Source organism: Struthio camelus, chromosome W (genome assembly GCF_040807025.1).
Source record: "Struthio camelus isolate bStrCam1 chromosome W, bStrCam1.hap1, whole genome shotgun sequence".
Classification (NCBI taxonomy): Eukaryota; Metazoa; Chordata; class Aves; order Struthioniformes; family Struthionidae; genus Struthio; species Struthio camelus.
Window position 1 is genome coordinate 5,701,640 of NC_090981.1, and position 72,089 is coordinate 5,773,728.

At 37.2% G+C, this 72,089-nt stretch overlaps 1 pseudogene; it reads left to right on the plus strand.

Annotated features, from left to right (window-relative positions):
* The first annotated feature begins 1,543 nt into the window (after positions 1 to 1,543).
* LOC104148674 (intermembrane lipid transfer protein VPS13A-like) lies at positions 1,544 to 36,524 on the plus strand (annotated as a pseudogene).
* The last annotated feature ends 35,565 nt before the right edge of the window (positions 36,525 to 72,089 follow it).

Sequence of the window (72,089 nt, forward strand, 5' to 3'; positions counted from 1 at the left end):
AGTATATTGATATCATAGTTCATTCCTGAAATTAGCTTGAAAAAAACAGCTGCTTAAATGCAATATGTTTGGTTTTCTGCTCATTAATAGTGAACACAGGTTCTGATCACAAGTCTTTTGTGGAAAAATGAAGCCAGTAAAAATCCAGAAATTTATTCCACTCAAGAATTAAAAGCAAAGCCTGATCGTAATCTCTAAAATATGCTGTGCATTGCTTATGAAATTTAGTCTGAGTTTCAGAAAGTTATCAGAGAATGAAGACTGATCTCAAGTGAAATAATGAGTTCTCCACCTGTGGAATATTCTGTTGCAAAGGACTACCCTAATTTCAGAGAAAAACAGAAAAAAAGACCTGTTATCAATACAGTTGATGTGTTCAAACTTGCAGCTCTTCTCAAGAACGAAGTCTAACACTTGTCTTTTGAGCAGTAGGAGAATGCTGGGAAAATATTGGGGCCCTGTGAGCTGCAGAAGTCAAGGAACCCCATACCCAAAAATAGCAATGATTTTCAGCAACATGGAAAGATGTTACAAAAAGTATGGTTTCCCAGAGTTCAATTTATGGACTCCGCTGGGTTCTATTGCCAGTTGAAGGGGAAAGAAAAAAAAGCTTTTCTAGAAATGTCCTATGTCACTTAAATACAGTTAGGCATGGAAAACTAAAGAAGTCTTAAAATAAGTTGAATTAATAAAAAGCCTATCTTGGAAATTTTGGAATATGGTTGCCATCCTGTTCTTCATTGACTAAGCTAGCTCTCCTGTGGCAGGACAACCACTGATAATGTTGGAAGAGTTTTAACAGCATTGATCCTGATTATCTGAATTGATCAACAAAGTTGCTTATATATCTTGCATGATAATATTATATTCTGAAATCTAAGCTGTTTACACTCTGCTTTTGTTCCTTATGCATGTGGGTGTTCTGCAGTCTTATGTTGTCATCTTCATCATTTAGTATCTCCAGTTTTTGTGAGATCATCACATTGCACATGGTAAATACTTAATGGGTTATGGCTGCAGCATAAGGCTGTTTTCAGTGCTAACTTGAAGTAAGACCATTTGTTCCTCTTCAGAATAATAAAATCCAGAATTTGGTCTCAAATGTTCTGACAGTTTGAAATTCCTGACCAATTGCTTGTTTTTTGTTTTTTTTTTTTTGAATAGAACTTTTGTAAGACCTTGTACTTGCTGGTCTTGAAGTTGCAGATGCTTGTCAGTAGAATCAGCGTAAACTTTAGTATCACAGTAGTCACAACACTGGCAGTTTGGTCAGTGCAGTTGGACGCTCTCCATAACAGACCTTCTGAAACAATCTAGTTTGTGAATCTACAGAGTTAGCACAAATTCCAGTTCTTCTAATTTCATCTCTGCTCAATATAAAATTTTTAATCAACTTACATATGTTGTATTGCTGTTTCTACTTGTGCGTTAGCATTGTTCAGCATCATCATGTCATCTATTCTTGGTGCATCTTTAAAGACTACCTGCAATTGTTGGCTCAAAAGAAATCTAAAGAGCATCTGCACCTGTAATTAAACTTGGTATGGGTAATAAAATATCCATAGCAGCAGTGGGAGATGAAAGGAGAAAGAAAATCCTTTTTTCATGCAGAAATAAGTGGTTTACTGAAAGAGATGAGTACCTGTTTGTGCAGAGAGGTAGGAAGTGTATGTACATTCTACAGAGTATAGGAAACAGTGAGTGCTGTATTGAGTGGAGGTATAGATTGTGATTTTTAAATTTACTCTTCACATTGAATGGTTTCAACTTCAGATGCTAGTGGTCTTGCTGAAACAAAATTAGTTATCTAACATTCATAGTTCATTTAGACTTTTAATTTCTATTATAACTTCTTTTTATTTTGTGGCTTCTATATATTACTACATATACAGTCTATATATATTAGATTTATGTTTACCAATTTTATTATTTCAGGTTTGTTGTATGTTATTGAAACCCAGAAAGTTCTTGACCTCAAAATTAACCTCATGGCTTCATACATCATTGTTCCACAGAAAGAATTCTATGACTGTACATCAAATTTACTGCTTTTGGATCTTGGTAGTCTTAAGGTATGTGTATGTACATAATGAAGTAACTTACTAGAAATGACAGTTTGACTTTTTTGTAACTTCCAGTTTGTTGAATTTGTATTTTACATAACCGGTTAAGTAAATGTTCCTCTTTCAGTTTACGTATTAGGTTTTTATTTTAAATTGCTTTCCAGTCAAGACTAAATTTATTGAACTGTTATGAACAGTTTCTTTCAACTCAAAAGAATTGTTAGAAAATGATGCTCCCCCAAAATAAAACCACTGTTGAATTTTTGAACTGTTATGTGAAAAGATCTGGACAATTTTTTATGTTAGAATATAAAGTAGTAAACTTTTTACTTACATACATATATGCTTAAATGGTCTTATTATTTTTAATATTACTCCTGTTATTGTCTTTTTCTCATTCAGTTTTCTTTAAAATGAGAAAAATGTAAACATTTGTAGTTTATAAAATAACTTGATTAAAATTGGAGACACTTTGGTCTGCACTTTTAAGACATTTTATGTAAGAGAAAAGTCAAAAAGGTAGATTAGTAATGCATTTAGAATGATACTTTAGCACTAGAAAAACATAGAAAATACTGTTCCTACATGCAAGTGGCAATCTTCTTACTCATTGATAACTTGTGTTCTTGCAGAACAAATTCCCTCATTTGTATGGTGGCAATTTAATTTTTGTTTTTATCAGTACTCTGGATGGAATGCTCTTCTGGATGCTGATGATTATTTGGGGCTTTACAAAGTTTGGTAGTTAAGCTGTATATCAGTTGTGTGCTTGAGACAAGATCTGTCTCAGGGCTCTAAAAGTTGAGAGCCTTTGCCAGTAGCCTGGCTGGTCTGCTGCCAAAGAATGTCTGTTGCAGCTAGCACGCAGACAGTAATTTAACTGCTCTTTTCACAGAAAAATATTGCTACTTGGCTTTGTCTGAAATGCAAAGGAATGAGATATATACAGAACATAAGGAGGAAGGAGCTTTAGGGAGTAGTAGAGGGTAGAAGCTTATGAAAGGAAGAAGCTTTTGCATTAAAATCAAGTTGGAGGAAAATGGAACTTCTGACAAAGGATCTGTAATTATTTCTATCTAGAACCTTAATTGATTGCATCTGGCAGAAAATCTGTTATGCTCCAATGTTTTTTCTCAGTATAAGTCATGGAAATTGATGCTGAAGATCTAAGGATCCAAATGCTTTTGCTCATTCATCACAGAATCACAGAATCACAGAATCGTTTAGGTTGGAAGGGACCTCTGGAGATCATCTAGTCCAACCTCCCTGCTCAAGCAGGGTCACCTAGAGCATATTGCCCAGGATCACGTCCAGACGGCTTTTGAATATCTCCAGCGAAGGAGACTCCACCACCTCTCTGGGCAACCTGTTCCAATGCTCTGTCACCCTCAGAGTGAAGAAGTTTTTCCTCAGGTTCAGGTGGAACTTCCTGTGGTTCAGTTTCTGCCCATTGCCTCTTGTCCTGTCCCTGGGCACCACGGAGAAGACACTGGCCTCATCCTGGCCATGTTTGGGAGTAGACTAGTTCTGCCTAATAGACTTTTTTTTTTAAGCAAAATCAGGAACAGCCCACCTTCCTCCACTCCACCCATAGGAAATTGCTCTCAAAATAATAATAGAAGAACACTAAGCTTTCAAAATCAAACTCCAGTAAACTTGTGTTTGAATTTTTTTCCTGAAATGGATGAGTAATTTGTGTAGTGAATATGACTTGGTTTGGTTCCTATCCTTTAATAGAAATTAGAAAGTAAGATGAAGGAAGCCAGGCAGTATCAAAAAAGAAAAGTTAGTTAGATGCCTCTCAGGAGGTGATTAATAATTCCATATTCACTTTGAGTAATACATGCTTAAATAAGATGCAGAACATTCATTAAATGAGTATGTTTAATACAAAACAAACAGTCTCCTTCCCTCAGTTATGCAGTGTGTGAGGTCAAGTCCTGTGGGGGGGAAAATAGCACATATAATTAAAACTGTATCTCAGTGCATATGCATAAATGGACTTAATTAAGGTTGCACAAGCAATATTAACTCAATAATCCTGAATTTTTGAATCACAGGCTTTTCAATCTGCAAATTGTGTTTTTAATGTAAAATATCAAGTCATAGTTGAACAGCAGTGAAGAAAGAAATGCTATGTCGTGGACATTAATTCTTAAACCTGTTTCACTATTATGAACCTTCTCTTGAATACTCTCCAAATCTGGCAAATGTAGATATGAATGCCAAAATTATTAGATATTGAAAGATGAGGGCAGCCACATTTGGACAGAGATGAATAGCAGAGAGCACACATACAAATGTAAAATACCAAAGAAATTTTGGAATCCCAAAGCTGAGGCAAAGGGATATTGACTGATTAATTAAAGGCATGACTTTGAACACTGATGAACAGTCCAAAGCCCCTTTTCACTTTTTCTCCTCAGTTTATGATTAGTATGTGACAGGATAATGCCACAACTAAATTTAACAAGATTCAAAAATAGATTTCATGTTTCTGTGATGACTAACACAGTGATACTTTTATATATAAAAATACACAGTGATGCTAATGCTTATAAAGGGTTTGAGAAAATTAAAATCAGTTTCTTCTGTATAAATTGTATTGTATAAAATTCCATAGATTTTGATTCATTTTTGGTTTTATTTCTTTCCAATGAAGTTTAATATTCTCCATTCCTTGCTTGGATGTAGGCTGTTTCTTTAAGATAGCTGCTTTGCTGTGATGTTTCTAAGAATCTGTGCCCTTTTACTGAGGATTTAAATTTAATCTTTTATCATGGTAGAATTGAGTATTTGTAGAATTAGCGCTTAGAATATTTTAAAATTGACTTCCACTTTTTTTTTTACTATTTTTAAGATGATAAGTAAAAGTCGTTCTGATTTATCAGAACTTAAAGTAGGACAAAGCACTATTGAAGATATAATATCAAGAGCTTATGACAGTTTTGATATCCAGCTCAGCAGCATACAGTTACTGTATAGCAAATATGGTAAGTATTCATGAAATAAACCTTTCCTTATATGATTAAAAATATTTTGATAGTTGATGTGCCTTTTTTGTTTTTTTAACTGAAGTGGCTAAAGTAGTGGTAACAGCGTTTAAGTGTCTCTTCCATACTTCAACAGATGAGTAGTTGCCATGTCTTTTTTAATGAGAGAATCTTTAAACTCATGTTTTAAACTCAGTCCTGTAAATATGATATGAATTTCCCAGACACACCTTTAATCCTGTCAGTATAGATTCCAACCTTAGCTTTTGCTAATGTAAATAAATATACACTATAAAACTATAGATTATATTTTTAAGATCCCAGAATGTCTCATTTGATTGGTGCATACTAAACACGAACTTTGCTCTTATTCTAGCAATCTAATTCTTTCATTTATGGTATTGTTTTTCAGTGCCTTTTCTTTGCTTCCCTCCAACTTTAAAACAGAATCCACAAGTAGTTGTAGGTTTGATCATTTTGTGAGGGTAAAGAAAGGATCAGAATCCCTTACTGAGGAAAATTTTTAGCAGTCGTTCTGGGAATTAACCATAGAGAGTCAGAACCAAAGTCATCTTTGGCATTTAATTCTTAGCTCTCTGGTTCCAGAGGGGAATCCAAAGCCTAAACTCTCAGTACAATATATGTTTTAAGAATTAGGCCCTTCGGAGTCTGCACTATTGATTGGGTAGCTACTTAGACCTGGAGAGTGGGAAGTATTAAGTACTGCTGTATCTATGACATGCATGTTCTCGGGTCAGAGCTGTAAAGGAGGTCACAACACTTACTTGAATTTTTTAGCAATATGTACTAACTAATATCATACATATTATTTCTGTGATATGTTTAACAAGGAAAAAATACCTTTCACGGAAAAAAAAACCCTTAAGTTTTCTGTTCTTGTTCTAGATGAAAACTGGCAAGAGACAAGTGGAATTTAGCAGGGCTATGGCTGTCACAGATGCAAGAATGCCCAAATATGGTTTTTTTTCCATTTTGAAATTTTACAGTAAATGGCTTTTTAAGGAAAAAATAAAATCAAGTATCTAATTATACTTGTTGCGCTATTTTACATCAGCAATGTGTGAAACTTGGAAGTAAAATGTCTTCTATACCCTGTGCTTTCAGTTTCATCAAGAAGAGGAGACCCAAAGAGTAGCCAGATATTAGAGAGATATAGAATGTTAGATAAAATAAATATACATATTGAATATATTTTTATATTTGTAAAATATAATAAAACCTGTTTTAATTAGATCTGTCTTCCTAATAGTCACATTTCGGTCCTTATTGGAAATACTGCAGACACAGAAGATCTGAAATTAACAGTCCTCTATAACAAACATCACAAAAATATTCCAACAAGTAATATTCTATCATACTCTCTCTCTTTCACCTAGGTTATTAGTCTTCCTTGTCTGTTCATCAGCGATCACTTCACAAGAAGACAACTCTTAATTCATCAAGTTTGCACTTAGGCTTATTTAGTTAAAAAAGAAAAGCCTATTGGTTATGGATCCTATACTTAATCAAAAGGAAATATTGATGATGCAAGTTTAGTATTAGAGATCACTAGTGTCAAAATGGCAGAGATTAACTGCAAATATTTTGGAAAATGCATCTTCACTAATGTCTAATATAGACACTGTTTGCTAAAACATCTCTTCAGTTTTGAAGTACTTGTTTAATGCTTTATGAGGTTTATTAATTCATTAATAAGAATCACATTATACTACAACAAACCAGCATGTGCTTATTTCACTCTTATGACCAATCAATAGAAATTAACAGATTTTAGCTAGGCATTTCAGAAAGTTAATGGCATATAAATAGGCTATTGCAGGAAGTTATTTTATAACATTTTATAACAATCAGCAAAAGCAAGAGGCAGTTTATGAAATAAAGGAAATATAAAGTATCTAGAATTTATTTAGAAATAAAATAAAAAATAATGTATATCACCAATGCTGAGTAACGTGACCACAGATTAATGATTGTATGGTGTAATGGTTCCACCTGCTGGAAAGTAGGCCAAATTCTGAATTTTGATGCTTGACTTCTTATGAAGTCTTGTTCTTTCCCTACTTACTTACTTTTTTTCTCTGTTCTGTGGAAAAGATAAGGTAAAGGAAATAAAAAGACAGATTCCTGAGGGTACTCCTTCAGAAAGGCCAGGAAGGGAAAGCAAGCCTTCATTTCTGTGGTCACATAAGAGGATGTCATTTTAATGTAGATTAGTAATCTACATCATTTCTCTGAGTTATGCTAGTATTACCTGAATTAAGCAGAGAGTGTCTATTTTTAATGAGAATGCCTATTGCAGTATTGTAGCACCACCTATCTAATTGTTTCCACTATCGGTTGTGCTTCTCCTTTGAGTGGCAATTTGTCTACAGTATTTCTCATCTGTTTCTGGGAAATTTTTCTCTAATGGATATTACTTTTGTATTCCATGTTCTCATAAGGTAAATTACTTGACAAATAAATGATTTCTACCTATGTCTAGAAATTTGGCAAATTTTGCCTCTGCTGTGGTAATATTTCTTGGAGAGCACCCATCAGCTGCTGCCTCTTTCTGAGTACCTGTGCTATCTACAACTATTACAGAATGCCACAGATAGTGGTTTGGTACTAGATACGCATATACCACAGTGAGTTACTGATCATAACTAATATTTTAACCTTCACTGAGAAACCAGCAAGTATCCACTTCAAATCCAGTATATTGATACCATGACTCAACAACAACTGAACTTTGTTTTGTACCTGCTTCAGTCTCCAAATGGTTCTAAGAGGTAATCTGCAGACCATGTTATAATAATCTAGAGTCATCTACCAATCTTGAAATCACAGGGACAGCAACTCCTTGCCTGAAAGTGAAGATCTGACTCTCTCTTCAAGGGCTTGCTGATGCAAGGACTATGCATTCTAGCTACAGTCAAACCTGACATTATTATCAGTATCAGCATAGCTTCAAATGCCATATAAATATATATATATAAAGTCAGTGCATAACCTTTTTGTTTTAAGGAATGGTCAGTTAATGTGTGTTTATGTTCAAATAATTAAGCCCACATCATGTTTAGACAACATCATGCACAGATGATAAAAATGAACTGATAGCTTCTGTATTCTAACAGTAAAAGTTCCCTAAACTGTAACGTTTAGTGATGACTTTTGAATAGGGTATTGTGCATCAGTATTGCACTAATCAGTTATACATGTTAATATATTTTAATATAGATGTAGCTATTACTTTATATTCAAATTTTTATAAATATATGTATATATAAAGCCAACATTATATTTTTATATATTATATTATATTATTATATTTTTTTCCTGAGTCTTTTCTCATTAAAGTTTGGGACTGTGCTGAAGAATTCAAAACAGCATAGTTCTGTTAAGAAGGGCAAGTGGGAAAATATTTGTTCTACAGTGAAGTCTACTATCAATATTTGCTTTGTTAACTCTAGTAGAAATTAAATGAGTGAGTAGTTTGGAGGGTAATTATTTTATTTTAAGGCATATAAAAGCAGGTAATTGAATGTTTACATTTTCTTCATTCATTAATGTTGTCTGCCCTTCCTTGGGAGACTGTCATATCCAGTTGAATTCCAGGTGATGTTTGTTCAAAAGCAATACTGAATTTAGCAGTACTTAGTGCTAACTTTGTTTAGAAGGGCACTTGTCTATATCGTCACCTTAGAGAGAATACTAATTTATGTAACTTTCATTTATGAAAGACCAGTATGCAAAGACTTTTAACATGAACTTTCAAAATATCAAGTTATCTTCTCATGTTTTCTTTCCCTTCACTGCGTGGTTTGGATCTGAACATCGGTCTTTCATTTCTGAGAACAGGCTGGAGTTGCTCCTTATTGTTTCTGTCATTTCACATTCAAGAATGGTAGTATGAGTCTCTGGTTTCTATGGCCTGTACAAGGGTGTGGGGTTTCTTTTGTTTGCTTTCTTAATTATGTTGATTTGGTTTACCCCATTTTCTGAAGCAGGTCTTTGGGAGTCTGTCCTCTGCTGACTGTTTTTTGAAGGTGTATGAATCCACTGGGTATTAGGATACCCAATATTAAGAGTATCCTTCAGCATATTATATGTTATAGCCTCCATTTAAAAATTCTAATTTGAAGGCTCCTATATCCTTATTATTTGTAGCTTTGAGAATGGTGATTTTTACAGAGAAACAAATGTAAAGAATGCAGATCTGAACTTGGCAAGATGTTTTTGCACAAATTTCCTGTTTGATTGAAGTACGTAGCTCCTCTATGTCTCAGTCTCTGTCTACAAAGTGAGAATAACAGTATTCCACTTCCAGAAGTTTGCTGAAGGTTAAAAGCTTTTTTTCATTAAAAAGCAATGTAGTGAGCCAGGGTTTATTATTTGCATTGTATCTGCATAAGAACTCAATCCATGGGCTGGTCACTGTAGAAACAATCATCAAAAGATAACCCTTCCCTAAAGAACTTGCAGTCAAAGAGCAAGATATAAGGCAACAGATAGATGCAGTAGAACAGAATGTTTAAGCCTTTACCCTAGTTGCTGTGGTCTTGTCTAAAGCTGGTAAAGATGATAGTGAAGGCTATATATCTCTCTCTAAGGAGGTGTCCAATTTTTTTTCCAACAAAAAACTAAAAACCTTCTAACAATATACATAAACTTTTTGGATTTTTTAAGTGCAAGGGAAATGAGAACCACTAGGTGTCCTAGATTACTGATTACACAAGCAGTAGATGACCAGGTCCTTTCAGATCAGCCACATAGCTCCCCTGCCCCCCTCCTTTAAAATGAAAGAAGGAAGGAAAAAAGACTAAATGTCTCTTTGACAGCACTGGAATTAAGAATGATAATCAAAAGTTGTTGAGACTTAATTCCTTAAGAATTTAAGGATTTGAAGAAATCTATAAATTGTAGAAAACTAGGTTCTCATTGGTACAATTTGACATGTACAACTTTGTGCTTGGCTTGCCCACATATGAGGAGACATTTTTCCAGTTATTCTTGTAGTCTCAGAATTAGTTGAGGATGATTGTTGAAAATCTTTGAGTTTTTTCCTCTCATCTTCTCCAGCGAATGTATTGCATATTATGTTCCTTTGAAGATTCAGCCATGAATTAGGCACAATAAAACAGGGAGGAAATTGCAAGTCCCATTTCTTACACCCCACACGTTAAGCATCTGCTGCTGCCCATTGCTGGGGACAATTGACTCATTGAACAGACTTCTTTATTTGGTCTAATCAGATGTTGTTATATTATATTCTTGGAGGCAGGTTGCTTAGTTCTGTGCCACTTAGTTCTGTGAAGAACTGGGATAGTTTTTAGGTCTTTAGAAAGTCAGTGTCTATGTTTGAAGTAATTCTATTATTGGCCAAAGCCTATTCAAACAGCTTAAAATTTAGCTGCTGCCCTTTAAGACTATTATTTTGTTCTTTTGTTTATAGCTATGCAATTTATTCCTGTCTTAAATATCTAGACTACTGCTAGAGTCAGCTTAATAAAACATATACATAACTTTGAGGAAGTGCTTTTGAATACTTTGCTTGATGTTTTAGGTTGCAAACATTCTTAGACAAAAAAATTCTTTACTTCTGTAAAATATTGGTGCAAGTGCTTAATTATGTGATTTGTTATTATAAGTAATTAAATGAAATACATGAACAAGAGAGGAATTTCTGATTGTGAGGATGATATGCTTTATGCAGACAAATCAGAAGTGGAAGTTGCTATTATTTGCAGCCCTCATCTACAAGGTGTTGTACCAAATAGAAATGCAAATATCTGTGCATTAATATCTGTGAGTTTAATAGTTAAGCAACTGTTCTGTGGGCAACAGAAGTTATATATGTATATTACATGTAACAGTTTGGATTTATAATTTTCTAACCAACAAGAGTAATATGCTTTTCAGAGGAAAATGAATGTGAAGTTTGAATGAAATTGTTCTGAAATAGCATTGATTATTTACATAACAGATTCAAACTGTCTGGACAGCTGCCTTTACTTTCTATCCAAGTATCAGACCAAAAGTTGACAAGTATCTTGGAGCTAATTGATAGCATTCCGAAACCAGAAAGTACTCCTGCTACCAGTTCGCCCCCCAAAATAGCTGAGGTAAGGCCCTTTCTATTTTTTTTAAATTATTTCAGTAATAACTATCAGAAAAATACTTTCTTGCTATGAGCACTGCAGTTTTCAAAGGAGCAGAAGAAAACGGAGAAAAAGCCATCTTAGCATTTAGCCATCTTAGAATTTAGCATCTTTTGAAAATCCTAGCCAATTCTCTAAAGCTATAGAAGTTTTGTTTGTTTCACTTTGGTGCTGAGGGATATATGCCCGTGATTTAATCCTTGTAGCTAGAATTATTCTGAGCTTTGTTGCCATCACATCATTTCTGAACCAAAAAGGATGAGAAATCCTTTTCCAGAGAGCTCAGCATGTAAATTTTGTTCTGATGGTTCCTCTACATTTGGAGTTAGTGGAGGAATTGTTTTTGGGCTCTGAAAACAAAATGCTCTTCAGAACAGATCCTTCTAGATTTTTGCACCCTGCAGTTTCTTGTACTTTAGTGCAAGAGGGCAATCCACTTTACTGTGGAAGGCTCATCTGATATTTTTACTGATTTGGTACTGTGGAGTCAAGCCTTTTAGTTCTTCCTCCTTATCTTATTATGATGCGAAAGTCTTATAGATGAGGCACTTGCACAGAGCCAAGACTCATCAAGACTTAGTGTATCTATCATTCATAGACATGGGTATAAATATATAAATTAGGATCAAACTATGTAGGCTGGAGACTGGGAAGAGAGACTGTTGAAATGTGAAAAGCAAGATGAAAAATGGAGCCTTAGTAGCCTATTGGAAGGCAGGTTCAAAGATGAATGTTACCCTGTTACCACAATTTTTAGATTGCTATAGAGTATTGAGAGTTATTAATCATCAACCAAAACTGGGCTTTGAAAATAGCAGTAACTGGAAAAAAAAACACAACTACTATCATCTGTGCAAAGGCATTCAAGAAGAACAAGCATGCAGACAATGCACACCTCTTCCTTGCTTCAGTGCTCAGTGCAAGGTACATGTATGCTAAATATGCATACAGAGCATGCATTTTTACAAATTAAAACCACTGAGTCAGTTCTCTGAGGCTTGATGTGAAATCTGGCTTTGGTGAATGAACCTTTTGGTTGCCTGCACTAGGACAATTTCATTCTGTCAGATATAATATGGAGTGAAGATTCTTGTTTCCCTTTGTCCACTTAGTGGCAAGAGTGAAATTTCATACATTTTCAATTGCTTCTCTGGGCTGTAGACAAAAGCATCATTTGCAATCAAAGACTCTACTAGAATCTGTTTCTCCAGATACATGGAGAAGTTTGGAGACAATTCTGTCTGCTGTAATGTTTTCTGCAGCAACTTTCCCTTACTTCCTACCTGCCCACTAGCATCATCTGACTTTTATAAGAATTACTGTTCTCTGAAGTTCCCCTTGCTAGTCCCATAAAGGATTCTTCCTAGGTTTTGTCTTTCCTGTATTTTCATGTGATATACTGTTTCTGTCGGTGTCTTTTAATCTCTGGAGTTGGGTGTCTGAATTTTTTCTCCATTCTTCCTGATGTATTCCCTCTAGTGCTGGATGAATGTATAATACCTGATGCTTCTACCAGATTTGAGAGCCTGTTTCTGCCCATTCTTTTAATTTTAATAATCATAAGCATTTAAATATAATTTGCACTTAAAAACGGGTATCATTTTTTTGAGCTGTAAAATTTGTATGCAGTACCAAATGTGCAGGCAATAGTTGTGACCAGTGAATTTAAGCAAAACTGTTTCAGGCTGCAATATCCCCTGCACTGTCAGCACCACATTTATCACAAGGTGTGCTTCCTGTTTTGGATCTTCATTCATTTGCTGAGTCAGGTAAATCAATTTATTTTAAAGTCTAGTTTAATAAACAGATATTAAGTTCACTATATTAATTTGATTTTCTTGAGGTAAGTGACCATTTTTAGGCTATGTCTGAAATTCTTCAGGTTGAATAATACTATATTCTATGTAGCTTCTTATGATTTGCTCTTTACAAAATATTTGTGTACTTTCTCAATGCAGCAAAATTTTATATGCTTGTTCTTTCTCTTCTTGAAGGCAAAGTAGTAAAACATTTGTGTGGTAAGATGGGTTTGTTTATTTTTATTTGATTATGTATATGTTGCTATGCAGCTATTAGAAAAGAGAAGGTCAAACAGCCTTATAGTTTGTGTTGATATGGAAAATGGTGAGACTTGTGATGGCTTCCATTTTATATGGGTCTTTAGTCTGCAACCATTCCCTACTCAGAAAAGTTTTATGAGATTTTCAAATTCTTTGTGTGTCAAAAGACTTCAGTTTTTAATAGATCTTATTCTTCACTACCCTCTAAGAATTCTGCTGTATAGCTCCTTATGAAATACTAAATTGTATGAGGAACTAATGTGGGGTATAGAAAATTATATTTTTAATAGCCTGTTTTGCTGATGGAAATGTACAACACTGCTCTGAACTCACTGAAGTTTTCTGAATCATGCCTTGAAAGTTCTTGTGAGCATTCCTTGTGCTTATTGAAAATCAAAAAGAAATAAACATGAACAACAAACATCCACAAATTAATTAAATGGAAAGTTAAAAGTCCTAAGTTCAAGGTATAGTCAATGAAAAGAGGTGGGATATTCAATTCAGGGTGTTGATTCAGAACATCTAAAGTAGTATGTGTGTCATCTTTTGCCTGAATATATATTTGGACCTCTAGTGTGTGTTGTTTTTTTGGGGTTTTTGTTTGTTTGTTTGTTTTTCTCTCTCCAATTATTTTCCTTTGGTTAAGGATTTTCCATCCTACTTAGGTGGATTTATTTGAATTACGATATATTGAAATGATGAATATGCTATAGAAATGACTCTGTTATTCTAAACAGACAACATTTTGACTTCCACAGGATCAAACAGAAGATTGGCTATGGGAGGAATTAGTCATTTTTAATTCTATCTTCCTGTTCAAACAATTTAGCTAGACTCTAAGATTCCATTTAGTAGTAACACTTGAAAATTTGTCAAATATACTAGTGTTATTTCAGTATCAAAAACCTTTGTCTTGCCAAAACACAAAATCAACTGAAAAAATAGAGAATACTTGTTCTACTACCTTAAGTTAATTATGGATGTGGTTTGCAAACACTAGCAAAATTATCAGCAAAGTTAATCATTTTTGCCTTTATGCTATCACTTTAAATTCAATGTGTGTTCAGTATGTATGCAAATATGTATCTGTGCATCTTCATCTATTTTTGCATGAGTTTCTTTTAGTGGGCAAAGGTAGAGGTAAAGCATCTTTCACTTCTTAAAAATTAGGGTGAGATGAGAGTGAATATTTGCTCTCATATTCTATTTAATTTGAGAAAGTAATAACTTGACTTTGAAACAGGTTTATTTTTAAAATTCCAATATACATGCAGCTGCGATCATTTTAAATGACTCATGTTATTTTTATATCTATTCCCCTATCTAAAATATGTTTTTAAGTCTTAGAATGTACTTCTTAATGTCATCTGTTTGCTTTTGTCAGAAGAATGATACCTGTTCCACAGACCCCTTTAACTTCACTGTTCATAAGGTTTGGGTTTTTTTTTTAGGTGAAGACAATGAGCTGAAAAAACTGAGGCAAAGGCTTCAGTATGAAGTTGGTAGCAATCAGTCCAGCAGAACAGATATTAAGCAAGTTTGTGCTGTCTTTTGCATAGCCAATAATCAGGGAATGCTGGTGGAGGAGTTACTTGATGAGGACTGATTTATGATTATGTGATAGAGGGAGCTTGTAGGTGTTGTGAAAAGTCGTGGAGGCAGGAACTGAGCTAACTGTGGAAACAGATTTTGTTGGTTGCTAATTATCAGCTAGGTACTTGTACTTTTAAGTATTTATAGATATAGACATAAAAATTCTAGGTCATGTTATTGCAAAATTGGTTGTCTAAAATGCATATATAATGTTGTTATAAATTAATATTTAGAATCAGAAGAAGAATGTTATGATGCTCTAAGCAGTCCTGTGGAATATGTGCCATTTTTTGAAGCCTCATCTGGTTCCCTCAAGCGAGGTAACAGTACAAGACAAAAAAAATTACATAAACAAGAATCTATGAAGAATATGACAGATTTCCAACTAAGATTTGAAGTAGCTGAGGTAATTTTGCATTCCTTTTTTTCTCCAAGGTACATCTGAACTGTAATTCTTTCCTGTTTGTTGTGTTCTTGAATCCATCCATGCAGAAGTATTCATTCCCTGTTTCCTGCTGATACTCTTCTGTAGTGTTCAGGGTTTTTTCTAAGCCAGGATTGTGCTTCTGCATGCCTGTCAGCACTGAAATGCCTTTCCTTATTATGCTTTATTTCCCTACTCAATTTATCATTAAATTGCCTTAACCTTGTGTTTGTTCATTCATTCATTCATTCAAAAAAAAAAAAAGGCAGTACTATTCTCTACACATTTGTTTTGGTTTAAGATGTAGCTTTTGACATCTTTTTTTGAGATATTGCTGTGGTCACTGGGAGAGCTTCATTAATGCTTCATCTCATATAAGCACTTCTCCTCCCCCCTCAGTTTTTCTCAGCCTCCATTGGTCTCATGCCTAAATCTGTGACATGTTCACCATAATTTGTTTGATGTGCTATTCTTGCTGTTCCAGACTTGAAAAAGGAGTATTTTGCCCAAAGGTCAATCATTGTTTCCAACTGTATCAATTGATCGGATAAGATATGGCCCCCCTTACCACAAACATTACTTTATTCTGTCATGAGACCATCATGGCTACAACAAAGTTATTGCTGCTCTTCACTATAAGCAATGAGTTAACTTTTTACAAATTCTGTTTTAGAATAGAGGCTTATAAAAAGGATTCAAAACATCATAACTAGCTTACAGCATATCTTATTATGCACTACACTGGTATAAAAATCCTGAAGCTTATTTTTTGTGTCATGATAAGGTCCTTTTGGGGTTCTTTAAAACATTCAGTTCCTTTTTAAGAGCTGCTGGTTTAAGAATAGATGCTGTATTTGACATTATTTTCTACTAGAAGTTTTTTGTACATTTTAAAAGCTATAAGAAAATAAAAGTTTCTATTAAGAATCACATACCTCTCCATTTGTTGGCTTCATAGTTTAAAATTACTTGTGAGGTTTGGTTTTGGTTTTCCTTATTTGTAGAGTAGCAGTGCATTATACAGAAAAGTAGATTACATATCTGTTTTCCTTTAGTTATGAAAGACAGATGATAGCAGTGGCACCTAGGACAGCTCAGCCAGGTATTTATTGAACATCTTTGTCATGTATGAATGAAAAGTCAGGAACTCCTGTCTATTGATATTCAGTTTGGGAATCTGTTATTGGCAGATTTTGAAGAAATTTCAGTAAAAGTTGTAAACTGTTTATGCTAGCTGAAAATCCAGTTTTGACTGAGTTGAATGTTGCTAAATGCTTTACAGAATTGCTTTTAAAAAACAAATTATTTCATGTAAGTGTAATTGTGGTATTGCATATGTGCATTTTTGGGTTTTTTTCTAACATAGCAGCAAACAGTATTCTTGCGATTTTGTTTCTTGAGCTGAATTTTTTTTTCCAGGGCATTTGCTGTATAATGTTGCATGACATTAACATTTGATGACATTTTTCATGACATCAACATTAACATTAACTGGTAAAATGTGTGTAAATATATGAGTCTTTAAAAGCTAATAGGGTAACCCCATGCCTTGTTATATATTATTGTTTGGGCTTTTTTAGGTCTTAATTAAATTATGTTGTCTTAAATAATAATAGAAAGCTAGTTGTCTAGTTCATAGTCTATTTTTCAAAAAAATCTTTTAAAAAGTTTTTTTTTTAATTTAGATGATAATGACAAACCCGTTTATATCATTACTACTTTGGATAATGTGGAAGATGATCTTCTCACTCTGGAATACATAAAGATAAGAAAACAGCAAACTTTACTTTTGAATTGTAAACCAGTAGTAAACAGCCTTGTTTAGAAATGGATTTTCCTTATTTATTCATTGAGTAATGTTTTGAGTCTTATGTGCAAGGTGTGTCTGGTTTCTAAATAGACTAACTTTTATATCATAAGTTGTAGTAGCTTTGAAGTAAGCTTTCTCTATGAACTTTGCAAACCTCTCCTGTTTTTTGTTTGTATGCATGTTTGGTGGAATAGGCTGATATTAATGGACCAGAACTGAAAACTGCCTATCAGAATGATCTACAGAAAATAAAGGTATGTCATTTTTTAACATATTTTTCTCTTTTGGGGGGACAGAAATATATTGTATAAAGATAATTTGTTCTTTCAGGTGAATTTTTCCTCTCTCGATGTTCATTTGCATACTGAAACTCTCCTAAATGCCATGAACTACCTGAACAATCTTCTACCCAAACAAGAAAATAAAGTTGCAGAAGAACCAGTCCAGGAAAAAGTAGAGGAGAAGGAGGATATTCTTAAGAAATTAAGTAAGTTTATTTACTTTTTTTTCCTCTCTCCATGTTTTTTTGTTTTTTGTTTTTTTTGATTCATTTAAGCAAGGAAGAAAACAGACATAATTGTCTATTTTCACAAGCCTGTCAATGAGTTTTGAAATGAGAAACTTTGTTTAAGGTACATAGGCACTTTACAGCCTTTTGTAATTTCAGTGGTGCTAAGCATGTGATAATATTAGCTATCAGAGTATTATGGAGTAGCAGAGTATAATGTTATTCCCTGGCTGGACATCTGTAAGGGAAGAATAATCATAGAGTCAATAAGCCAAGGGTAGATGTTGCAGCTGTTGACAATTCCTGAGGTAGAAATTCTAAGTGTGTTTTTCGACGACATGTCTTCAAATTCCCTTAGTTATGATAATCTTTCTTGAATGGTAGCTTATAGTGTTCTCCCATATAGTAATAATAAAAGTGCTTTTGCATTACAGTATTTATGAAAAAAAAAGATTCTTATAATAAGTAAGTAAGGAAATAAAAAACCTTTATGTGATAAAAGTCTGTTGAATATATTGCAGAAAGTTATGTCTTTTCAAATAATATCATAATTACCATTTTCCTCCAAATCTTCAGTGGAATGATCTTGTACACCATTTTCCTTCTCATCATCAAAATATTTTTGTTGGCTTAGGTTTGCAGCCTGCACATGTATATCTTTAGCAATTTATTAATGTGTATACATTAGCTGTAGACATTAGTGTGAAATAGACACTACTGCATTTCATAAGCTCCAGGACAGTTTTCTACTTGTTTGCAGAATGGCCAAATTCTGATTGGTGCCAGTTTTTGTATGCATAATTTGTTGTAACTGCCACTTTGAGTTTTCAGATTGGCATATGAGAGTTTGCATTTAGCTTGTAGTGTAATAGGCAGTCTTTGAATGGTAGAAGTTGGCTTGAGCATTTTCAGTCTTTTGTCATAAGATGCTGATTCATTAATATCAATTACTGTGGTCTTAGGGGCAAATAGGTAGCATGTGAATGCCTGCAATTTGAGAGAGATCTGGTGAGCCTGCACATGTTTGTCAGCTCAGAAGAGCTCTGTAGCTAACTCTTTTCTATGTATAAATTTCAGGGCTCCCAGCTTTCCTTGGCCTGCAAAAGCATTAGCACTGTTGCACCCTGAAAAGGCATGCAGGCCAGTGAGTTATCCATCAGTCTCAAGGAATTATGCTACTATAATAAAGTCAGTGAATCTTATCTCTTTCCATGTTCCAGTTTACTGATATATTGGTCAAGACATACCTTTGCTGAGCCTAAGGCAAAAGATAGATTATCTGTCTCTCCAGCAATAATTGTGACCGATTTTTTTCCCCCGCTATTTGAGGCACTGAGCATATGCAAAACATAAATTGCCTGTTTTTTTTCTGAGACGAACTGAGACATTTGATTGCTTTACAGTTATTTTGTTACCTTGCATCCGAGGAACATCCATCTCTTGTGAACAACTTGCTTGTTGTGTAGTTTTATCACTCTCTGACCAAGAATTTGGCAAGATCTAATTTGTTGATTATGCTATATAAAAACAAATGATGCCTCCATTGTTTGATCTTGTGTCTGGGAACTAACTTGTTCAAATGAATGCTTACATTAAATCCTCAACAGTATATCAATGACATTCCTTTCTACTGTGGGTAGGACTTCTCTGAGATTGTTACAATTGTTCCTTTCTGTTAATCTGAAAACACTTAAATTTCTGCTAGTCATTAAAAAAAAAATCTATGGCAGAGGATCATTCTTGAGATGATTCTAGTTGAAGTGTTTTTACACTTGTTCCATGTTAGTGATTTCAGTAGTTCCATCATCTGCCTGACCTAACTGACCTGCTGGTACACTGGTGCAATCTTTCTGAGGCTGTCTGCATTCATTGACTTTAGTTCTTACCAAGCATTTTGAGTTAAGCTTCAATACTTCTTTGTTATCTTTAAACCTCGGGTATCACATTTGCAATGGTGAGATTTTTGAGAATGTTATTTTTTGCAGCTTTTATAGAGAAATGTTTGGTAAAACACAAATATGTTTGTAACTCTAGTGCATACTTATATTCAATGATTAATTCCATGTCACTGAGGGTGGATGTTTTTGTTGTGGGAGACTGGTGGATTAATAGTCTAATTGCGTTAGCTTTTTTGAAGAAAAATTTGAGGCAGAGGGTAGTACCTGCATTGAAAAAAAAAAATAGACAAGCTTTTAGGTGCACAGCTCTTCTTGGAATCTGAGACTAACTGTTTCCCAGATGTGCTTGAATTTAAATCAGCTATGTTAACTGTTTAACCATTGTGAAATAAAAGGTAGTTGTTATCTTTGGAGTGAATTAGGTTGTTAGCTAAAGGAGAGAAAATAAGGTTTGTAGCCTTTATTTTTGGGGAGGACGGGCCTCCCCAAAAGGCCTTAGGAATGCTGAGAGTTCAGTTGGGGTGGGATGTGGGGAAAATGATAGTGACACTTAGCCACTCTCTTTCAGCTGACCGTTTTTATTGTTCCATGGAATTATTAAGAAATTTAATTCCTCAGCTCATCCTTTGAAGGTGTTTTGTAGGTCTCCATTGAATAATAGGCCTGAGAGATAAGAGATGGAATAATTGTTTTGTGAAAAAAATACTTTTCCACTCAGGTGTGATTAAGTGTATTAATTTTTAAGGGTATTAACTTTTTCTGTGTGAGATTGTTCTAACTCATAGTGGTTGTTTGATTTCACTGATACAGGGACATGCTTGGACACCAGATGAAATATCATTTGTATACTGGGAGGTAAATACGTATGATTGTGAACTTAAGGGATTCTATTATGTGGCTTTACTGAATTGTTAACAGAACATTCAGCACTCTCTCTACCTTTGAACTGTTTTGTTAGGTAAGCAAACACTGGAGTGTTTATTGGTAGCTGATACAGTCCTTGGAGGCAAAGGATGAAATCAGTTTCTTATTTCTTAATATATGACAATTTCCCTGCTGTTTATTGTTTAGTTAATAGGCATTATGCAGCTGAAAAGCTTTGTAATGAATGGCAACAAAATATGCTTTCATAGGTAATGTTTCCCCCTGTCCCCCAAGTATAACTGTACAAATCAAAACTTTAACTGAGGATAGTTATTGACTAATTTACTTTGATTGAAGAGCTTGTCTTCTATTAACATACAAGCAAACATGCAACTGGAGTTGATACATTTATGGAACCACAGTTTGATTCTGATTGAGAAAGCCTTACTCACACATGATATTTAGATGTAATATCTTGTCTGAAAACCTATGCTGTGAAAAACTGTTTTGAACGTTTATTGTTTTTAATTTGGCTGCTTTCAGCTTTGCTTGTAGGTTATGTATAAGAACTTACCCAGTCAAAAAGTCCCTGAATACAGGATATGATATTTCCCTTTGTCTTTTGAAGTAATGTTTAGCATTACTTCAAATTTGACTTTCAGAAAAAATGGATTATGTTATTGATTGAATCTCAGTGATGATCAGTAGCTCAGGTAGTGTTGTTAATGTAGCTATAATGTTTCTGTTATTTGAGATAAACTGCCTAGTCCTGAATACACTATGTCTAATTTTGCATTGTGCCATGTAGACTCATATTAAATATGTTTCTTGCAGTTAATACAATACTGGTGTTGAATACCACAGTTTGTGAAGTACATGAGAACTTTGGTGTGTATATAATAAATTTGTTCCTGTCCTACCTGCTAGTACGAACGTTGTACATTATGCCAACGCTGTAGGCTTATTGCAAACTAGGCTTTAGAGTAGGGTTACTAAAACATTACTATCTTTTTCTCCTCCTTGGAGAACTCCACTTTTTATACTTTTCTAGTCCAAATCCTTTTTTATAGCCTATATTTAACTATCTCTTTTTCTTAAAGTAATAATAATTTTAAAAGTCTCAAAGCCATGCTTAAAAGTTTTTAACTGATAATGGTAGTTTCAAATTAATTATTCTGGGCATTAGTACATAAGAAACAATACCAGTATCCATATTTCCCACAGCATCCAAAAAAGTATGAAGATGTTATCAACCTCAATATCTGTGCAGATTTATCCTGTTTATGTGTCTTTATTCAAGAGAAAAAAAAATAGAATATCTGAAATTCACATTGAAGGTAAGAACAAAACTTTCATCACAATGACACAAAACTTCAAAACCAGAATAGTTCCTAAATTTTGTATGCTTTTTTTTTTAAGGTCTGGAGAGCCAAGTGATCATGAAAAAAGCAGGAACAGAAGTGAATGCAAAATTAAAGAACAGCATTGTTGTGGATTCTGATGAGATGGTATTGTATAAAAAGGTATACATTTTCATGTCATTGATGTAGAGATGCTAAATTGAACTTAACTTGTGAAATCACTCAGCTGTGATTTCTACGTTGCTTTATATGTTTGCTGGGAACATTCTTCTCTACAGGCAGAATGATATTCCCCCCTGCCCCCTAGAAAACCAATGATTGTTGGGCAAAAATTGATTTTGTACACCTGTGATGCCTGGCTGTTCATTATGGCTCCTGATTTCATTGACTTTAATGGACATTATTCAAGCTGGGATTCTAGGCAAATATTTTCAGCTTGTCCAAAGATATTTTTTTGTATTTAAGATTGAGGTAGTTAAATTGAAAGTGTCTTAGTACTACATTTTATTTTGGAATTCTTTTTCTTTTTTTCTTTAGCATACCTTTTTACATTAGAGATGCTCCTTTCTTTCTAAGGCTCTTTACATCACAGGAAAAGAAGTCTTCAATTTTAGAATGATAGCTTATGTGAACGCTACAGATGGTATTGCATATACAAATATGGATGTTGTTGACAGTCGTATTTACCTAATTGTTGGGTGCATTTAAGTAGTTGTTGTTAACAAATTTGTTTCCTCTGTTTTGGTAAGTTAAATGTTCTACCTGTTGTCTCTTAGCACGTAGATAGCTATCCTAAGATAGAAATGGCAAAAACACATGAGGGATGATGCCCATTTGTAAGAACTCTCTTATATATTCTTGTAAAAGCTTAGTTGGGATTGGCAGTTAGTTGGGCTAATTACTTTTCTTCTCCATATATTTGTTGTTGTGGAATGTATGGCTAAGCATGCAGTTGTGTTTTTTGTTTGTTTTAATGATTTGTGACAACTGTTACACATGCACTCAGTTCAGTTTATAATGTTGGAATATAAATATTAAACCATGAAAAAAAAATGCCTTTTGCATAAATCCTGCCAAGGAAACCTGTCTTTTACTCACCAACTGAATAAGTAAAACAATTCATACAAGTAATTTTACAAGGTCATTGCTGTTAGCATGTAATTTGCTAAATATTCAGTATAGAAATTCATTTTTATATAGGCATACATTATCACATTTTGGGGGAAGATTATCCTATTAAAGAATATAAGAAAATGGAAGTAGCATATAATTTTATCCTAAGATAGTTTGCTATTTAAAATATTATAATTCACAGTATTTTTGAAATAATTTAATTCTTAATGTAATTCCCAAGATCTATATCTTTTCTAGGCTTTTATAAATAACTTTCAAGCTGCCAAGGAAGCCATTACTGAGGCAACTGTTCAAGCAACAGAGAAAGCAGCTACAGATGTAAAAGAACTGGCAGAGCATAGTTCTCAATTTGTACTAGATATCAATATTAAAGCACCTGTTGTGATAGTTCCACAGTCAGCAATGTCTGCTAATGTCCTGGTGGCTGATCTTGGTCTAATCACTGTAAAGAACCTGTTCATTATTGCTAAAACAAAAACACAATATACTCTCTCCCACCTGTTATTGACTCTATGATGGTGAAATTGAGTGAACTAAAGTTATACAGGTAATGTACTGCTAAGTTTTTTTATTTAATTCATGTAATTCTTATGGGATGCTCTAGCTGGAGAGCTTTGAGAAGTTCTTTTGTTGAAAGAATTAATGCTTGGTTGTTGCATGGTATACATTAAAGTATACTATTATCTTTAAATATAACAGCAAATTGAGAAAGATTTTGTAAAAGCAATTAAAATTTATGATTTAGGAGAAATAGCCATTTACACATCTCTTTTAATTGAAGGAAATGTCTGCTTAGGGAATATCATTTAAAGTGACAGACTCATGCATCATTCACTGCTTTGAGACAGGATGCATGGGTATTTCGATGGGTTTTACAAGGTGTCCACAGCAGGAAATTAATTAAGTCAGACAGCTGTAAAGAAGCATTTGAAAATGGGCCTTGGTGTAGGGGATGATGAGTGAGAGGTGGGGGTTCTCAAACACAGTTGAAGAGTACAGATGAGAGAAGAAACTGCTAGCCAGTGGATAGCAGATCAGAGGTTTTCAGAACTTGTAGGAAGTTAGTATGTTGCCCACCTGGGATGTGCCTAATACCTCTCCACCAAAAGAAGATGCTAAGCTGGTGGAGTAAGGCATCAGCTAGAGACAGTAGGACTAGGGTGCTCAAGTATGCTGACTATTCTACAGCACTATTCAAAAGGGTGAAGCAAAGACAGAAGTGTACTTTTATTTGTTTTCTCCAGAATATGTGAGTGAAGTATGTCAAGTTGAGAGTATTTTGTTTCTGTTCACAGATCATACTATGAGAGTGATTCATTGCAAACTGAAGTACAGCTGCTGCAGCCACTAAATCTGGAAGTTATTGTTGAATGAAATTTAGCTGCTGCATGGTATAGTGAAGTTCCTGATATTGAAATATCTGGATGACTGAAGCCTATGAATGTAAGCACTCATTTCTGAAGACAGCTCTTAAAATACCTGTGGGAGAGGGATTCATTTTTTTTCATCCATGAAAGCCCAAGCTCATTATTTAGGTTATTTGATTTGAAGACATGTGGGTTGAGTGGATTTTGTTGTTTCATAGTGGGGGGAAAAATAAACAAGAACTTTTTCTTCTAATCTAAGCCATGGATTTGATCTGTGATATTGCAGGGAGACATTGTGGTATGTATTACTGTTGCAGGTTAGAAATGAGTGTGCTCTTACAGCCTTGTTTTTATCGATCTGTCAGCATCTTTCAAGGATGAATTGAAAAATGTTGGATTTTCTTTGTGTTTTTTAAAGACTTGATCATGTGCTGAATTCATATCTGTGAAAAGCTTGAGTAAGAGTTGGTGCACATTTGTTTAAATTTAAACTTTGGAAAATGTAAAGCATACCAATTATATGAAGAAACTGGTTTGCAAAAGTCAGAAATGGAACTGGTAACACTTACTGTAAAGTACCTAGTGACAAAACCCACATAACCATATTTTGAGCAACTATAGGTCAAACAATAAGTATATCTTCTAACAATCAATTTCTAAATTGTAACTTTGCAGCTTTGCTTGAAAGATTGCAGATAGATACAAAATAAAATAATGTGTGAACAACCTCTGATTTATAGAAGTTGCTTTAAGGAATTATGTGGATGAGAAAAAAATTACTTGGTTCTTCAGTCTCCTAAGGAGAGACTCGGATTAGATAAATTTGCTGAAAATGTCCTATGTGTTTTGAGGTATAAGTATACATACTTTTTACTTTCTGGCAAAATTTGTTCAGAACATCTTAGGCTGTTTTTAATTTGTTAATTCAAGATAACTCAGGTTTTAGTCAACAAATGTTTTATGAACTGAGATGTTTTGAGTTTAATAGTATGTTTTGTTTTCTTTAAGCTAATCCTCAGTCAGGAAGACATAACCACAATATTGAGGACACTAAATGAAAATATAGGTGGGAGCTCTGGTGCACCACCATCTTTACCAGAACCAAAAGATACAAATAGCCATTGTAGTGATACATGCAGTACTTCACAGCACTCTGCAGGTATGTTTTCTAAAATCAGGCACAGCCCAGCTTTTTTAGGTATTACTTTAAATTTATTATTTTTCTATTGGAATTATCTTTATAAAAGGATGCCTGATTTAGTTGTTTTTAAAAGCGTGCCTCTATTATACTGGCATTGTTTACTGAGATATACTTAATAATAATGATAATGAATTGGAGGAACTGTAAGTAACTGGCCTGCTGTATTAAGTGTTGTAGCATGGTGTGTTTTACTGTAAGGACTGTCTTGTCCTACTGGCAATGATGCAATTTGCAACTAGAAGTCTGCTAGTTGGGTTTTGTAGCACTTTTGACTTTGAAAAACTATGCTCATTTTATTATGTATCTTCACAGGGATTTTTCTGTAAGCGTGTGTATGTGGATATGAGAAGACTATAAAATAAGTTGCTTGATTTGAAAATCATTTTCTGTAATTTTTTTCTGTTATGTTTTTCCTGTGTATGCTGGTTCTATTGATATTTATGTTTTAGAACTGTTTATCTTGTCAGAATTATGGCATCACAAAAAGTTGTTCCTATTGACTAAGCATCATTGCCCAAAAACTGTTCAGCATGCACTTAAAAAAAAGTTAAAAAGAAGAAGAAAATAATCTTTTGTTGAATTCTACATTTAAAAGTGAAAAATAACAAATATGTGACAAGATGAAATAAACAAGGATAAAAGTAAACTTGTATTAATTGTAATTCTTGCACATAATACTGTGTAATGTTAATGCAAAGTGTACATTTATTTCAAAATTGCACATAGAAAATACAAGCAGATTATTTTAATTTGTCAAACATGTGATTTCACCAAAAGTCATTAATGGGAGCATAATAAATCAAAAACATTAAAGTGCAGATTGATGTATATGTGGAACAGAGGGGAGGTTGTGGTTTGCTTGACAGTCATTAGCAAGAATGTATATTTTTTTTTTCTTGTTTGTTGTCAGTTATTTTCTTTAATATGAATGTCTTCTAATTTCTGAAAGGTGTGACTGTTGTGACATCAGCTGTGGTGGAATTGCATTCACTTATTAAAATTAGAACAATGCTAAAAACTGGATTTCAAATTTGACTCTCTGACTTTGGTACTGTATACTCCAAAACAGATGGATAAAATTTTGATTACAAAGAGAAAGGAACAGCTTTGAGGTTGCTTAGAGTCCTGGAAATTCTGAACAGGAATATTTTAATTCTGAGAATGAGGTTTATGAATAGAGAAAGTGATTTCTAGCAGTAGTAACAAACATGTTAATAATGAAGAATTACTTTTAACTAAATCATCTGGCACAAGGAAATTGGATGAAAGAGCATAACCAATGGTAACACATAGTCAAGTCACAGAAGATGCCAGAGATTAAAAATTTACAGCAAACTTATCTTAGGATAAAATGCAGTTTTTGAAAAAAATGCAAAGGGATGCAAGTTGTTTTTTAGCAAGGAGTTGTAATGGTTTGAGTGCAGTTTGGCTCATTAAAATTATGAACAGCTTTAATTGGAAGAGAAAAGTAATAGTTATGTAATTTTGAATATCTCAAAGCTACTTTTCAGAAGGACATCCAATTTTAATACTGTTGATATCCTTCTGCCTCATGCAGTTGAAAAATTTGGAGGGTGAATTAAATATTTTCTTTCTCTCTCTATTCTTTGCCCTCTATTAGTTTCTATATTTATATATATATATTTTTGTGAAACCTTATGAATGGCAAATAGTGTTCCATGTGCTATTATACTTGTAAACTGGAAACGACATTATTCTAATTAGAAATTCTGATTTTCTGTTTTCTGTTTCTTCATCTGTGTTCCAAGTAAACATTCATTCTGTCAAATGAAAGCTTATTTTCCATTCATGATTCCCGGTACTATAAATTCTGTCATGTGTGTTCCATTCTCTTCTAGTCCACGGTATATCCAGTCCCTTCAGACTATATCACTTGCAATATCTGTGCATATCCTTTGCAGCAAGGATTTTCTTTCATGTAATCAAGTGATATTTACCTTACATCCTAATGTGTATACATTATCTAACATATTTTACAAATTACAATTTGGAAATTACAATTTAATTTGTAAAAATGTAAAATTGTACAATTAATTTTTAAAATTGTAATTAGAATTGTAAAGTTATAATGTAGCATTACAAAGTCTGAAATCTGTTCTTTTGTGTCCTACTGAATTGCCTTTAAATGGCTAGGAGAAAGCAGACAAAAATGTAATTGAACCATGATGTCCAAGGTTTGTGATTGAGTAGATGAGAAAAGACTGAGTAAAGATGTTGCAAGTGTACAGATGTCCTGTTGATGTTTTATAGAATTTACATTAATGTTTGTATTGGTTATGTTTTAAAATTTTGGGTGCTATTCTTTAATGCACTATTAATGTCATATTGTAGCTGGAGTAAGAATTTTGAGTGTCTTTCAGTATTTGTGAGTGACTTTCTTAGTGTCTCATTAAACGCTGTCTTAATCGTCTTTCAGGATGGTGGAAATGAAACATGGATTTGAAAAGAAATTCATGGTGGATATAAGCTATAAGGAGGGGAGAGATGGCACTGTTCTTGACATGATTGTTCAAGAGAGATGCCTTTGTGCAAACATGGAATTTCTACTTACTGTTGCAGATATATTTCTAAAGGCTAATGCAGAAAGTGCTGCTGCACAGAGAAATCTCAAACAATCTTTACCTTTAAAGGAGCAAGGTATGTACTGGAAATATTTTAAAATTTATATTTAAATATGCATTTAATTTCAGCATTATAATACTCTTAAAAATATAATACTATTTTTATGTTATTTCTGGTGTTTGTTTATGTGTATAAAACAGTCTCTCTTAACCATTGACATTTCTTTCTTTGGACCACAGAAATTGGTTTGTGTCCCTCAGTCTTTAGGTGTTTATTTTGATAAGGAGCACTGTCTGAGACAAAGGAAATACCTTAAATGTATTCATAAAATAAAATGGAAAAGGACAGTTACTTCTGACACTGTCTAGGTTTGTTTTGGCTATCTTAGCAATCTTAACAAAATGTATAATGATAGCCACCACTACCATCATTTTCATCCTTCTTGAAAATACTGGGGCATACTGCATTATGATTAACCATGACTTCAGCATGCCAGTTATCACTTCTTAGAAATGTTGCCATTTCACTTGTCCACTTGCCCTCTTCTCCCTACCTCAGTGAATAGAGTTGTAACATGAGTGTCCACATTGGGCCAGACCAAAGGTCTTTCACAGTGCAGGGTCTTACACTTGACATCAGAAGGCCATTAGAATATATCAATCAATCAGAGCAGGAAATAGGTTATTCTTTATGCTTCCAAGCCTCAGGTAGTTCCCATGAGGTCCGCAAAGCAAGTCCCCCCCCCCCTCTTTCTCCCCCCTGTACCCTAAAAAACAGTTATATCCACCTCAGGCCTGCTATGATTTAGTAGATGATCAAACTCTAAGCAATTCAGCAAGTCTTACATAAAAGTATATTGGTAACACAAATGGTACATCAAGCACTAGCACACTCTCTGCATTATTGTGCAGTGCAAGAATGTGTATGTTTTGCTGCTCCAGAGAGTACTCCAGAGAGAAAAATGTGGCCAGCATTTCTGTAAGATCATATCCTAGCTGGCTGATATAGATGTTTAGTGAAGCTAGTATTTTAGCCAGTTTCATAGGTAATAACAGTGGTGAAGCTGCTGTTCTTTTCAGCTTCACAAAGAAGTTTCTTGGGATCCTTTGGTGCATCTGAAGGTAATCAGAGCTATAAAGGTTTTGTATCTCCAGTGAAGAGTCTAGAAACATGTCTGTCTCAGGGATCTGCAGGTTTTCGGATACCAGCACAGACTTCATGGGTGCCCTCTTTTGGCTTGTACAAAAGATTATTGAGCTTAAAATGTTGGGCTCAGTGCTTGGTCTTCTCATCGTTATGTTCTATGCACAAAAAGCAAAGGAATCTGGTAGACCATAACTGCTCCTCATACTAGGTGAAATACAGTAGGATATTCAAACCAAGTATGCAAATTATATCCCTAAAGAAAGATTAATTTACTAGGATGCAATTTATTTCATTAGCTTCTTTTGACTAAAATGCCTATTATAGATGTTTTATATTTGCTGTGTGGCAATTTTGTTGCTTGTTGCTTAGAATTCCTACTCTGATGTAGGCTTTTGACAAGCTAGTCACTAAGTTTCTGTATTGAAAGGCTACCACCTGCAATGACAGCTACTTGGGAGTCACCTTCAGTGGAACCATCTGCATGTGATCTTTTGAAAGAGGAAATCATCACCTCCATATGTGGCTATTGGTTTCTTAACTTACTGTGCACGTGTGTATTCTGCATCTTCTTGACATTCTACTCAGTTAACCATTTTAATGTTCTAGCTAAGCTAGATCTCATCACTAAATCTTTAAAATAACCTCTAAAACTTATAAAAGAGATGTAAATGATTATGACAATTTTTGAATAGTCTAACTTAATTTATATTTTTGAGGCATCTTTGCAGCCTGTGTCTACAATGGAAATGAATATTCATTGTTAAAAATCCAGAGATTGTGTTTGTGGCCGATTTAACAAGAAGTGATGCTCCTGCATTGGTGGTTACAACTCAGTGTGAGGTCTTCATTAAAAATAGCCCTGAAAGGTATAGCATAACAGCTGCTGTTAGAGAGATACAAATGAAAGCATGCCCTTTTCTCCCAGAAAAAAGAAAAGGGAACATTATTACAGTGAGTTTCCAAATGAAGATTTGTATTTACAAGGCACTGTATGCAAGTTATTTCAGAAGCTTTCATCATTCAAGTTTCGATTATAAACATATGAATAACCTTTTGTGACTAAGGTAAATTGTTGCTTTTATTCAGTTTTGTTTGATATTCTGAAAAGCCTCATCTTAGTCTGTGGCTTTGAAGTTTTTTTTGTTTTTGTTTTTTTTTTTTTGTAACAAGGTAAAATTAAGAGTCTGAAGGAGAAAAAAGGTTAGTAATCTCTTATGTCTCAGGTAAGCAAAATAAATAGAAGTTTATGAGAATATACTATTTCAGATGCAACTTAATAAACTTGGAATCTTTTTGGTCCAAAATTTTGTATTTAATGTCTATGTAAGTGGATAGCAAAGAGTCACTGGCAGAACAGAAATTATGTATTATGAATTAAATTACTAATAGTATGCAGTTCAGAAATTTCTTTGTGTTAAGGTCTATAAATCCATTAAAATAATAATTTGCCTGTTTTATAATTTGGCAACAGAATCAGACTTGTTAGTCATTGACAAAGTGGGAATGCCTTGACTCGGAGCTCCTTACAGTTTTTCCTGCCTCCACAGCAGACTGGACCAGAGTTTTTCCTCAGTTAACTCTAAAATGATATTGTTGTTTTAGAGAAGTAATTCAACTTGCCAGTATATCCAACTGTTTATTTGTGTACTCAGACTGCCGATGAGTGGTTTCAGCTCTTCATTATGCCTGCATACTTTATGGAGCCAGTTAGGCTCGAAAAAAGAAACATAAATGTGCAAAGGACTGTGACTTCCACTTCATCTCCTTATCAAATACTTTCATAGAAGCTCCTTTGGTATAGGCACATCTTTGATTACAGTGATCTGTTAAAAATCTAGTGATTGTGTTAGTTTCTGATTGAAATAGAAAGTAATACTCTTGCACTGTTGGTCATGACACAATGCAGAGTCTCTTGACTTCCATTTCTTAGCTGGTCAATGTGGCAAGCTTTGCAGAATACAATTAGAAGGCTTCAGGCCCAGCTTTCCATCTTACAGGAATATCTTCTGCCAGAATCTTATATCCCAGACTGTAGAAACAGAAAATCCTATCTGTATCTAATAGGATCTTTGGGCTATAAAGAGGAAAAAAACTTCTGAGGACCTCAGTTTGGATGCTCAAAACAGGACCTTCTTTGAAAGATTCAGAACACCCTTGAGAGAGTAGGGGAGGTCAATTAAGAAGACATTCTCCACAGGTAGCAGCATAGCTGGTCATTTTGAGTATGTGCAGGTAAGGAAATCTCTGAAACCAGTTTTTCAGTAAACTATATGATTTCAGTCTGGGAAGCTATTTAGAGAAATAGAGATTCAGATGACATTTAGTGGACTTCTTTAGTCAAGGGAACTCTATGACATGATGTTTTAAGAAGATCACAAGATTTTTAAAAGTTGGTATTCACATGAAGATTTTATAATGCTTAAACTTTGGGGCACTCATGGTGGATGGATTTATCATCTTGATACATAGACTTCCCTAGATACCCAGTAGGCTAGCCTCTGAATTAAGAGTAGCACACATGATGAGATTCTTTCCCTAAATTTCTTACCTGTACCTTGGTCTGAAGGAAGACATGTTATTTCCATTCCTGACTGTAATGCAAAAGAGAAATAAAAGTATAAACTTGAGCAACAGTGGATAAAATAATATGGCCAAACAATTCTGTTAGGTTGAAATCAGTTGGGAAAAGGATGGTCAAACTGATTTGGGGTATTTTTGTGCTCCCAGCATCTGATTTAGGAAAGGACAGAGAAGACAGGAAAGCCTGCAAACTTAATACTACTGGAAATTACCATTATTCAGAGATGCTTAGCTTCTCAGGTGGGGACTGGAGAGCAAATATTGCTATCACTGCAGTATCAGAGTCTAACTACATCTTACTACTTTCTTCATCACATAGCTTTTTGTTTATCGTATACCTTAGGATTTCAGTAAGCTTTGATAAATGGGAATGTGCAAGGACTGATTATAAAATAAAGCTGGAACTGAGTGGTTATGATTCAAATAGTGATTTGTTTATTCTGAACAACTGCAAGGTACTTCAGACAGTTGATGTTGCTTTGTTGCCGTTAATTGAAAAGTCTAGTTCTCTTCAAAAGTCACAAGCATTTGAAGACATCTGCAGACTTTATTATAGTACTCCATTCTTTAGGTAATGATGTGACACATTTTACAGTAGCTGCTTTTGGACACATTAATGTTTGAGAAAGGCTGAGATGTTGCTTCTGATGCTTTTTTTCCCTTTATATTTGCATGAATATTATTGTTTGGATTGCTCTTAATATTAGTGTTCAGATTACTCTTACTTTGAAGAATCAATATTTTCCTGTCAGTATATTGTATTCATAGTATTTTAAATTATATAATTTTTTAAAGATTTTTTTTTTCAATTAAATGTTCCTTTATTCTTTTATATAGGTATTACAGCCTTGTGGCTTCTTCTTTGAAATGAAGCAGTCACAGTTTGCTGATCTAACAATTCAATCTCTAACAATAAAAGTAGGTAGATTTTTATCATGATTTTAGTTTTCTACCCCTCCTGCTCAGAAAGCTTTAAAGCTGCTTGTGGGATATGTTTCTCTTTAAAAGGGAGAAAAAAAAAAGAAAAAAAAAAGGAATGACTGAAGGTGAGGAATTGTTTCCCATCTTTATTAGGTCATCTAGCTGTTTAGCATGTGAAAATAAAATTAAAAAATAACAGCTGTGTCACTACACTTTTTGGAATCTGTATTTTGTATGATGTCTTGAAATGTAGAGATAAATTTTGAAATGTTTACATAGGGAGTTGGATGATTAGTTTTGAAAGCTCCCATCTGGAAGACAGACAGGAGTTGAAAACCTGAACAGGTTAAAATGTAGCTTGGGGAAAGGAATCGGTCCTCAAAAGCGAGGAAAGGGTCATGCGTAGAACAAAGTGTTTGGCGGGTGTAACATTTTCATTATAATTTTGTGTCTGAAAATAGCTGACTTTTTCCCTGTGCTACTTCTCATTTCCAATTATTCCAACTTCTTATTTGTAGGTTTCACCAATAATCATAAATACAGTGATTACTATTACATCAGCCCTATTCTATTTCATAAGAAATGTTCAAAAATCCAAATAATAGTAGAATGTTAGCATTGTAAAAACATCTTAGTGACTGAAAAAAAATCAATCTTTTATTAAGTGTTTAAATTTTTTTTCATTTACAGATCCATACTGAGTTTGCAACCCCTAGCCAATGAAAATGGAGTGGATGGAGAATATGATATATGTGAAGGAATTACATTTGATGAAATTATGAAAAATTTTGACAGCTTATTGCAGAGGAAATGCCAGTCGGTGAAGTCAACTAACTACTCACTTGCCATCAATATTGTCCCAGTAAGGGACACGTTGACATCTTTATTATGTGCAGATGACCAATGGGATTTTCCATATGTTGTTCATTTATGGCCTTCTGTTCTTTTCCGCAATCTTCTTCCATATCAAATAACTTATTCTGTTGAGATAATTCTTTAATGTTTAAATTTCTGTGGTGTTTCTTGCTTATGTTATGTAAGTTGATTAACTAGTTTCAATACCGTTTATAAAATACATTTAAAGAAAGTGCTTCTGTTAAAATAGTAGTGAAGCAGAATTACAGATCTTTCTTATAAAGGCATGTCTGTATCTACAGAAGTGAAACAGTACTGGAATGTGAAAAACACTGCTTTTAATCATTACTAATAACTTGTACTTTAGATACATAGGTAAAGAGAAATTTACACTGTGTAAGTTTAGTTCTGTGGGAGTGTCACTCTCTGGTTTCCAAGTGCAACTTGGTCCTAATTAAACAGTGTAGTTTCTCCTGTGGATTATGACTGTAGGGTGATTTTTAAGGAAATCTCCCATTGGTGCCTATTCACCAAGCTTTGGCTTGAATTTCAGGCTGGTCTCAGACTCTACATTCTTTTCAGATGAAATGAAAGCAAAAGGTGCACTCCGACTGTTAATGGGCATTCATTCCAGAGCCAGACATGAGCCACGCTCAATTAAAACCCCTGAAATATGTACAGTGTGGTCCTTGGTTCATCAGCAGCAAATGTTTCATTCTATGGAACTGCTGTGATTGTGCTGTGCTACTTGCAAATAGGATAATAGAAATGTAGATGGAGACATGGAAACATTTTTTAGGTGGTCTTAACATTTAGTATTTGGGCTCTAGTAGTATAATTTAATCATCAAGTTTTGTCACAAATTCACAATTACTAGAGCTTGAGATCATGGCCTCCACCATATGTTTAGGAGTTACAGGCTCTTTTGTGTAAATCTCTTATTAATTTAAATTTAATGAAAGAAACACTGAGTTGAGGAAATCTGTCATTTATGCATGTTTACTTATTTGAATTTAGCAATGGATTTTTGGTTAAACAGTGATGAGAATGTATAGTTTTTTTGATTAAAATGTCATATTAAGATGGAGGTTTAAGAGTGCAACATGGTTAAATAGCACAATAAGCATTTAAAAACATTGCCTATATAAGCTGTATTGTAATTTTCAAAGATACATAGACAATATGTATGTAAACAAGTTGGTACAAATTTTGACTGTGAATCTTACGTAAATGTACGCTTTTTTTTTTTTAAGGAAAATGGGAGCAAATATGACACTTTAGAAGATGGCTCCTTAGCCCAGATTCACAATGCAGTCTTCACTCAAACAAAGCTGGATTTACAATTGCTTAACTATCATCATCTTGATCAAAATTGGAAAAGTGAGTACCATATAAAAAGTAATCTATCAGATATCAGCTTCACAACGTTTAACTGCATCACTGAGTTGGATAAGACTGAATTGGATATTGCTGTCCATGTGACCTACACAACTGGGCAGATGGTCATAGCAATTCACAGTCCATATTGGATGGTAAATAAAACTGGTCGAATGTTGCAATACAAAGCTGATGGTATTCACTGCAAGCATCCTCTGGATTACAAAAAGCTGCTGCTTTTTTTCTTTCCAGTCCAAAAACTTCCTCCAAAACAACAAGGTATTATAGTTAATAAAATCTGATAATTGTATATCTTATTCTCCTATCTTGCTGAATGAAAGTGTTTTTACACTTTGAAAGCAATCTATAATAATACTGTGTTATGCTCAGTAAAGGGCATGAAAACTAGTATATCTGTGTCTAAAGACAGAATATGAGAACATATTGTCAGATATGTTTGAGATGGGAAATCTACATTATTAAATGTATTGTTAAGGAAGATGTTCATCTTTGGGAGAAATGGAATAGAGGAAATTCTTTTCTTTAAAAAACATTTATTAGTGAATTTTATTTTAGTTGCATCAATAAATGTCCTTATTCTAAATATGACTAAGTATCTGTGTAAGAAATGTAAAGCTGTGGTTCTTGAAAAGTGAACACTTGCAGTGGTGGTTGTTAGTTTGGGCCTGAGGTGGTAGTAAGCTAAGGTTAAGATGCAATTTATCTTTTGAGATTGCTATGTAAGATTTTTTAATTCTGAGTATTACTGACTGCTTGAGTATCATGTTGTGTAAATGTAATATTTGGGAATGTTTTAGAATAGCAATGAGAGTATTGAAATTAGAGAAATGACAAAGCTATGTTGATGTGACTCTGTGTACTTTGAGATTTAAATTGTGATAAGTTTTGACCTGGATCCCAATGTGGTTGCTTTCCCTGGAGTATCTTAGACTTAAAATGATTGCTCCACGTAGCCTATAATTAAGGGTGACAGAAAATACCTGTATGTGAGTCAAAACTGGCAATAGTCATGTCTTGACTTTTTAATGGAAACACTAGTATTTCAGGTATGTTTTTATATAGGTGTGTGCATACATATATTCTATATGTGATTTTAAATGTTGTTAGTGTCTGTAAATTGAAAATTAACTCAGGGTGCTTCTTCATAGGTGCAACTTATGGTAACTGACAGCAAACTGATCAGTTTTCACTGGACGCAGTTGGAAGTCATGGTTCTGTGAAATGCAAGTCATAAAAAGGAGTATCAGGTGAGTTAAACTTATCTTTCAAGATCTTAGGAAATATAAATGAAGTAAGAAAAGAACAGGATACTTCTAACAATGTCTTTCAATTCACAGGTTGGAGTCACCATAAACAACAGCAGCTTTAATATTACTAGAATTGTAACTTTCACTCCATTTTTTATGATCTCAAGTAGAAGCAAATACACTTTGGAAGTGTCTGAAGAAGGCAAGGAAAAGTGGATTCCTATTGTTTTACAACAGGTAAACTTAAAAAGGAAATTATTCCTAGCTGTTTCTCTAAGGAAAAAAAAAAAAAGATTTAAACACTTACTTATAGATAGAAAATATGAGCCATGCACAGTGTCTGGTGACAGTGTCTGAACATATTGTGCTTTCTCAGCAGATTATCTGTGCTACCTATTCTTAATGTTGCATTAGGACAAATTACAGAATCACAGAATCACAGAATCGTTTAGGCTGGAAGGGACCTCTGGAGATCATCTAGTCCAACCTCCCTGTTCAAGCAGGGTCACCTAGAGCATATTGCCCAGGATCACATCCAGACGGCTTTTGAATATCTCCAGCGAAGGAGACTCCACCACCTCTCTGGGCAACCTGTTCCAATGCTCTGTCACCCTCACAGTGAAGAAGTTTTTTCTCAGGTTCAGATGGACCTTCCTGTGGTTCAGTTTCTGCCCATTGCCTCTTGTCCTGTTGCTGGGCACCACGGAGAAGAGGCTGGCCTCATCCTCTTGACACTCCCCCTTCACATACTTGTACACGTTGATGAGATCCCCTCTCAATCTTCTCTTCTCCAGGCTGAACAGGCCCAGCTCCCTCAGCCTTTCTTCACAGGAGACATGCTCCAGTCCCCTCATCATCTTGGTAGCCCTCCGCTGGACTCTCTCCAGGAGCTCCATGTCTCTCTTGCACTGGGGAGCCCAGCACTGGACACAGGACTCCAGGTGGGGCCTCCCCAGGGCTGAGTAGAGGGGCAGGATCACCTCCCTCGACCTGCTGGCAACACTCTGCCTCATGCAGCCCAGGATACCCTTGGCCTTCTTGGCCCCAAGGGCACACTGCTGGCTCATGGTCAACTTGTTGTCCACCAGGACTCCCAGGTCCTTCTCTGCAGAGCTGCTCTCCAGCAGGTCAGCCCCCAGCCTGTCCTGGGGCATGGGATTATTCCTGCCTAGGTGCAGGACCTTGCACTTGCCTTGGTTGAACTTCAGGAGGTTCCCCTTCACCCAACTCTCCAGCCTGTCCAGGTCCCTCTGAATGGCAGCACAGTCTTCTGGTGTGTTAGCCTCTCCCCCCAGTTTAGTATCATCAGCAAACTTGCTGAGGGGGCACTCTGTCCCTTCCTCAAGGTCACTGAAGAATACATTGAACAAGACTGGACCCAGGACTGACCCCTGGGGGACACCGCTAGCTACAGGCCTCTGACTAGACTCTGTGCCACTGACCACAACCCTCTGAGCCCTGCCGTCCAGCCAGTTCTCAATCCATCTCACTGTCCACTCATCTAGCCCACACTTCCTGAGCTTGCCTAGGAGGATGTGATGGGAGACAGTGTCAAAAGCCTTGCTGAAGTCCAGGGAGACAACATCCACTGCTCTCCCCTCATCTCCCCAGCCAGTCATTCCATCATAGAAGGCTGTCAGGTTGGTCAAGCATGATTTCCCCTTGGTGAATCCATGCTGACTACTCCTGATCACCTTCTTGTCCTCCACATGCTTAGAGATGGCCTCCAGGAGGAGCTGTTCCATCACCTTTCCAGGGATGGAGGTGAGGCTGACAGGCCTGTAGTTCCCTGGCTCCTCCTTCTTGCCCTTTTTGAAGACTGGGGTGACCTTGGCTTTCTTCCAGTCCTCAGGCACCTCTCCTGATCTCCAGGACCTTTCCAAGATGATGGAGAGTGGCCTAGCAATAACATCCGCCAGCTCCCTCAGCACTCGTGGGTGCATCCCATCAGGGCCCATGGACTTGGGGGTGTCAAGTTTGGACAAAAGATCTCTAACCTGATCCTCCTCGACCAAGGGAGAGTCTTCCTTTCTCCAGACTTTCTCTCTTGTCCCCAGGGTCTGGGGTTCCTGAGGACTGGCCTCAGCAGTGAAGACTGAAGCAAAGAAGGCATTCAGTAACTCTGCCTTCTGTGTCCGCTGTCACCAGGGCCCCTGCCCCATTCAGCAGCAGGCCCACATTTTCCCTAGTCTTCCTTTTGCTATTGATGTATTTGAAGAACCCCTTCTTGCTGTCCTTGACATCCCTTGCCAGATTTAATTCTGAATGGGCCTTAGCCTTCCTTGTCGCATCCCTGCACACTCTGACAACGTCCCTGTATTCCTCCCAAGGGGCCTGTCCCCTTTTCCACGTTCTGTACACTTCCTTCTTCTGCTGGAGTTTTGCCAGGAGTTCCTTGCTCATCCATGCAGGTCTCCTGCCCGCTTTGCTGGACTTCTTCCTCAGAGGGATGCACTGCTCTTGAGCCTGGAGGAGGTGATGCTTGAATATTAACCAGCTCTCCCGGACCCCTCTTCCTTCTAGGGCCCTACCCCATGAGATTCCCCTAAGGCCCAAGTCTGCTCTCCTGAAGTCCAGGGCTGCGATCCTACTCATTGCCCTGCTCCCTCCTCCACCATCTCATGGTCACTGCAGCCAAGGCTGCCCCCAACCTGCACCTCTCCAACTAGACCTTCTTTGTTCATTAGTACAAGGTCTAGCATTGCACCTCTCCTCGTTGGCGTCTCCACCACCTGAGTCAAGAAATTATCATCAATCCTCTGCAGGAACCTCTTTGACTGTTTGTGCCTAGCTGTGCTGTCTTCCCAGCAGATGTCAGGGTGGTTCAAGTCCCCCATGAGAACCAGGGCCTGTGATTGTGAGGCTACTTCCAGCTGTCTGTAGAAGGCCTCATCGATGACTTCCTCCTGGTCAGGTGGCCTGTAGTAAACCCCCACAACAGTGTCACCCATGTTAGCCTGCCCTTTAATCCTCTCAATTCCACTGAACATCAGGTCTTTATGCATTATAGGGTAGGGTGGTAGGGTAGGAGGTATCTGCTGTCACAACCTTGCTTTTTTTTTTCCTTCCCCTTCTTCCCTCCATGTTTCCATCTCCCTTCCCTGTCTTTAACTGCAAGTTGTCAGCTCATGAGAGGGGCTTTATCAGGTCTGTTAGGGCCTCTCTTCCAAAGGGCTGCAGCAGTAACTGTTGGCTCAAAATGGAATTAAGTTATCTTCTCATATGGGAACTCATACATTATTTCAAATACCTTCCCTCTGCACCCCCCACCTCAGCCTTTTTAAGTAAACTAACAGTTCAGAATACATAGTAATTGAACTGCTTGGACTCAGAAAGGTTTTTGTTCATGTAATTTCAGTAAATTTCAAAAGGAAAGTTTTTGACACACCTGGCAAGTTACTGTATTAAATTTGGAGACTAGATTCAATCACTGAAGGGCTGACAACACATACAAAAAGCTTTAAGGATCTTACAAGTGAAGTTCCAGCAACTACTTTCATAAGAGTTGTATATGAAGTCATTTGATGGTCAGTCTTACCTAAATATAATATTTTCTAAATCAAAAGGATATTCGATAATTCCTGTAGTTGGCACTCTGACTCTAAGAACATCTTGCTGAGTTGGCACAAATGAGGACATAACAATATGATCAATGTCAGTAAGATAACTGAAAAGTTAAATTTATAACAGAAACAAGATTAATGAACTGTCATAAATTAATCATACAGATTCAAACCCAAGATACCTATCAGCAATCACAGTAGTGTTCCCACAAAAGTAGCTGGACAGGAATCCAGTTGTGCATGGCCTAGAGTAATTGTTGCTGGCATAAAACAGTAAAAACTTTTACTGAGACCTCTGTGTATGTTCCAGTCTGACTAATACCAGTCAGAAGAGATGCTGCCTGAATAGTCTCTAGACAAATCAGCCCATACCCAAAATGATGAAATTTAATTTTGTATAAGCTTTGCGATTACCCCAAAAATAAACATCAGAATTGAGATTTGAATATAAATATAAATCTTAATCCTAGTCATAATATTTTCCAACAGAACTAGCCTCTGTCATTTCATCTGTGATGCTAATATCACACAAAAATGTGAAAGTTTGTTGGACAGAATTCAGAAAAGTAATTAATGAAAAGCACTGCAAGTGTGGATGCTTCAACCTTACACATTTTTATAAAAAACATAATGTGTTTAGCTTTTCCTCTGCTCACATAGTCATTCTTAATTTTAGCCTCCTCAGTTTCACAAGACTTGTGCTTTTCATAGTTGGGATTAAAAAATAGGATGACAGTCTTGTGCCTAAATAAATGAGCAGTGTATGTGCAAGTCGGGGACACAGAATTGATACCTGATATTCCTGTCTGCAATCTCTCTTCTCACCACTAGAAGACAATAGTAGATCACCCAAAGTGTAAAAATGTGCTCCAAATCATAGGAGGGGTTGTAGCACAAACCTTCCTTTATTTGAGCAAAACCCTTTTCAGCGAAAGAGGGAGAGCGTCAATGTATTCTCCCCTTTCCGCCCAATCATCCCTCAGATTTGGACACCAAAATCAAAAATACTCAAAGAAATGCACCACTTATCCATTCAGAAAAATTTCTCTTATGAATAAGAAAATTCCTCCTCCCTGACAATGAAGCAAATTGTTATTGAGAACTCAATTGTAATTAACAGTAAAAGGAAGATGTACTCAAATTTAAAATAAAAATAATTTTCAATTGTGGCTGATTTCATAGAAAGTGAGGCTAGAATAGATGATTAAGTGGCATCCTTCTGCTCCAAGGCAGGATTAGTTAGAAACAGAACAGACAAACATCTGTCAAGAATGATTAGGCTGAAGACCCAGGAACAGATTGCAAGTGTAACCTAATCTAAATGCCTAATCTAAATCTTCCCTGTTACTTCTCAATCCATCCTTTGCAGACACAGGAGAGTAATTTTCTGGTCTCTCTGAAGCAATCTTTTGCAATTAAAATTCAGGGAAAGCTGGGGGAGGGGTATATCTTCATTCTTATTTATATCCTAAACTTTTCACATAACTATGAACTGTCTGACCTGCCTGCTTGTTGTCAATGTATTTTTGTACAGCTGTTCTTCATGATTTTCCCTAAGGGAAACTTAGTTATGTACCAGCTGTGTTGACCTCAGAACTGGGAGGGCTAATGGTTTCAGTATGTTCAGAAAGCCAAAAACATTTGTTTTATTACTCTGGCTTAAAAATATGTTGTTTATCTCAGGCCAACACAGGTATAGATAATGAAATCAGAGCAAACCTATCTCCTCAGTAACATCATGAAGTCTGGATTGCCCTTGTAATTAGGCAGTGTACTTACATAGCACTCTTGAATTCCTGGGTCTTCCCAGAGCTTCTTGATTGCATCAACTTGTTTTCTTTCCAGCAAAGTCACTTTATCCACTTCCACTTCTCTGATCATCTGAGCATTCTGCTAATCAATTAAATGATTAGCAAACCTTTTCCACAATAATGTAACAGGCAGCGTGCAGAACACGCTCTTTCTTTATTATAATCATTCCCATATATAAGGCTAAGCATCATAAAGAAACCTAGGAGAACACAAGTGGATTGTAATCCTTGAATGCATTTAATTTTTCAAGTCAAATGATACTGAATATTTTAACCAAGTTAGTCTTGCTTACTGTTACCCTGATATAATTTTTTTTCCTTTTCTTTTTTTCTTTTTTTTTCCAGAAAGGGGAGCTCTGCACAGTGCAGGAAGAGCTCTAAAATTACCATTTTTAAACTCACTATATTTCAATCCTGATCTATAACAGTAGTAATTTTTCTAAATATCTATTATATCTACTTTAACTTCTGGTTTGTCCCAAAACAAAGTTTGTGTAAACAATCACCATGCAGGCATCAAATTTCTACAAGGTATCTTCTGTTTAATGCCTGTCTCATTGAGATATAGCCAAGGTACTCTGTGGAAAGAAATAATTTTCTTCACTCTTTGCTGGTAGGTCTTCAAGAGTTACCACAAAGACAAATATATGTTTTGATGTTAAGAAGGGATACAAAAGAATCCATCATTCTCCTCTACAATTATTCAGCTGGGTATATACTGACATTTGAGAATACCTTTTGAACTCTGGAAAAGTATTGTTCCAAAATGCATTTAATTTTGAAATAAATTAACTTATTTAGTGTTTGGAATATAACAGATTGGTTACTATGAATTTAGTTTGCTAACACTTTTGCCAGTACATTGCTAGATATCATCTACATTTTAATTTATATCTTCTTTAAAAGCGAAGTAAGGTTTCTTCCCTCCCTCATATTTCAGCTTGGGAAGCAACAGACAGTACGGCTGCATACAGACCTGTTTTGGATCTGGGGTCCTAAATGGACAATCTGAATACTGGTAGACCTGTTTATCTACTAGTTCAAAATGAGATGGACATTAGATAGAAAAAAGGACTCTTAAAACCTCATATTTTCAATTATTGTGGAGAACCATAAAACTATGCAACATAGAGCCAAATATCTCAAAAGCAACTTCTCCATGCTTAGTTAAAATTCATGTTAAATACTGTAAGTCTGAAAATGTTCTGAAAATACTTTTATCCTGAGTTTTCATATTAACATTTACAATGCTGACATAACGCCTAGGCAAATTTTCCATGATTAGAATTATCTTTGATTTTACAGCTATTCTGTTACACAAAAATTAAAAGATTCATGCATATAATAAAAATAGTACCTAAAAGCCTTTAACATAACCATAATTACATTCTTACATTGTAAATAGTTAATCAACCTAAAATAGTTTAAAACGCAATATGCTATAAATATTCCTGTTAATATTTCTTTCTGCTCCTTTGCAGATGTGGTAATCCATAATAATTTTTATCTTAAACAGTGTAACTATGTTAACAAGACAGGTAATATTGTCTATTGAATAGATTTTGCTATTCCTTATTTATTACATCAAATACTCAGGACTGATCTAGAACAATAGGGGAAGAGCTCAATCTGTGACTTCTATCTTATTTAGGTACCAGATATGAGGCAAGATATTATGGACCTGGTGTTCTAGCAATAGCTTGTGCCCATACTTCCAATCTTATCTGGTGAAATACAAGTGCAGAATAATATAGATTACAAATAACTCTTCCTTCAGTTTGCTCAAGTCACAGAACAGATATTCTTTTCTAGAGCTTTGTCAGAAAGTTCCTCTTATTGTGATTTTTAACATCCAGTATTAAGAGAAGGCTGCTGAAAACACCATTTAAATGATAATGTCTTTAGGAGGAATAAAGACTAACTTATTGTATTGTTGTGTTAGCATACAGCAGAGAAATGCTCAACTATTCATTTAAGAGATGTTTGCAGTATTTTTTTAACCCAAACCAAATGTTATTATTGATTACACAATTGCATTGAAATTATTCAACATTTTAAATATTTCAGTAAAGACTGCTCTATTTACAATGGGTTTTGATAAGGCATTTTTTGCACATATAAATGAAAACATGGAGGGAACTTCTACTTGACCTGCCTATCAAAGCATATTGACTGGGGCTTCATTTCACACTAAAACTTTACACATGTCTAAGAGGGCTTCATATAGTTGCAGTTGTGAAACCAACTTTGGTATCAGTTCCTTGTGAAAAGAAATATTTCATAACTGTCTACATCTGCAAATCTCAGTCACCTTACCTGGCCATTGTGATATGAAAAAAATCATTTTGGGGAAAATAATTCAGGTTATTTTTTCATTTCATAGCATTTAATAAATAGAGCTCAACATTGACAGCTAGTCTCTCTCTTGTAATTCAAAGAAAAAAAATCCTACAAAAACAACAAATCAAGTGAAAAATTACTTAAAACACTATGTGATTTTAGCATCATTCTACTGGCATGTATTCTTCTTCATCCTCAGTAAACAAGCTCATTACTATTAACAAATGCCTCTGGTATGGATTGTGGACAGCTAATATGACACAAAAGCAAGATACAGAAAACTTGAGTTTCCTTAAAATGCAGTCATGAGAATAAATGAGTAATCTTAGGAGATAATGTGCTATAATCCAGCCAGGAACTGACAGAGAAGGGAATTAGACTTGAAATACACTCTAAGGGTCTTAGAAGAAGCAGAGAGAGAGAGAGAGAGCATGTAGCTTTTATACTGGGTCATGTCAGCATTTCTAACTAAATGGCGTGGGCACGGGGGGGGGATGACAACATAGTACTAATAGCAAATATTCCTCATAAGTAACAACCACAGCCATGTGAGTTATTTCAACCTCTGACTACTGTAATGATTGAAGTAAATTATTTTTTTACACAACTGTGCTAAAGGGAACTGGATGGTTAATTGTACATCTAGTTTTAAGTAATTCTGACTGTCAAACATTTATACTGTTGTAGCTTATTTATAAATATTCTGTGTTTTATTCAAAGTCAACACAAACATCTGTTGCAACTGAACTGAAAATTTGCAAGCCCCAACAAAATTAAGTAAACCTCAGAAATTCTCTAAATGCAGCTCTTTCAGAGGATCATAAGAAACAGTTTTGATAATCAGGACTTTTTAATTCTCGCATTTAATTGATTGAAGGATTTTTGCTGATTTTTGTTGTTACTGGTTACAGCCCTTTAAAGTCTGATTAAATGCATTGCCTTTTTTTTCCTCTCTGGTTAAACACTGTAAAAGGTAATGGAATCATGCTATGTGACACAAGGCTTATGGGCTTTTTGTTATTCTTCTGCAGAATCCCATGACAAGGAGTTGTAGAAAAGGGTTATTAAATCTTGTCAACACTTAGTAATAATCTAAGTATATTTTGATATTGTCAACAACATACCATGAAAGTAGTTTAAATATCATGAAACTTCATAATGGGATTTTGGCAGGAAGCAGTCCTCAGTGTTTCAAATAGACAGGGTCTTATTTTAAAACTCTCCTCTGCAACTGTAAGTGCACTAAAAATTTAATTTTCATTTCCCTCAAAGTAAGAGTGGAAGCTGATGGGATTCTCACTTTTACCAGTAAGAAGTTAAACCAAGAAACACCGTGAAAATATGTAGTATTGTAATACAAGAGTATTAGGTGCTTTAGAGAAAGAACAGAAAGGACATATTAATATGAGAAGAAAACAAAACAAAAAATATCTACAATCATTATAGACCTAACCAAGGAACAAAGAGGGGAAATGCAAACCAGCACAAGCATGTTACCAATGTCAGTTATTGACATAGAAATTTTTTTAATGAAATACAAGCAACAAATAAGTTCCAGAATTCACCCTTAATTAAAATATGTATAGCACATTATGCTCTCTTTAAACATGGTAGAAGGAGGAACAGCAGAAGCAGTATTAAAAGTGCTGTAACATTTTATATTCAAAATCCCTATTGTGAAGTTACCTTATTTCAGGATGATTTTTTTAAGTAGATCTCTGCTTCTAGATGGTATGGTGCTGGTAGAGAAAAAGAACACAGGTGATAAAACAAAGGTAATTAATTTTGAGTACAACAGAAGTAGAAGAGTAAAGAGTCCTATTAAAAAAACAAAAACAAACCTCTGTGATCCTGAAAAGAAATAGGATCATGTATGACAAAGTGGAAAAAATATTTGACAAATATATTTAAAACATGTATCTAAGCTGCTTAAAATATTAAAAATCTATCAGCCTTTAAAAAATCTATTATATTGGTCTACACTGGAAATCAAACTTAATCCTGCAATTAAAGGCTAACAGACAATGTACCACAAGGGATACTTTAGCATTCAATCATCAATTTGTTTTCATCAAAAAGGTATATCAGAGAGAAATAAAATAATCAGGAGGCTTCTTGAATATTCTTTTCCTTTCACTTCACACAATACCATTGGGTAAAAGCAGCTTTCTCATCTTTTGCAGAAGTGCCAAGAAACCATCACAATGAATGCATACAATAGTAAATTCAACTTTTAGTAAGGACAAATCTTTGCCGGACAAGAAATAGATAATACTGCAAGCAACAACTGTCACATTTTAAATGTAGGAATACATTTTATCTCCAACTGTTACATCTGATGCACAGCGCTGATTATTTCAGCAAAGCTGTTTTTGGAGGGTCTGAATCTCAGCACTTGGAAAGAACGTATATTTCATTTGATCCTTTCCAGCTACGTCCTATCTCTTGGGAAACTGAATGTTAAATCTAACGCCAAAAAATGGCTTTATGTATTACCTAATGAAGTGCTTTGTATTTATAAGGCCTGAATTTATTTACAAATTTATTTCTTCACTCATAACCTAAATTATTACTCCTTTAAACAGCTTTCTACGAAGAGCAGTCTGGTTTGGAGCCATAACTACTGAAAGTGTTTCCTGTTTCTTAAACACCTACTAATAAAGGCAGGAATTATTCATTAAAAAAGTACCGTGAGAACAAATGAAGCTATTTTACTAAGTATTTGCATCTTATGCCCTTTGCACCTACAATCATACCTCAGGTCCTGCTTCATTTGGCTGGGCAAAACAAACTATAAAATTATCTGTAAAAGTAATACTTGCAAGCTACAGCAGGTTCTTCAAAGGAAATGGAGGATCACAGGAAGAGACACAAGTGGTTATTCAGTGTTGGAAGGTAACAAGAAAACCCAAGAAGGGGTGTAAATTGTTTTGATAAACAATATTTATCAACAGATATTTAGGTATAACAGGAGATTTAAATTAGCATTGCCCTGTGAATAGGAAGTTTGTGTCCGTTGATAAACAGCAGATTTTATCTCTCTTTTCATGTTTACTTTTACAGGGCCACTGAAATACAGATTATCCCTTACTACAGAATATATCGAAATATGCAATTAAGTACTTGCCTCCTCTTCATACTATTGTTAAGTCTGTAAATTGAACTTTTTTGCAGTATAATTTATTTTGGAAGTCCTCATGTTTTACTAAAACCATGTTTGCATTCATTTTCATTGCATTTTTTTAAAACAGTCCCATCAGCTAATTTGACATAACGAATAGGGCGTGTTTTGTTTTTAAAGAAAGAAAATGAGAATGCATAAAATGGAAAAGAAAAAATCTAAGATTTTATAATTCAGTACAATTGGGATAAGAGGCTGCTGTTCACAAGCCATATATAGTTTCAGTAGAAGTTATTGATTAACAAATAACGCTTTAAGTTTTATTATGAAGTTATGTGAAGTTTCAAGTTCTGGGGTGTTTTTTTTTTGTTGTTAAAAATTCTTTGGAATGGAACCAAATAGAAACCCAAATGCTTAATGTAATCAACCTCAGTACTAGCAAGGCTGCTGTATACCAAGTTTTGCTGAATTACAAGCAGTACAAAATATAGCTCCTCAGGCTTTTATCCAAGCCTGCTATCTTTCTTTCTCAACTTCTATTTCTGTAGCAATTACTTGGATGAACACACTAAGGGACCTGTAAAATTAGCTACACAGTAACCTATGATTGCTTTATCTAAATGGCTGCAGGAGGAACTCAGCATGAACAAACCAACCTTAAAACTAAGGAAGATGAATCTAACAGAACTGGCTGCGCTGTACATAAAATGTATACATTGCTGCTATTACCAATATCACTTTATGACCATCAGAGAGAAAAGACAGAAGGGTTTGTTTCAGTTTTTAAGTGAAAGAATATGATGAAAGAGGAAAATTAAGAGAGCAGAAAAGATCAGGGGACTTTGAGACTTGAACATTCAGAGTTAGGACATTATATTCTAAAGAGAACTACATTTTGCTTATTTTGCAGTCTCTCATTTTTCAGCTTTAATAGCGCATTGCTTTATGCATATGAAAAGGTACCCAGCCATAGTCTGGATAACTGGATAAGAATTGTAAGCTCAGCTGAGGAATACATTTTTGCAAATTAAAAATAATGAATTGATACCATCTTTGTCCTGCACCAACCACAAACCATTTATTGTAAGTCTTGATTATGTCTTTCCTCCTGAGCCTATTTGGTCTGCACTGCACTTACAGGCTGGAGTAAGCTTGTACTGTCAATTTTGCATCACTGTTATTACCAGCCCATCTCCCATCTGTGGTAACAGTGGCAATGATAAAGAGTGCACCAGCTAGCACTAAGCAAATCCAAGGACAAGCAACACAATAGTAAAAATACCAGCACAAACCACTACCTAGAGCTCAATTAGCAATGGGAAATTTTTGGCAAAGAGCTGTTTGGAAACAACTCAGATTTTATAAAGCTTAATGGATTATGTTTGAAAGAATAAAAGAAATGCAAGATGTTTGTTTTCATCTTCACAAAATGAAACAATTTACAGTTAATCTTTAAGTATATTTGCCTTTTGTTAGGTTAAAATACGTGTTTAAGTATGCATGCATATAGATGTAAATGTTACAGTCAACTTCAAACACAAAAGGAAGAGTTGTTTCTGCAGGAGTACATACTTATGGACTAAAATGTAAACATACATATAGAAATACACAAGTACCCGTATATCTCATTTGTGACTTCCAAACCTCAGGTTTCCAGCACTTCAAGTTTAGTTTTCAGGAGGAAGAGAGTGAAGAAGAATCAGTTTAACATCTCCAGATACAGTTAAGTGACATTTTGTATTTCTTTCTTAGCTGGTTCATTTTTCTACTCTACAGTAGACAGAAACCATTGTTTGGCACACTGCAAAAATAATTGGGTCACAGCTTGATTTAATGATCGCCATTTGAAATGGTGGTTTTAATCTTTTATGCTTTTTTGGTTTTTTTTCTTTCTTTCCTAAGTACTCATTGTCATCAGACAGGGATGGTTTTAGAGAATTGTGTGCAAGAGAGAGATGTGTACTCTTTGCCTTACTTACTAACCATAGTATGTTTAAAAAGAGGGGGGATTGTCCCTCTTATTATAGCAGTCAGTAGCTAGCGTATATTGACATGGAAGATAAGTATTACACTTTTTGACTTTCTTTTGAAGAAAGAAGAGGCTAGAGAGACAGAGTGCTCCTCTCCTGAAGAATTAAGATGTCTCCCATAAAGCAGAATTTTCTAGTGGTCTGTTAATCCAAGTGGGGTTCTTTGTACACATTAACTTGTCATCTTTGTAGAAAATGTATGCAGTGTTAAAATCTTCAGTCCTGCTAGAGACAGAGTAAGACTGCAGACTTGCAAATGGAACATTGCTTCCCATTAATGTAAATGATCACTGAAATATAATTTGTAAGATTAAGCATAAACTTCACTTTCAACATGCAAGTAATGCTATCAAGTTCAAAGTTAAGAACATATGTAACTTTTCACAGGCCTGACACACAGATAGCATACCAAGTTTCTATTTCTTAATAAAAATAAAAATGGGGGGGGGGGAGGGAAGTTGCTAGGTTCCTTTGCAAAGTTCTCTTTCCTATTCCTTTACAATATTTATCTCATAAATAGAAATAGACTCTTAAAGATAAATAAGGACAAGCTCCATATCCTGAAGGCTTTGAGATTCACCACCAGCACTCACAGGAGGAAACAGAAGATGATAGTTGCTGGTGACTCCCTTCTGAAGGCATCTGTTCCCCTACCACCCTGGGTCCTAGGCTCCAGGCATCACCAGTAACTGAAAGGCTCCAATGGACCATCTGCCCATGCTACTTCTCTGTGTGGACACTAACGAGTTTCCTGGAAATTTCTTTTGAACACAAAGATGGTAACAGGAAATTTTGCAAACAATGATCTGGGCCTTGAAGTGAATCACAAGCTGAACATGAATTAGAAATACCATTTTGCAAAAAAACAAAAACAAAAACAAACACAGAGAGCTCAGATGTATGAACAGGCAAGAGCGCACATTTACCACTACAAGGCCACACGTGACATACTACTTTTGGTTCTCAGTGCACACTTCAAGAATGAGGTGAACTATCGGAGTGTCCAAAGGACAAAAGTAGATTAGCAATGAACAAGTTTAGGAAATATGGCCTGGCAGATAAAATGGAGAGTTGGGTTATTTAAGCCAAATATGAAAAGAGACAATAATCGTTAAAAAAAAAAAAAAGGTAGAGATGCTGCTACTGTAAAAGAGAAGGGGAAAAAAATCCATTCTCTCTGATCATAGTGGATAGGACAAAACGGTAATGAAAAGCCCTGGAAGAGACTGTGTGAAAGTTAAGAGATTGTGTTAAGCAATTTGCATTACTGAAGATCTTTAAGAACAGGTTACACAAGTATCTGTCAAGAATTATATCAAAATGGTTGCTGCTGGTATGGAGTAGGGAGGCAGTGGATCGATGACCTCTTGAGGCTCTCTCCAACTAAGAAAAAAATAATCTGCTTCATTCTGGAGATAGTTTTTACATTATTATTTTTATGGAATATCAGCTAGTAATAATTTTTCCTAGAGCATTCATAAGTTTAAGATCTGATATTTTATGATAGATCTAGACTAGAAGTTACAGTATTCCACTAGTTCTTTAACCTATGATAACTGGAATTTGAGAGGTCAAGAACTTTTTTGTGTCATGTCTTTGGACTGCAACACCAATATTCCTGGAAGCAAGCTAAGGCTACACAGGGAAGAATAAAACCCTTATAGAGGCAAGACTATTAAAATATGTACAAGAAAATATATACCTAAAACAACATGCATATCTTAGTTTGGCTTTGTTTCTTAGTTTAAAAGCACTAAAACAAAGGTAAGCTTCTACTCATCTTCCTAGGAAGTAAAAACAAGAAAATGCACACTACATCTTGGCCATGTGGGTATGTTCCCTTGTGATTATTAATCATACTTTTCTGAGGACAGATATATCATCAGTTGTCTGGTCTCTTTGTGCACAATTTCTTTTCTTTGGTGCCCACTGTGGAACTGTCTCACACCTCTATATTGACAATTTTGGGGAACATTCCTGACATTACAAGGAGTCATGGAAACAAAACTTTCCATTTGCCATGCTAAGAACATCAATTCTTTCATCTTGTTCAATGTATGTATTTAACATAAGTATTGGCAATATGCTAGCAACAGCAATGTTGGTACAAAAAAAGATTTGGTTTGAAAAGGTGCCTAGACTAACTAAACCACCTTCTAACTGGAAGCAATGTTCTCAAAGCAAGCCAGGATCAGTTCTAAGGTAAGGCTGCATCAAATCCAGTTCTTCCTTTAAAAAAATCCAGGTAATACTTTGAAGTTGAGAATATAGAAAATTCTAGTAACTGATTTGACCACATGGTAATTGAATCACATGGTTGGAAGCATGTTCCTAGGCATCCAGAGACACCTACACAATATGGGATATATTGAAATGGATTTGGGATATTCCATCCCCATTTTGGGGGGGGAGGACAGTGTTAAGAATTTCTCAGAAACATTACACTAGGACTGTGGGGTCTATGTTTATGCTCTTAATAAAGAGATCAGCACATTTTTGCTAATCTAAAACAACTGGCACTCACAATAAATCATGGAATTTAAAATATACTAGGGAAGGGTTTTTTTTCTTTTAAACACCATGCTCAGATCTCAGGCTTTTTTCTCTGCTAGAGGCAAGACAGTTACAAACTTCAACAGCAGAATGGTTTATCATATTCACCTAAGCCTGACTTCCTATCACAGATAACAATAGTAATCATTTTATTCATCACACTCATAATTTCAGCTTGAAATGTCAGATCTTTATATAAGCTATCTGTCTTTATGTGAATACTTAAAGTGACAGAGATGCCATTAATGAGGTCAAAGCTGTTCAATTTACTCTTTCATTCTAATACTGATTTCTCTAGCTGCACCTTTCTGTTGGCTTTTTGAAGACAAAGTCTATTCCTCCTTCAGATGCCTCCAAAACATGAGCTGGTCACCTCTGAGCTTCTCTACAGTGAACCAAACTGACTGCATTTCCTCAGTCAGTATACTAATACAATATGTTTTATATCCTCAGATCAATCTTTCAGATCTTTTTTGAACTTCTGGGTTAACAGCAAAACTGAAAGCAATTTTTCAGTAGCAGTATCACCATGACTGCTTAGCAAGATAACACCTCTCTGCTCCTCATGCTTCCCCTGATTACAACTCCAATGGTGAGGTTCTTTCTCCCAATTACAACAATATACCAAAAAACATATTCAGCTGATTATCTAATCTGATCCCTAATTCTTTTTTGAAATATAGTCAGATCAACATTCTTTGTTCCTAAAAACAGCCTACCGTATTTACCCAAATTAAAAAAATTGAGTGAGCCCATCTTATAAAATATTTCATATTATTCAGTGCAACCTCATTATTTATAACCCCAGAAATCTGATATCTTTTCTGGCAAGTGATCAAATAGATTTCTGCAGCCTACCACCCTTTAGCCCTTGGATATGCCCATTTATAATTAGCATTTTCCCACCTTTCTTTTAATCAGCTAATCTGGTCTAATCCATTAAGTGGATTTAAGGGATTGCATATCATGCTTCTTCACAGAGAATTGTTTGCTTATTTTAATCTTTTATGGAGTTTCAGAAATATGGTTGACTCAATGCAGTTCCCTCGCCCACCTTACTGAATTTCATTTCTACTTGTTTTTCTTCATTTTCTGATCTATTTAGCCCTACAAACAGTAGTACTAAAATACCATTAAAAAAAATTTCCTCTCATCCACAAATGGCAAACACTAGCAATCTCACATGAGAGATTATCCTTGAGATTTCAAGCAGAAATCTGACTAAACATCAGTTAAATACTGAATTGCTAGCAATTTCTGAAATTGATCTGTCACTGATATAGATGTGCCCCAGTTGGACAGAAATGATCAGGAAGAAGTTACCAGATTATCAGAAAGATAAATAGGCAAAAGTAATTCATCTGATAATGCCATATGTTTTTTCAAGAGCTTGTAGCTTTTACAAGAAGAAAAAGAGAATTAGTGTAAATTATATTTAAATGTCAAAATATACCATCCAATACCATTGTATTTTCACATGTATAACTGGCAGGCTAGCTATTAATATTACCTATTAATATTGCACATGAATGTTTGAAATGTTTACTCCATAGTCTTTACTGCTCACAAACTCCTCTGATCTCCCAGATAGTCTATTTTCTCTTTTTCAATTAGTCCCTTTCCTCTGATTTTGAGCATATTATCAGAGATAATGTCAAGAAGATGCCACTTATTTGATGTTCAGGTTCTGTTTAGGAAAACTTATCAACTTTTTGACCATAGTGTGCCAAAATTTACAGTTTAATCAAATCACATATAGTAGATACAGATCAGAAATCCATTTCTTCTTATTTAAAAAAAATTAAAATATTTAAATATTTAAAGATTTAAAATTTAAAATATTTAATATTTTAAAAAGATATTAAAAAAAAACCCTTAATCTTGTTTTCCTTCAGGATTCTTTGGTGTAAGTACAGTTTCCAGAAACTCAAAAAAAGAAGAAAAAAAAAAGGATGAACAAGCTCTGATATTTCTCATTGTTACACTTGTTCTACTTGCACTGGACTTGCTAAATTTCCTGGGTTACACATATTTCAATCAGTGGAGTTGCAAATAATAATACTAAAAAAGGACAGCCTAGAAGAATCATAATAAATAATGCACTAATATACCACTGTTAACTCAACTGGCATGATAAATTAATATGACTAAATTTCTATCTGTGTTTCCCAGGAGTGCCTAAGAAAATAAACTAAACTGAATCTTGATCCCCTTAAGAGTAGTACAGAAATACATATGCATAACAAAAATTGTTACCTTAATTGAAGTGGTCATTCTGATTATCTAACCCTGTAACATAGGCTAACTTTGGATACAGAATTTAGTCCAGCAAATCCCATACATAGCTTCTGATTTATTTATGTCATGAAAAAAAAGGCAACCAAGTTCAGTCTGAAAGATTTCAAGGAATTTCTCTCCATAACAGCTCTGGGAACACAAGCACTAATGAAGCCTGCGCCTCTGGGCTCTGCAGAGGTGTGGGCTTGGCACTCTCCCCATGGTCAGGTACAAATGAGCTCTCCCTTGTACATCCTTTATCTAGTATTCTTTTACCACCGGCTTGTCCTTCACCAGGATACTTGTAACAGCTCTCTCCTTTATCCAAAACACGCCAGAACAATAAAAAAGTCTTATGAATTAGTCACAGTTCATTAAAAAGATTGCTACAAGGAGAAAAAGTATGCTTCTAAAAAACGTGATTCACTTTTATATGTGCTCAAATCAGGGAGAATGTTTCTGTGGGTGATTTTGATATTGTTTAAGTTGGTTTGTATACTTATTCCACCACTGACTGTAACGGAGTTCTTTTTAATTTGTAGTGACTTTTTACTCCTTGGTTTTCAAGTGGGAAAAGTAAGAATAAAGTTCTTTGGAGGTACAATGTGTAGATTCCTGAAAGGAAGGAAGCAAATTCATGGCAAAAAGTTGTGATTAGATAACATTCATCTCAAATAAAAAAAAAAATCTTAGCAGCTGGCTAAGAATAGGAAATTCATCCATGTCTTAGTTTCCTTCCTTGAAAGTAATAAAATTCACAGATCCAAAAGCCTGCAGCTCTGTTCTGCACAGCCCTGCATGTAGAGTAAACCTTTGGATCAGCAGGAGAGGTGGGAGTGCTGTTGATAGAGTACTTTAGAGACTTCCTAGGCTGGGGGAAGAGTTTCAATTAGTGATTTTGCAGTCAGGAAGCAAAACAAATCAAGCCCAAGCATTAAGATGAAATAAAAGGATCTTCTGGCAAAGCAACAAATGCAACTATTATTCCAAGAAAACAAGTTTGCAGGCAGAACTTGGATAAATTTTCTTATTTCTGAGATGCATAGGTTTAAAACCCTGTAATTTTCATAGTGGCATCTGGCAGGGAGAGGAGGAAAGTGAAATAAATAGTTATTTACAGATGTGACTAATATATACCTAAGAGTTACTGGGGTCACAAAGAGGTTCTCTCATCAACTGAGGACAAAAAAAGACAATGATGTTGATGTCTAACCCCTACAGTATGGTGGAAGTTTACTAGATTACCCCAAATAAAGGATGTATGTTTCCACCCATTAAGATATCAAAGCTCTGAAGGAGCAAACACTGACACTGTCAGTTAAATTTCATCTTATTCACTTGTGCAGTTCTGCCATAAAATACCTTAGCCACTTGAAAACAGAAAATACTCTTCTTCCTTGGATTCTAGAGGATGAGAACACATCATGCAAAGGAAGTTATACAGTGAATAAGTATAAACAACAATTCTGGATATTTAGGGTATGCCCAAATTTCAAGAAGTGAACTGAATTCAGTGTTCCTACATTCTAGCTCCATTCTTATATTCCAGTGTATACAGGGCCAGCCTCTCTGGCAGGAGGAGATCAGATGTAGATGATTTAGATATCATGACAAAATATGAAGCATCTCAAAAGAAAAAAGGTCCATCTTTCCCACAGCCTCCTGACATACACACATGAGAAAACAAGATCTACTACTTATCTCTTCTCAAACAGCTCTAGACAAAGCTTGACCTCTAAGCATCTGAACTACCAAGATTGCTGACAAATGAAGCCCTTCTTAAAAAAAAAAAAGTGCTTTCTTGAAATGAGATCGTCAGTTGGTCTCTATACACAGTTTCCAATCCCTGTTGAACACTGCATTACTTCTGACGCAACAAAACCTGACCTGAACAAAGAAAATACATGCCAACACATGCAATCGGTAGGCACCTTGAATCAAATCACATATTGTCTCATTCTTAAGATGTATGTGCACATCCAACTTAAAAATAATAAATATGTCATAGCCCTTGGAGACTCCATGTTAAGAGCATCTGGAGAAAACAGGATTTCTGGCCATCTTCAATTTCTGCAACATGCTAAAGCAACAAAAGAAGCAAACACAGGACAGTTCCACTGATCTCTGCCAGGGCACAGTGACGCCTCTCCATAGTTGTTCATACAACATACAATATTCACCCACCACTCTACAAAAATGTTTTTTAAACCAACTGGACATTTTTCAAAGTATTTGACAATGCACACCACACCTCAGTAATTCATATCCATTAGTATTTGGCCCTACTAACACACTTACACCACATAAACTATTTGCAGAAATGTTTTTGAAATGTGAACACTTTTTTTTGAGTGTGCTTCACTAAAATCTATAATAGCTCCATCAGAGATGAGTGTGATTATTTTCACAACAATGATAAAACTACTGAGAACAAGATTGATAAAACCATTTTTATAACATAAAAGATGGCTCTGGGTCCCTGTCTCAGAGTCTAGCTTTCAATATATTAAGAGGCAAAGGGAATGCAGGTCTTGTAGGATTTCGGTTTTGTCTGGATTTTTTTTTTTTTAACTCAGTTCTGACGAAGGATATAACATGAAATGCATTAAAACGCAGATATCACTTCTCACTGAAAACACTACATATTACTCTCATTCATTCAGCATACAGGGGAATGTGAAAGAAGTAAAGCTATTAGGAAAACTGCATCTTGAAGAAAACTTAAGCCTCAACTGGCAATAGTCTAAATATGCTGGATGATTCCCCAAAAAACTGTTTTAGTTTATGAACTATCTTTAACATTTCAGTCTTTAGTATTAACATTTTAGTTGTATTGCACTACCACTAGGCTGATTCTTCCAACTTCCTCCCGCATTCTGTTTTGAAACACTGAATCAACCATCATCATGCAGTAATGCAGAAATGTAATTTCTAAAGAATTTTAGAACTAAAATGAACTCCAAGTCTTTTGATGTTCACCCATTACTAAAGCCTGTTTTTAAGGACAATGTCCTTGGAAGTACGTGCTTTCCCACTGAGCCAAGTTGCTCAGCTGTTGAATTTCCTTGCTAAGTGAATTCCTTGGATATTATCTTATGTAGCATTGTATGGGTACACTGTGTTGCACAACAGGTGAATGCTGCCAAACATAACATGTCCCTGCCCAAAGAGATTACAGTTGAAAGACACTTCAGATACCTCACAGCCCATGTGAACATGATGTGCCTTATACGAGGCTGCAAGACTTCCTCCTTTTAACCCCTTCATCTCAGGTAGGAGGTTAGGAAGCACTACTGATTTCAGTACCCAGCACATAAGCAAGAGAAGAAGACTGCAAAATGCAAACATTACTATTATTTTTATCCATTTGAGACTACATCTTTTATTAGATTTCTTTTAATATAGTTTACTACTATTTCTCTCCCCAAGTTCTGAAGATTTTGCATTTCTCATTACTTACATTTCACTTATCAGATACCTGATTTAAATAATGAATAGACCCAATAGGCTTTACTTAAGAAATTAATTCCACATTTTCATGAAAGCCATTCTCTTCGATACTCTCCACTGGAGGTTTTTAAAAAACACAGACATGAAAGCTTTTTCCCCAGTCTTCCCCCCGCTGCATCTCCCCAAGTATGAGGAAGGAGAGAACTCCACATTTCGGTTTTGTCTTTTGAGATGCAAAAGGAAAAGGATGAGATGCATTTTCATTTCCTTGTTAGGTAATAAGACCCTCGAATGGTGGAGACTTTCGTCTATAACACAACTCACAGTTGCACAACTGATCATTCTCTCAGCTCTCCTTATCAGCAGAGGCGCTGGACAATGAAATCCTGCTTCCATATTTCAATTCCTACCCCAATCTAACTTTTATGAAAAATAATCCAGCTCATCGACTCTAGCAAACAGAAACCCACTTGCTTCATGTAGTGAGCACACCTGCGGGAGATCTGGCGAGGAGTCAGTGGCTGGCAGAGTACGTGGTAGCAGCCCCGGAGTGTGCTCTCTACGCGCTGACCGACTTCCCGTCAGGGCCAGGCACGCATATTCCCTTTGGTCAGCAACGTCTGGCTGCTTCCCGGCCGGTAGCTACCCAAGGTTAGCACAGCTGAGATAAGGAGAGAGTTCGAGTAGATGTAAGGGGCCCTTAGGCTACAGCGAGGTGAGTCCCGCCTGGGCGTCCGACCCGGGTGTCCAGCAGCCTCCCATCAGCGACCCCTCCGCGCGGTTCCCGGGGCTCCCCGCGCAGCTTGGCGCGTAAGTCCTCTATTGAATCTACCCGGTTTAACCCCTCCGGAACCTTGAGCGTCTCTCTACGCCGGCACCCGACCCTCTCTTGCCCGCCTTGCGGTCACGTTTGGCGCGGTCGGCAGGGTCCCGGTGTGGAGATGCCTCTTTGGGGGCGAGAGGACCGGGGGGAGGCGGGGAGCCGCGTTCCCGGGTGGCCCGCTACGGGTCGATGGGCACCCATGGCTCGCGAGCTGGCGAGGCGCCCCCGCAGCGTGGCCAGAGCTAGAGGGTGAGCCGGGGGCATCCCCAGAGCGGCTCGTGGGGCTGGTCTCCGAGCTCCGACTGGCAGAAGCAGGGCTGGCAGCGGGGGATCTGGGGTGGGTCTCGCTGACTGCGCTCCGCACCCCGGACGAGGCGTTGCTGACGCAGCGCCAGCGAAACGGGCAGGTGGAAAGGGGTCTCGAAGCCGCTAAGGAGGCTCGACAAACGACCCAGGAGGCCGCAACTGCAACCGCGGGTCGAGCCGAGAAGCTGCAGCACCGGTGCGCCGCTGCGGCCGCCCGCATCGCAAATCGCCGGCGGCGACAGGGGGGCGGCGAGATGTCCGTCCCCGGCGGTGCGGGCACTGGTGCGAAAAGCCGATGGGGATCCGGAAACTTGGGACGGCAATATCTGGGACCCCGACGAGCCCCCCAGCTCGGAGTCGGACCCCGAGCGTGAGGGGGAGGCAGCTGCCCGGCCGGTGGCAGCGCAGCCGCCTACCAGACCGAGCGCGGCCAGCCTGCAAGGGACCGCAACTGCTCGCGATTTTAAAGCGTCGGAGCTGCAGGATGTGCAGGGGCGCTACCGGCAGCAGCCCCGTGAAGGGTTGTTAGAGCGGCTGTTGAGGCTGTGCGACGATGGGCCAGAGGCGGTTCATTGTACTAGAGGGGAGCTCGATGCGACGGGGGCCCTGCCCCAGGATCCCAGGCTGCGCGGCACCCTCCGTCCCCCGCAGCAGCAAAGCCGAAGCGTTTCCCCCTCCCTAGTGGAGCGGGTGCTGGGCGCGGCGCGGTTAACCTGGCCGGCTGCCGCGGACATCGATGACGGGCTCACCAGGTGGACTGCTATCGCGGCAGGAATGAACCGGCTGCGGCAATCAGGAATGCTGTCCGGAACGTATTCCCCCGCGTTTACCGGATCCGATCCCCGTGAGCAAAACCATCCGGACTAAGATGCTGCGAACCCAACATCCACAAGATAAAGAGCCTACTTCAAGTGTTACATGATGTAAAGTCTGAAGAATCAGCGCAGGACAACCCCTGGCAGTGACTGTCATCACGGCTGTTGAATTTAGGACTATAGGGAAAATGCATTATGCTCCTGGTCTTCTGGGCTGATTAGCTTTGTGTGCATATATGTTAGAATTTACTATGTATATATATGTATATTCACTATGATTTAGTTGCTTGCACACCTTCGCTGTTAGTTGGGCTAATACAGGAAAGGCATGTCTGAACCTTGTCCACACACTGGTGGCACCAACACCATATCTCTGTCAGTCAGGGGGTGGAGCATAGTGAGAACACCTGCGGGAGATCTGGCATGTACGTGGTACGTGAGTAGCAGCCCCAGAGTGTGCTCACTACACGCATAGTCCCTTTTGTCAGCAACGTCTAGCTGCTTCCCGGACAGTAGCTACTCCAGGTTAGCACAGCTGAGATAAGGAAATAGATCTAGTAGATAAAAGGGGCCCTTAGGATACAACGAGTCGAGTCCTGCCTGGGCATCTGACCAGTGTGTTCGACCCGGGTGTCCAGCAGCCTCCCATCCGCGGCCCCTCCGCGTGGTTCCCGGGGCTCCCCGCGCAGCTTGGAGTGCAAGTCCTTCATTAAATCTATCCTGTTTAACCCCTCATGAACCTTGAGTGTCTCTCTCCACCGGTATCCAAGCCTCTCTTGCCCGCCTTGCGGTCACACTTCACTAACACCTTGATGGTTTCATGTCTCCTGAGGAAAATACTAGATGTTAAAAAATATTGTCAATTGAGCATCAAGGTTGATGTATTGCTTGAAAAATCAGAGTTATTAAAAACAGTATGACAGACCAGAAGATGCACCTTAAATGCCTGCCCAGTTTGTTAATGATTTACTGTGACAAGAGATGTTGGAAAACCCATTTTTCTCTGTCCTGAGGACTATTGTTACTTTGAAGAGATACTAAATGAATGGAGAAAACAACATTTTAGGTTACATGTTTTGATAAAATGCTGTTGGTCATTTGTTCTAAATGCTCTATATAAATTGAGACAGAACATGAGAAAGTGTGTGTATGAGATTGTGTTTATATTTAACATACAAATCAGCCTTGTCGTAGGCCTTGCAAATCCTAGATAAGGGCTCTAATTGTGTTATTTAGCTCTGTGGGAGGAACAGAAGGTTCCTCTTCTGGTGTTGCAAAATTTCCCAGCAAAATGTCTAGAAAACATTTCTACAAAGAAATTCTAATAAATTCTATGCTTCCCTCCCAGTCTTACTAAACTTCACCCCTTTAATATTTTACATTAACATGAATTAAATATCACTTGTAATAGGGACAGAGGTCATATTTAAAAGTATTTAAAAGTAGTTATTTACAAAATTATATTTACAAATACAGAACAGTATGAGCCTGTTTTTCTTTCTAAATAACTTGTTACATAGGTCTGCCAAGGACAGACCATGGAATTTTAAGCTAAGAAATTTTTTATATTTTATGAGAACTGAAGAATTGCATGTTTTCTCCATGTCAATCAATAATATATTTTTAGTATATATAATTTTGTTTTTCATCTAAGAATACTCTGTACATAAAAGATTTGACATTTATAGTCCAGATTCTCTTTTCTTATCCTATTTGCCCTAACTGCTCCAGATGTATAAGCCTGTTAAAATTGAATGTCTTGCATACTTTGTAAGAAGTCTGCTGAATAAATAGCTGGGTTTCATGGCTGCTCATTTATTACTTAGTAGTAATTCAATTTTCTTTTAAGAATGGGAAAATGTAGTCATAACACTTTCCACCTGGGGTTGGTGGTAGTGGTGATATGTAAAAATTCACAACCATCTAATAAATAAGGCTGTACATGAGCTGCCATGGAAGAGATCTCACACTGTTTCATCCAACATCATCTTGGGCTGAATCCCCCCCTTCCCATGATGCGAAACCATTTCCCTCCCCTCCTGCCAAGCAGAAACACTGAGTGCCAGGTGACGGGGTATTTGAGAGAGGGGCACTTTCCAAGCCTTTTACTGAAGTTGTAAAACTTCTAATGGAACAATATTTCTAAATGCCACTTTTTTTTTTTTAAACAGTAAATATTTAGTGGATCTTAAGGAAACTACATCTGCCTTTTCCAGGTGACAGTCTAAACAGCACAAAGAAATAGTCTTTCACACTCAAAAGTCATTTTACAGAAGCAGAGGAGGGAAAATAGACACCCCACCCACTGCCTCATCATTTGATGTGAGAGCACTCGCTTGAAAAACCAAGACCTAAAGTTTAGTCTCTGCCCTGTTGGGTACTAAGAATTTCTGAATATTGCTGTTTTGCACTACTCCATGCAAAGTGTCACAGCTCCAGCAAGAGGGGCTAGTTTGTTTGGGATGCATCTTGCTCAATATGTTGTGTTTAAATTGTCCCTATAACAAAGGCAGGTAAACATCAAAAAGGATGAGTACTGAAACGCTTGATGTAGCGATGCCAAAGCCTACATTATTGGTTTCAGCCCTATTGACGTTATTACATTAAATAAAAGGACACATTCTTTCATGCACAAAGAGCCTGTTGCAGATAATAAAACTGGAAGATTTTTCTTCACTCCCACCTGCTTCCATAGCAATTCTCAGCAGCTCCTATTGTAGGCTGGACTCCTCTAGAGCACAGGAAAATGGCTTTTGTAAAAGGAAACCTTGCTCACAAATCTACCAGAGTTCTTTAGGTAAGTCATCAAGTACATTAAGAAGAGTGATACAGCTGATATAATACACTTGTATTTCTCAAAAACTTTCAGCAAAGCCCTTAAATAAATGCTGTTACAGATAGCAAATTATCACAGAAGAAGGATAGGAGAGTAATCTTGTGGATTAATTCTTATATATGTAAAAAAATAAATTCTGTTAGAAGACAGAAAATAAAAGGGGAGTTTGATGTCCAATCCTCACAGAAGAGGAGGTTCAGCAGCATATTTAATCAAGTATCTATTACTGCAATCCACAAATAATCCAGAAAAGGAAATGAACATTGAGGTAACAAAGTCTGAAGATAACAAAATTTATCATGACAGTCAAGCTAAAGCTGACATTGAGTAAGTGCAGAAGACTGCACTACCAAGTGAGCAGAAAATAAAGTGACAGATCAAATTAAAAAAAAAGTCATGAGATTCATTCATTAGTGCAACTAAGAGCATCTTGATTGTACTGTTTCAAAAGTCCTACAACACCCAGACACTGGAAAGGATCATTATAATGAATCAGTATAATCATATCCTATTTCTCATAATCTTTCCCTAAGAGCTCGCTAGTAGACAATGTAACAACACAGGCTATTTGGACCGCGTGGACCTTTGGCTTTATTTGGCAGAACAAGTTTTATGATCTTTTGTGGGATTCAGCTAGATTTGACTGACCACTTACTTTCCTGTAGAAAAACAAACTGTAAATTACTTCCTCCAAAGCTACATAGCTGTAATGGAAACATCTAGCTTATTTGCCAGTGTTCTTTGCCTTCTCCAATAAAAACTGACATTGTAGGGTTTTGATCTGCTTTCTCAGACCACCCAGAAGTTTATTCACAAGGAAGAAAGCCAGAAGCCTTTCAGGAGAAAACCTTGGAAATTAATAAATGTCAACAATTTTTTAGATGCATACAGTTCCAAAAGACATGACTTATAAAGCGTAACTCTTGCAAATTTTAAAACATCCTGCACTTGTTTGTATTTCAGTTGACAAGTATATTAGAATAGTGGTATCACATTACAGCAAATTGTTGCAGGATCTTCCTCACTTAAGAATTCTAGCTTGCAAAAATACATTGCAAAATTAAACCCCACAAAGTACTTCAGGTACAAGGTTCATAGCCACTTTTGCACACTAAACACTTTTTTATTATTTTCTTCATCCCTGCATAAGTAACATCTTCAGATAGGAAAATTGAGAGAGAAAAGGAAATGCATCCTGCTTTGATTTCTCAGCTCAAAAACTGTTTCAGTTAACGTGGATTTACTTTTTCCTTTCGTAAGTGTATAATGGGTAGTGAACTCCAAAAGAAGTCCAACTCCAAGCTATGTATGAAGCACAGTTATAGTCTAAAAGCCTATGTATTTGGTCAACATCATGAAGGGGATAACGCACAGGCAAGTTAGGAAGAAAATAGCAAACCAGATAAGTTAAAATTAAATATATATATTTTATATATGTATTTATGCTTCTAATCAAAGGGATTGGGTAGAAACATCATGCCCACATTAGGGCCTCTTTAAAAAGAGGACTTAATCCTGCTTTTTACTCTTCCCTTTCATTTATTCTTGATTATGTTTGTATATGCCAGTGTGCCTAAAATTCATTACAAACATTATGAAAGCAAAAGACAAAACACTTCCAAAGTGTTTTGCCGAACATATACTACAGTGCAGTACTGAAGACAAAACATTTACACTTACAAGAGTCACATGCTCTCTATCGCTAAACATCCTAGTGCATCAGAGAGCCTGAAAGAGAAGCCAGCGCATGCAGTTATAGAGTAACGCAGCCTGGACAGGACCTCTGGGCATCATCTCCTCCCACCCCGGGTCAAAGCCAGGCTAACGTTAAAGTTCCCTCAGGTTGCCCAGGGCCTTCTCCAGGCAAGCTTTGAGTTTTTTTCCAAAGATGGGAGATATTACAGCCTCTCTGGGCACACCATTCCAGCACTTAATCATCTCAGTTGCCCTTCACTGGGCTTCTTCCAGTTTGTCAATCTCTATCTTGTACCAGGGGGCCCAAAACTGGACGCAGCACTCCAGGTGCAAAGTGGAGATTTTCCCTTGCAAAAGGAAATATGCTGTTTCCACTGCTGCCAAGCCCAGCCTTTCACAAATCAGAAGCTGGACCTCAAGCTGTACTATATTTAAAAGTCGATTTTAAAATTTGGTCTCTCTTATCCAAGCTTGGGACAAATGCTAAAGTTTTCTCCATAGCCATGACAGTTACACAAGCCAGGAGTCCCATAATAATTTGACTACAGAACTGCTAAAACTTTAAGAAAACTACTAAATATCACTAACATCTACGTTTTTCATATTTTTGATACTGTTTCACACTACAAGTAATCTCCCTGAAGACAATTAATATATTCATATAGACAGGGAGCAGGATTACCAATATGGATGTTTTTATTTCTCTCAACTACTACTCCCTTCACAGAATCACAGAATCGTTTAGGTTGTAAGGGACCTCTGGAGATCATCTAGTCCAACCTCCCTGCTCAAGCAGGGTCCTCTAGAGCATATTGCCCAGGATCACATCCAGACGGGATTTGAATATCTCCAGGGAAGGAGACTCCACCACCTCTCTGGGCAACCTGCTCCAATGCTCTGTCACCCTCACAGTGAAGAAGTTTTTCCTCAGGTTCAGATGGACCTTCCTGTGGTTCAGTTTCTGCCCATTGCCTCTTGTCCTGTTGCTGGGCACCACGGAGAAGAGGCTGGCCTCATCCTCTGGACACCCTCCCTTCAGATACTTGTACCCATTTATGAGATCCCCTCTCAATCTTCTCTTCTCCAGGCTGAACAGGCCCAGCTCTTGCAGTCTTTCTTCATAGGAGAGATGCTCCAGCCCTCTAATCATCTTGGTAGCCCTCCGCTGGACTCTCTCCAGGAGCTCCATGTCTCTCTTGTACTGGGGAGCCCAGCACTGGACACAGGACTCCAGGTGGGGCCTCCCCAGGGCTGAGTAGAGGGGCAGGATCACCTCCCTCGACCTGCTGGCAACACTCTGCCTAATGCAGCCCAGGATACCCTTGGCCTTCCTGGCCCCAAGGGCACATTGCTGGCTCATGGTCAACTTGTTGTCCACCAGCACTCCCAGGTCCTTCTCGGCAGAGCTACTTTCCAGCAGGTCAGCCCCCAGCCTGTACGGGTGCATGGGATTATTCCTGCCTAGGTGCAGGACCTTGCACTTGCCTTGGTTGAACTTCAGGAGGTTCCTCTCCGCCCAGCTCTCCAGCCTGTCCAGGTCCCTCTGAAAGGCAGCACAGCCCTCTGGTGTGTCAGCCACTCCCCCCAGTTTAGTATCATCAGCAAACTTGCTGAGGGGGCACTCTGTCCCTTCCTCCAGGTCATTGATGAATACATTGAACAAGACTGGACCCAGGACTGACCCCTGGGGGACACCACTAGCCACAGGCCTCTGACTAGACTCTGCGCCATTCACCACAACCCTCTGAGCTCTGCCATCCAACCAGGTCTCAATCCACCTCACTGTCCACTCCTCCAGCCCACACTTCCTGAGCTTACCTAGGAGGATGTGATGGGAGACAGTGTCAAAAGCCTTGCTGAAGTCCAGGGAGACAACATCCACTGCTCTCCCCTCATCTCCCCAGCCAGTCACTCCCATCATAGAAGGCTGTCAGGTTGGTCAAGCATGATTTCCCTTTGGTGACTCCATGCTGACTACTCCTGATCACCTTCTTGTCCTCCACATGCTTAGAGATGACCTCCAGGAGGAGCTGTTCCATCACCTTTCCAGGGATGGAGGTGAGGCTGACTGGCCTGTAGTTCCCTGGCTCCTCCTCCTTGCCCTTTTTGAAGGCTGGCGTGACACTGGCTTTCTTCCAGTCCTCAGGCACCTCTCCTGATTGCCATGACCTTTCAAAGATGATGGAGAGTGGCCTAGCAATAACATCCGCCAGCTCCCTCAGCACTCGTGGGTGCATCCCATTGGGGCCCATGGATTTATGGATGTCAAGTTTGGACAAAAGATCTCTCACCTGATCCTCCTCCACCAAGGGAGAGTCTTCCTTTCTCCAGACTTCCTCTCTTGTCTCCAAGGTCTGGAATTCCTGAGGACTGGCCTCAGCAGTGAAGACTAAAACAAAGGCAGCATTCAATAACTCTGCCTTCTCTGTATCCTTTGTCACCAGGGCACCCACCCCATTCAGCAGCAGGCCCACATTTTCCCTAGTCTTCCTTTTGCTATTGATGTATTTGAAGAACCCCTTCTTGCTGTCCTTGACATCCCTTGCCAGATTTAATTCCAAATGGGCCTTGGCCTTCCTTGTCGCATCCCTGCACACTCTGACAACGCCCCTGTATTCCTCCCAAGGGGCCTGTCCCCTTTTCCACGTTCTGTACACTTCCTTCTTCTGCTGGAGTTTTGCCAGGAGCTCCTTGCTCATCCATGCAGGTCTCCTGCCCGCTTTGCTGGACTTCTTCCTCAGAGGGATGCACTGCTCTTGAGCCTGGAGGAGGTGATACTTGAATATTAACCAGCTCTCCCGGACCCCTCTTCCTTCTAGGACCCTACCCCATGGGATTCCTCCAAGAAGGTCCCTGAAGAGGCCCAAGTCTGCTCTCCTGAAGTCCAGGGCTGCGATCCTACTCATTGCCCTGCTCCCTCCTCGTAGGATCCTGAACTCCACCATCTCATGGTCACTGCAGCCAAGGCTGCCCCCAACCTGCACCTCTCCAACTAGACCTTCTTTGTTCGTTAGTACAAGGTCTAGCATTGCACCTCTCCTCGTTGGCGTCTCCACCACCTGAGTCAAAAAATTATCATCAATCCTCTGCAGGAACCTCTTTGACTGTTTGTGCCTAGCTGTGCTGTCTTCCCAGCAGATGTCAGGGTGGTTCAAGTCCCCCATGAGAACCAGGGCCTGTGATTGTGAGGCTTCTTCCAGCTGTCTGTAGAAGGCCTCATCGATGACTTCCTCCTGGTCAGGTGGCCTGTAGTAAACCCCCACAACAGTGTCACCCATGTTAGCCTGCCCTTTAATCCTTACCCATAGGCTCTCAACTTGCTCTTCATCCACCCCGAGGCAGAGCTCCACACATTGTAGTTGCTCCCTCACATAAAGGGCAACTCCACCACCTCGCCTTCCTGGCCTGTCTTTCCTAAAAAGCACATAGCCATCCATGACAGCATCCCAGTCATGTGAACTATCCCACCATGTCTCTGCAACTGCAACGAGATCATGGCCCTGCGACCGCACACAGATCTCTAACTCTTCCTGTTTATTCCCCATGCTGCGTGCATTGGTGTACAGGCATTTCTGAGTGCCAGTCAAGCATCCAAGCTTCCCAGGAGAGGTGCAAGAGGATCCTCCATAGCCATGTTGCATGCTGTCTCCCCTGGCTGCATGCCCCCGCTGGAGGCATCCTGACTTGAGCAGTGTTTTACTGACTCTCCTGCCACTATACCACTCCCCTTCCCCCATCTTGCCTAGTTTAAAGCCCTCCTTACCAGGCTGGCCAACCTGTTGGCAAAGACATGCGTGCCCCACTTGGTAAGGTGGATCCCATCGTTCCCCATCAGCTGTTGATCTTCAAACAGGGTCCCATGGTCATAGAAACCAAAACCCTGCCACCAACACCAGCAGCACAGCCAGTTGTTAACTTGGAAAACTCGTCTACTCCTCCTCCCGTCCTTCCCCCTCACTGGCAAGATTGAGGGGAAAACGACCTGGGCTCCCAGACCCTTGACCACCATTCCCAGAGCTCTGAAGTCCTGTTTGATGATTTCCAATTTGCCCTTGGTGTCATTAGCACCCACATGGAAGATCAGCAGAGGGTAGTAGTCCAATGCATGGACAAGCCTTGGCAGTCTTTCCACGACATCTCTTATTCGAGCCCCTGGCAGGCAGCAAACCTCTCTGGACAAGAGGTCAGGTCGGCAGATAGGTGCCTCTGTCCCTTCCTAATATTAATACTGGGAGGAAAGTATTAGTTCTATACCTTCATATACTATCATTGTGATTTTGAGAGGGATTGAAGGAGAAGCGACCACAACTAACGGAGACTGCAGTGGGTTTTTTTTTTGTTTGTTTTTTTACAGAGCTTGGAAGTGGGCAGGGTGGCATAGCTAGGGGTAGGTGGCAGGAGTAATAGCACTATTAGATCAACTACCTCAAGAAACAAAATTGAGAAGTACAAAACAGTAAGTAATTTTAAAACCTAGATCTTGTACAGTGTTCCAAAAATAGGCTCTTCAATTTATATAAAATACTTCAGTCTCAACAAATGCTAGCCTTAAGGATAAAAGCCTGTTAAGAAATCTATTTCAGCTTCAGGAGAGCCAGGCATGTATTAAATGGCTTTGAAATAATTGTCGTAGTATATTCTTATAGATCAGTGATTACTGGTTTACAGTTAATAGAATATAATTTCACACACACAGCACATCATGACAAAAAAAAAAATCCCAGCTTGATCTGTTTATTCTTACTTATTTTAGGATTGATTTTTCTAGGTTCTATGTATATACAATCAATTTTAGATATTTTAGTAACAATCATCTTAAACGTGACAAAGCAGATAATCAAGTTATTTTTTTCTTTGCACGTCATCTGCTTCTATGGAAAGCCCCTCCCTGTTTCTAAACATTTATGAATATAGAAGAATCTTCAGCATAGACTTACTACTGTATAGAGTTTAACCCATCAAAATGTTTCTGGTATCAAACAGATTGCAAAATTTTATTCCATATAGAAGTACTGAATCAGTCTGTTTCCGAAACTAGTAAATCTCCACATAAGGAGCAATGGGTGTAGATGAGGAAGGTTTATTATTTTGCTTATTTTTAAGAAACTATGATGTAAACATTAGCAACCCCACAAAACTGCAGCTTCCTATTGTCGATTCCAAATGTATGCAACTGTAGACTCAGAAGTCACATAAATACCGTATCATAAGCTCTCTGCTATAAGACTAAAACCAAATGTACTAAATTACAAGCATAAATTACAAATCAACAAACTTGCTATGTGATCAGAAGTCCTTTTTCTTACATCATTAAAGTACTTGCAACAGCAACTACAATCATCTCACAAACCAGAAGAATTTTTTTGTGCCAGAATATTTCTTGGCCTTTAAGAAAATCAAATTCACTATGTACAATTGCATAGGAAACGATAGGCATATCATTTCTAAAGAATAAGCAGCTATTGTTACTCAACTTTCAGCTCTTCTCCAAACAGGTCTCCATTAAATTTTGGGTATCTGCATTTCCCCAGCTTAGGGGCAGACTTCTAACGTGAACATCAACACTAACAAGCCACATCTGAACTAGTGCATTCTCTCTGACACTTCACCCAGTGCGCTGCCATAAATGACTGTATCCTTCTTTTATAGGAAATTATACTTTGCCTTTCATGGACGCTGGCTGGAAACTCTCAGAAGGTATTAGCTCTGAAATGCTTTAGTCAGTACTCATGTTCACATTTCGGCCAGTCTATCCTGGAGTTGAGCACACCATGTAGAAAGCGTTACCACAAAGTGGATTCAAGGTTTTGTGCCTGCCACCCCTAAAAACCAAGGCTGTGTGCCAGCAGGAGCTGCAGTAATTACTACCGAGAGAGTTCAGAGTAGCTATTCCCTGAAGACATCTTATGAGACACCTGACTTACCACCATCTTATTGCAATGTGAGCAATATCTAACCAATTCACTCTGCTTGTCAGCTTTCTCAGCCTCCTCTTCCCTCCAGTAAGCTGTTCCACACAAAGAAAATTCCCTCCCTTAGCAAACTGCAGGGCCATAACTCAAAAGCTGACTAAAGACAAGTGAAAATTAACAATACAGACAAAAGTAAAGTCCCTCACAGTAAATAAGAGAGACTAACCAGTGTTTTAACTCTGCATTGCTCATGAATTGCCATTTCCATTCCTTATAACAGTATCCTGCTCCAAAGGCAGATGATCATTAATAGTACAAAGCATTAGCACCTTCTTGTCAAGCAGCCATCTTATAAAATTCAAAACAGTTTAATTTTCCTGTTATAACACTTGGAAAATAACAAGCGCAGACACATGTTTACTGTTGCTTTTGGCACAAATTTTACATATCTGTCTCAAGGGTATGGAGACAAGCCCAAAACCATATCAGATAGGAGAATGGATGAATTATCCCATTGATTCACATCATCGGATTTCACTTGAAGTAAAGAATAGACCTTGACCCTCAACAGATTGGGTTCTCTTTTGATCAATGAAAATGCGCATTAGTATTGACAACAATCATCTGACATCTCTAAATATCATTGCCCTATGATATCCTTCACATTTTTTCAAAATATTTTCCTTTGTTTGCCTTATGCTTTTGCTGTTTCTAATTCCCCATAGAAGAGGACATTTTCATTTGTTTCTGATACAACAGTATATTTTACAAGTGGAAATAGCATGTTTGCAGCACTCACTTAACAAAGATTACTTTGATGACTTAAGCACCCCTGCCCACATAAGAGGTGAAAGTTTTACCAAACATTTGAAGTGTTTTACAAAGGGATTCCAAAAGACCAAGGCAAACAGCTTGTTGTCACATGCCAGCATGTCTGATGTTCCAGTTTGTCAAGACAAGAAACTCAAGCCATCCTATAGTTACCTTTATCTTCTGTGGCACAGAGGCTGATGCTTATCAAATCTTCCCAGATTTATAGCGACTCAGTTCCATACTCTTTCTTGATCTCTCTTGTGCCCACACTCCATCCTGTTCTTGGCCCTTCAGCTTTTTCTCCCATGAAGTCCCCTGCAAGCTTAGAAAGAGCTCCCTCTGAGCCTCCAGAAATCAACCTCATTTTCTTTCCCATATCTCAAGGAAACTTTTCTATTCCATGATATCAGAGGAAACTGCAAGGCTAGGATGTCAGTATGGATTGAGGGCCACTGTTTCGCATATTGACCACCACTGTCTATTGTACACATTACATCTCTTATTCCGTCTGATTTTAAACTCCCTGAGCCTCATCCATTTGTCTAAATTAGCTTATTTATAAGGCTGAATATAATGGGATCCTGGTTCACAAATAGCAATGCTGAATGCTAACACCATTCACTGTTCATGTAGTTGTTAACAACCAACATCATCAATAGCTGAACTTTAAGTTCTACACCAGCCAATACATACCAAAAAACTTACTGTAACCCCCAAAACTCCATTGAACCAACTCTATATAACGATGCTACCATGTAACTGACTGCTAAAATTAAATTTCTCAGTGAGAGTAACATGTAAATACAAAACAATCTCTGCATGTTGCTTAGAGCTACATGCAAGTACTAGCTAATTCCCAGAACCCTGGTAGAGTATTTGTGCTAAAAATGTGTCATAGCTTACCTGGTCTCAAAGGTGCATTCTCAAGCATTACCTTCTGCTTAATCAATTAGCATATGTAGGAAAAATATCTATTGTTGAGCAATACTACATATCAATTAAGAGTGCTACTATGAGATCCTAATTCTGCCAAGAAACGAGTATCCTCAACATCCTTGGGAGTCAAAAATAGAGGTATGTTACTTTAAACTTACCCAGACTGCCTATCATCTAGACTCAGAGCAATGGGAACGAGTGCTCAGTATCAAATTCAAGCTTATTCTCTGACAAATTTTTCTCTCCCTCTCTGAAGCTGCTATAATCACTCCTGAACAGACTCCTTGCAGCCAACCTTCTGTCTATATACTTTTATAAGAGAGGACCAAAAGGAGTCCGCAGGCTTTCTTTTCTGTAGGGCTGCACTGTGAGACTAAACATGCTCAACAAGGTAATCTTACTTACCTCCTCTACAAAGACCAAAGGATTCTTCACTTTGCTATTTAGCAACTCTTTGCTCCTGATGTTCTAAAATATATTATGTAAGCAAACACACAAACCAAAGAACTGTAACCAGGGATGTCAAGGAGATTCTCTTCAAAAGCACACTCCTCACTCAAAGTAAAATGCTAATATGGATACATGCTTTAGGCATTCCAATAAATCTCTCAGATAACTACATGGTAAAATTCATTTTCCTG